Source organism: Ochotona curzoniae, unplaced genomic scaffold (assembly GCF_017591425.1).
Source record: "Ochotona curzoniae isolate NIBS_2020 unplaced genomic scaffold, NIBS_Ocur_1.0 contig_3622, whole genome shotgun sequence".
In the NCBI taxonomy this organism is placed as follows: domain Eukaryota; kingdom Metazoa; phylum Chordata; class Mammalia; order Lagomorpha; family Ochotonidae; genus Ochotona; species Ochotona curzoniae.
In genome coordinates, this window is record NW_024465926.1 from 19,983,886 (window position 1) to 20,054,938 (window position 71,053).

The 71,053-nt window shown below is 46.3% G+C and overlaps 2 protein-coding genes across 3 annotated transcripts; one reads left to right on the top strand and one right to left on the bottom strand.

Moving 5' to 3' along the window:
* The first annotated feature begins 9,697 nt into the window (after positions 1-9,697).
* PRSS54 (serine protease 54) lies at positions 9,698-24,249 on the top strand. Its single transcript, XM_040982107.1, has 7 exons — positions 9,698-9,852; positions 10,229-10,490; positions 10,616-10,707; positions 11,439-11,613; positions 18,000-18,258; positions 19,194-19,325; positions 23,515-24,249. The coding sequence occupies exons 3-7, from the start codon at positions 10,650-10,652 to the stop codon at positions 24,022-24,024; spliced, it is 1,134 nt and encodes a 377-aa protein (XP_040838041.1). The 5' UTR covers positions 9,698-9,852; positions 10,229-10,490; positions 10,616-10,649; the 3' UTR covers positions 24,025-24,249.
* Positions 24,250-24,425: 176 nt separating this feature from the next.
* CCDC113 (coiled-coil domain containing 113) lies at positions 24,426-42,920 on the bottom strand. 2 transcript variants are annotated; one of them, XM_040982108.1, is made up of 9 exons: positions 42,739-42,916; positions 41,125-41,251; positions 40,171-40,332; positions 36,811-36,966; positions 35,970-36,050; positions 33,932-34,087; positions 28,954-29,061; positions 25,513-25,668; positions 24,426-24,569 (listed from the first exon to the last, which is right to left on the bottom strand). In XM_040982108.1, the coding sequence occupies exons 1-9, from the start codon at positions 42,840-42,842 to the stop codon at positions 24,513-24,515; spliced, it is 1,107 nt and encodes a 368-aa protein (XP_040838042.1). In that variant the 5' UTR covers positions 42,843-42,916; the 3' UTR covers positions 24,426-24,512. The 2 variants fall into 2 exon arrangements, with proteins under 2 accessions (XP_040838042.1, XP_040838043.1); XM_040982109.1 differs by lacking the exon at positions 40,171-40,332 and having other exon boundaries at positions 42,739-42,920.
* Positions 42,921-71,053: the final 28,133 nt, after the last annotated feature.

Here is a 71,053-nt window from a genome sequence, read left to right on the forward strand (position 1 = left end):
GGTCACCCCACAACAGGGACATCAACCCTGCAGGGTCTGCTGAGTAGCCAGGGTCAGGACATCCAGGCTCATGTCTCCTGGGAATATCTATGTCACTCAGGGTCTTGTATTCCTCATCAGGGCGCAACACAGACACTACCCAACAAATGCAGTTTCTCATCAAATGCCACACTTAGCAATCCAATTCATCTCAGTGTTGAATGTAACGGTCCACATTTCCTGCTTGAAAAGGATGTAGGAATTCTTTTGTTAAGATTTACCTATTTATATTGGAAATTCAGATTTACAGAGAGAGGGAAAGACAGATAAAAAACATCTTCCATCGGTTGGTTCATTCCCCAAGTGGCCACAACAGCCAGAGCTGAGGTGACCTGAAGCCAGGAGCCAGGAACTTCTTCTGGGTCTCCTGCACAACTGCAGGGTCCCAAGGCTTTGTTCTGACTTCGACTGCTTTCCCAGGCTGCAAGCAGGGAGCTGGATGGGAAGTGGAGCAGACAGGATATAAACCCGTGCCTGTGTTGGATCCTGGCACATGCAAGGTGAGGACTTTAGCCACTAGGCTATCACACCAGGCCCAGTTGTAGGATTTCCAATATATCAGACAGAAAATCCATTTTAGGAGACTATATTGCACTGTCAGATTGTCAGGCTGCTTTTGGATATGACACAAAAAACACAAGTAACAGGAGAAATTTGGGAAAACTGGACTATAATGAACATTTCAGATTTCTGTCTCAACAGACACTGACAAGACTGAAAAGTCAACTCATGGGATGGGAGAAATTATTTCCAAATTATTTATCTGAAAAGAGAGCAACAGCCAGAATACCCGGAGAACCCCTACATCTCAACAAGAGTCTCAAAGAGAATCACATTTTGACTCTTTCTGGAGAAAGTAATGAAGTTGGGTTCTAGGCCAGGAAAGAAGGCAGGACTACCACAATTCTCAATATTGACGGAGCTTTGGGCTGAGGGAAAGTTACAGAGGGGCAGGCAGAGCAAAGACAACCCTAGGAGCTAGGTTAAGGGAGGGGGCTTCGTGGCAGGCAAGAGGCTTAACGTGCAATACTACGCCGCCGGCTCCAAGGTCCACATTTCCATCCATGGAGACAGGCTGTGATGCGGAAAAGGCCTTCAACTAAACAGTCCAGACATGAAAATTCTGGAAATTCACCAGCCCTTTGGTTTTTCAGATCTAAGTTCTGCCAGTGCCCAGAAAACGGAAGAACACTGCAGTCGGGGGTCTTTACGGTGCTGGCCTCTGTCCCTCCCGCAGCAAGCTCTGCCGCTGCCAGCCCCACCCGTGCCCGCAAAGGTGACGGGCGGCCAGGTCCCCCGCTTCCCACCGCACGTCAGCTCTGTCCCTTCCAGCTGCGACGTGGACCCTGGCAGCTCCCACCCACCTGTCCTCGGCTAGCACGCAGAAACACTGGGCGCCGGCGGCCGGGAGGGTTGGCCTCACAACCGCGAGACGCTGAGGCGAACGCGAACCCCGTAAAGCCCCGGCGCTCTCCACAGCCGGCCGGACACAGCCCCGCTCCCTCCGTCCCGTTTAAACGAGCGGTTCCTCCCACAGGCCGGAACGGGTGCGGTGCGCGCCTTCCCGCCGGCTCGCGTCACGGGGCACGACCGCCGCCTGGCGGCCGAGAGCATCATCGCACGGAGCACCGGGGTGGTGCCTGACTGGCGGAGAAGGAGTGAATGAGGGTGAAGGAGGACTTTCCATTCCTCCTTCAGATTTATTCCTGCAGATTTAGGCGGCTCCCCTGCAATATGTTTGCAGTCTCTGAGATGGGAATCACCTGGCGGTTGAGCTTCCACACCTTCGCCGCCACGCTGGAGTTCATTGACTCACGGCAGGGGTGGAGGCCACTGCTGACCCTATGGATCTTCTGCTTGGCGGCTCTAGAACTGGGCTCATCTGCCAGCCCCCCGGGGGCAAGCGATGTGCCCTCCCTCTCGCAGGCAGGAAGAGGTTTTCAGGAGGAGAGGGGCACAGGGGGCCAACAGACGCCTGCGCCCCAGGTCTGGGGTTTTCAGCGATCTTACTCTGCTTCCGACCCTGTTTGCTGCTGCTGCCCTAAGGGGCAACAGTCCACGGCTCAGATACTTGGCTCCCCAGCACCCACATGGGAGACCTGGATAGCATTCCTGGCTTTGGCTTGGCCTGGCCTAGTGACCATTTGGAGAGCGAACCACTGAAAAGAAGATCTCTGCTACACTTGCAAAAAAATAAAATCTTCCCCCACCCCCCACCGCCCCTAAATGGGAAAGACTTGTCGTTGTTAATCTGTTAATAGAGCTGGAGGAAGCCAGGTGGGAAGCCCGGGTCCCCAGCCCCACAACAGCAGCTCAGATAACTGCGTTTTGAAATGCAGCGCTGCATCTTGTGTTTATAGCTGAGACAGTTTTAACTCCATATGTTTGTTTTGTCTAAATCGTACCTTGTTGTTGAAGAAACATGGTGCTGGATCTCTTTGTTTTGGTTAAACGAGCTTAAATATTTGTTTCGAGTGATACTTGACTGGTTATGTCTGCTGTTTTTCTTAAAACAATGTGACACGGGAAAAGTCTATTTTAAATATTCATAACTCATTGTTAAATCTCGACCTGTCCAGTAGCTTCACAATTATGGGCTTCCCTTGGTTTGGATCTTTAGAATTATTATGATAAAAGAAGCATAACATGAAATTGATGGTGTTAATGATTTCATTATTTAAGACTTATTTGAAAGGAAGAAAGAGAAAGAGCTTCCATTCTATGGTTCACTCACCAAGCAGCTGCAATGGCTGGAGCTGGCTGGGCCAGGCCCAAGGCAGGAGGCTGAGGCTGCATCCAAGCCTCCCCAGTGGGTGGCAGCAGCCCAATTCTTGCAGCTTTCCCAGGCGCATTAGCAGGGAGCCGGATTGGAAGCAGAGGAGCCGGACTCGAACCAGTGCTCCAAATAAGACGTCAGTGCTATATGCACTTTAACCTGTTGTGCCACAATGCTTACCCCAGTGGGTGGTTTTTGAAATGGCATTAAAAATGCTCTCAAAATGACTGTGGCGACAGGTGCACAAATCCGTGAATATGTTAAAAACTGTTGAATTGTATGCCTCTCATGAGTGAATTGCCTAATATAGGAATTATATCTCAGTAGATTTAAAATATATATATTTATATGAGAGGCAGATTTTACAGAGAGGAGAGACTGAGATCTTCCATCTGCTGGTTCACTCCCTAAATGGCTGCAATGGCCAGTACTGAGCAGATCCAAAGGCTGCAGCCTAAAGCGTCTTCCAGGTCTCCCACATGGGTGCAGTGCCCAAGTCCTAGGGCCATCCTCTGTTGCTTTCCTAGGCACATTTGCAAGGAGCTTGAATCAGAAACAGAGCAACCAGGACCCTAACAGGTGACCATATGGGCAACAGCCACTGCAGGTGGCATCTTGTGGTGCCATGGCATCAGCCCCTTTGGGTAAAAGTGGAATTGGTGACTTAAGAAACAGATTTTAAAAAATCATAAACAGACAGAGAATTCACCAAGACCAGGGACGGTAGGGATGGGGCAGGGGGACCATCCAGAGGGGAAAGGGAGTGGTCCTGTCTGGGGTCTGTAGCACAGTGAGCTTATGGAGAGCTGCGTGACCGAGCCAGAGAGGGACTGGGATGATGCTGGTCAGGGTGGCAAGAGGCAAATGGCAGAAGAGGACGTGGTTTGGCCAAAGTGCCAAGGGGCTTCTAACCTGTGGGCAGGAGGGGGAGACCTAGCCAAAGCTGCAGAGTCTGATTCTGGGTAACCGGAGGCAAGAGAGTGAAGGACAGGGTGTCATGGTGGGGTGGGGCTGGGGAAGCATCCTGCGCGGGCAGGGAGCCCCGTGCTGGGCGGAGATATAGCATGATGATGACTACACTCTTTTAGCTTCTCCCCAGCCCGCCCCCACCTCCTTCATGCAAATGTCAGTTGAGGTCTTTGTGGCCTGCAGCTTCCTCCTGGCTGGCTGAGTGAGGTGAGGGTACCGCGAGCCGCCTGTGTCTACAAGGAGAATCTCAACAGCGAGACAGATGGGTCCCTCAGTGCTCGCATTAATTCTGCCCTCCCTTTGTCACGGGGTGGGTTCAGAAACACCACATTTCAGTCAGAGATCTCCTCATTCTAAGCCCTTCCCCAGCAGGTGCTCATTGGCTGGCCAACGTTACAGAAAGCGTGTGTTTTCTGAACCAACATCATCTCTGTTACTATTTATAGTGAGAGCGTTCTTAAATCGTGTCTGTGGTCTGCACAGGTTTCCTATAGAGAAGGAACACACTGGCTGTCCATGACCAGGTACCAAACTGAATGAAGTCAAGAGAAAAAGATTCTTCTCTCCTCCTATCATCCCCACATTCCTCTCACTCCCTCAAGGTGCAGCTGCGCCTTGGACGTTCTCTACAAGCTTCTTTTTCTAGGACGTGATTTAGAACATCAGAAACAAGCTCCTCCTCTAGGGCCGTTTCCGGGCTGGAGCATGGATAGACACATTCATTGCCCATTTGCTTCAGAACTTTGGTCATGGACATTAAATTCAATGGTGGGCCCGGCATGGTAGCATAGTGGTTAAAGTCCTTGTCTTGAACGTGCCAGGATCCCATATGGGCGCCAGTTCAAATCCCGGCAACTCCGCTTCCCATCCAGCTTCCTGCCTTTGCCTGCGAGGACGGTCCAAAGTTTTGGGACCCTGCACCTGCGTGGGAGACCTGGAAGAGGCTCTTGGCTTCAGATTGGCTCAGCTCCAGCCATTGCAGCCGCTTGGGGAGTGAATCATCGGATGGAAGATCTTCCTCTCTGTCTCTTCTCCTATCTGCCTAAAGAAATTTAACAGCAACCTGATTTCTGTTATGTTAATTAAAAGTTCCTCTGGGGAAAACTAATTGTAGCATTCATTCTGTGTGGTCTAGCAATGAAATTTCTTTTGCGTAATGGGTTAGTTCTATGCAACACAAAGAAAATGTTTTATATAGGATTAGTAATATCTTAAAAATTGTGGGCCAGTGGTTATCAGTGGGTTAAGCCATCAGCATCCTAAATGAGTGCTGGTTCGAGTTCCAGCTACTCCACTTCTGATTCAGTACCATGCTAAAGCACCGGAGGAACCAACGGGAGGTGGCCGAGTACTTGGGCCCTGGTATCCACATGGGAGACCTGGGTAGAATTTCAGCCTCCTGGCTTCAGCCCAACCCTGACTATTGTGATCAAGTGAACAGGTGGGTAGGAGACATTTTTTCTCTCTCCACACTTTATTTCTGTCCTCTTCTCATTTCCTCTCTCTCCTTTCTTTCTTTGCAATTCTGTCCTTTAGTTAAATATTTTAAAAGTCAGTAGCAATTCCAATGTCCATTGGCAGGGGAAGGAATAAATGAACCAAGGTGTATTCATAGGATACGATACTTAGACAACAATGAAGGCAAATTGGCCAGTTCTTCTCAAAAAGATAAAAGATTTTTATTGTAAAGGCAGATTTACAGAAAGGAGAGACTCTTCTTCCAACCCCTTGTTGGAGAGATCTTCTAACCACTGGTTCACTCCCAAGTGGCTACAATGGTCAGAGCTGAGCTGATCTAAAGCCAGGAGCCAGGAGCTTCTTTCTCTCCCACATGGGTGCAGGGTCCCAAGGCTTTGGGCTGTCCTTGACTGCTTTTCCAGGTCACAAGCAGGGAGCTGGATGGGAAATGAGGCTGTCAGTTATGGACCAGTGCCCATATGTGCATACCTGTAGGTAGACCAGGTGGCTGGAGAAGCTTACAGCATGGATGATGTGCCCTAGGGTTATCTGCTCTTGAATACCTCAAAACGTTGCAAGAAATGTGAGTTGAGGTCGGAACTGCCAAGATGACTGGGTTGCCTTGCCCTGCCGCAGCGCTCGAGGCTAGGGGTGAAAAGCGGGGTCGCAATCCCTGGCGAATGGCACCCTCTGGTGACTAGAAGAGGCAAGTGCAAATGAAGTGCAAATTCTCTTGAGCAAAACGTATTCCCGCTAAATCTAGGATATCATACAGAAAAAAACAAAAAAGCCAGCTCACAGCTGAGAAAGTGTGCGCCCAGGGAAGCTACTCTGTGAGTTAACACAAAACAAAACAAAACAAAACAAAACAAAACAAAACAAAACAAAACAAAACAAAACAAAACAAAACACACATTTAGAACAGTTCCGGTCCCGACGGGAAGGCTCAATGGCTAAATTCTCACCTTGCAAGCACCAGGATCCCATATGGGCACCAGTTTGTGTCCTGGCTGCTCTACTCCCCATCCAGCTCCCTGCTTGTGGCCTGGGAAAGCAGTAGAGGATGACCCCAAGTCTTGAGACCCTGCACCCATGTGGGAGACCCAGTGGAAGCTTCTGGCTTCAGAGTGGCTCAGTCCCAGCCATTGTGACCATTTGGGGAGTGAATCAGCAGATGAAAGCCTTCCTCTGTGTATCTCCTCTCTATATATCTGCCTTTCCTATAAAAATAAATAAATCTTTTTTAAATATCTCCACGATGCTCACTGAATGTAAAATTAGACACACGTTTAAGAAACTGGACGATATATCATAGTAATCAGACTACAGAATGTAATGCAGAGTGATTAAAAAGATATTTTAAATGCTTACATGATGGAGACTTAAAGGGGAACTATGACAGCCAGTTGGCCTCAGAAGGATTTCCTCATTCTTGGGGCAGGGCTATCAGCAGCATCTCAGAACTATGGAAAACACATGAACAGAACCCTCGGAAAATGCTCCATAACAGGGACCCTGGGGTGACAATCGGTGGCAGTTCATCACCCCTTCCTCTCCCCAGCACCCCCGCCCCCGGCAATGCGGCAGTTTGGAGGCTGGGCATGGTTTCTCCTCTTGTAACACCCCCCCCCCCCATATACAGGAAGAAGAAAAAGAAAATGTGTAAACAATGGTCTCACCCACTATTCCCTGATCCTTGACCCTTCCCACCCTGGTTAGCTATTTAATCATCACTAACAAAATTTTTTTAAAAATATGAAAGTGATGATAAGAGACAAGAAGGACAGGATGAGGAAGTCTGACCTTGTCTGTTTGGATGCCCCAGAAATAAAAACTAAAACAGCTAAAGCTGTGGCAACGTTGAAAAGACAAATGGCTAAGACTGTTCCAGAACCTATAAAAATATGAACACACAAATCTAGGAGATAGAATATATCCTCAGTGAAATTAAATAAAAATTATGCTTCAACTGACTATCATGAAATCATAGCATGGCAAAACTGAAAATTCCTAAAAGGGGCCAGAGATAAAGGGAAAGTCAAAGTAAACAATCCTTATAGTCAAAGAATCCTTTAAAAAAAAAATGCAAGTGGTGGTTAGGAATCACCAGATATAAAGTGGATTGTTTTCAAGTAAGTTCTACAAGTTTTCAGGGAACAAGCCACTTCCTTCTCTCCGACTTATCCTCCAAGACCTGCGAGACAGAAGACAGCAAAGGAACGGAACAACCTGACTCCTATGTGAAACACCAGCGGGTTTTTAGTGTATTAAAACCAGGACATTGATCACTGAAATTCAAGAGTGGCTTGACTTGAGAAAGTATGCAAGTTTCATTAATCACATTAGCAAATCAAAAAGAAAAACCATATATTATTTCAAAAGATGCTAAAGAAGTAGGACAAAATTGAAACAAACATTTTATTAAAATAAAATCTAGAAATAAGTTACTTAACCTGATTAAGCATATCTATTTAGAATTCTATATATTACTTTATTAATGTTTTTATTTAAAAGGCAGAGAGAGAGAAAGAGAAAGATCTTCCTTGGTTGGTTCAATTGCCAATAATAATTTGCCGGTACTAGCCATCACACCTGCCCCAAGCTACTGTCGATTATGACAGAAATAATAAGTAGCTAAAAAGCATGATAAGAAAACACATCGTTTATTTGAAACCAAAAGGCAAACAATATCTATGAATAAATTCTTTTTTAAAAAGATTTATTTTTATTGGAAAAGCAGGTCAGATTTACCAAGAGAAGGAGAGACAGAAGGATCTTCCATTTGCTGGTTTACTCCCCAAGTGGCAACAACAGCTGGAACTGAGCAGATCCAAAGCCAGAAGCCAGGAACGGGACCCATGTGAGTGCAGGATCCCTAGGCTTTGGGCCATCCTTGACTGCTTTCCCAGGCCACAAGGAGGGAGCTGGATGGAATGTGGAGGAGCTGGGACACGAATCAGTGCCCATATGGGATCCTGGCACTTGAAGAGGATGGATTAGCCAATTGAGCCACTGTGTCCCTAAGAGCAAATTCTATCAAAAGATATATGTGATTCTGGAGCCAGCATGATGGCTCAGTGGGAGGTGAACCTACAGATGGAAGATCTTTCTTTTCATCTTTCCTCTGAAAATCTGATCTGCCTTTCCAACAACAACAAAACTATCTTCTAAGGCCACTATTGTATATCACTGAGCTAAGCTGCTTCCTGCAAATGCCTATATTGGAATTTGGGCTTGAATCCCAGCTGCTCCACTTCCCATCTAGCTTCCTGTTAAAGGCCTGGGGCGGCGGGAAAGAAACAACAGAGGAAGATGGTCTAAGTGCTTAGGTCCTGCCACCCATGTGGAAGACCCAAAGGAATTCTGGGTTCCTGGTTGTGTTCTGGCCCAGCCCTGGGTATTTTGGGGTGGGGTGGGAAGTTCACCAGCAGATAGGAATACAGAGGAAGTTAAGGTCTTGTGTGGTAACCTCACCCTCACCACTCTTCAAAGAACAGCCCCTGGCCTTCCCGAGTCATCATCCCCTTCTCCGTTCCACATAAAAAGGCAGCGTGGAGTCCAGGCTGAGAAATGCAGAGGTGGCCATGGTGCCCACCCTGTGGATGGCAGCATCTAGCTAGATCCATCCCTGCCACTTCCAAGGCTAGGCAGGTGGCCTCCCTACTCAGAATACGTATTCTCATCTAGAGAGCAGATGAGTGGGTGTGGGTGGTGAATGAAACGAGAGACATGAAAGCTCTTCGAGGCTATGACGTGGAATCAAAGCATCAACTCTCTCACTTCTTCTGAGTTCCAGCAGCAGCCAGCTGTGTCTGAGACTGCAGGTGGAGGAGGATGGTGAGATGCACACGGTCTTGGAAGCATCATATGCGAAAGGAGACAGCAGCTCCTCTCTGTCCAGCAAGTGTCTTAGGAGCTCCTGGGCTAGGCAGCCTGTGGCCCCACAGACCTATGGCCTGCTGCAAGACACTGCCATCCAGTGTCTGGGGCCCTGGCATCTCTGTGGAAAACAAAGCTGCTCCTAGTGGCTGGAGCCCAGAGGCTGGCCGGCCCTGCAGGCTGCTACCGTGGCTTGGACTCACAGGCTCAGAGGCTGAAGGAAGCCGGGCTGAAACCACACTGGGAGCAGAAGATGCTGACAGCAGATGGAAATCCCAAACCCACCCTAACTGTGGGTTTCTTGAGTCTGGCCAGAATAACTTGCATAGACGCAAGGGGTGGGGGTGCCAATGGGAGGTAGACTGACCGTGACCATGATGAAGAGAGGACTGATCTAGCCAAAGGGATGTCTTCTTCACCAGACCTGGGGGAGGGTTGAGTAACAAGCAGGATTTTCATCCTAGTTCCTCCTAAACCCCCCAAATCCCCTAGATGTTTGCTTGGAGACGCCATGGCAACCTTGATGCCACAATGCAACATTCTTCTCCAGGTGGTAGAAGAACTTCCTCTGTGGAGCTCTGCTGTGTTAAGGCCAGAGGAAGTTCATTTCTCCTTCAGCAGGAGAAGTTCAACAGAAGAACTCGGAGGACCATCCTGAGGGCGAGAAACATCCGGTATCATGCACAGAACACGGTGACTTGAAACTGTGCACAGGAGTTCCTCAGACCAGGGTGCATGGTGGCGGAGAATGGTGTCAGCCTGGGGACACTGGGGGTGGGGAGGTAAACGAGGCACCTGTGGGTTTTGGATCCAGGTGTACCTGAGCTCCCATTCCAGCACCACCACTTGGCAGCTATTGTGACCTTTGACTGGCTCCTGGATGTCCCTGAGTCGGCTTCTAGGATCTTTAAAATGGGGTGGTGGTTAAGGAGAAGGGCTACCTCCTAGAATGGTTGTGAGGATGAACTGAGCTCCATACTGGGACTATTATTAGTACAAAGTAAGCCCAGCATCACTGAGGCTGGCAGAGTTTAGCCAGAGGGGCACAACTCAGACATTAAACCCTGGGCCCCACTTCTACTAATACTCTGCCGTTCCTTTCAACAGCAGTTTACGGCCACAGAATTAAGGCAAGGGTTCAAGTCCACCTGTCCAACACTCACCCATTTCAGAAACCTAACTCTCTGAGACACCCAGGGACCCAGACTGGATTGAGAAAGGAAAAAAAAAACAAACAAACCACTAACCATTGTAAGCTTCCCCCTCTCCCTGGGCTAACTGACTGACGAAGCGCTCCCGGGGCTGTTGGTGCTGGCTGGCTGCTTCACGCCACTCTACTGCACTGAACCAAGCGCTAGGGATGTGACAGGTGAGTTCCCCATGGCCATGCTCATGGGAGAACAGCAGCCCCACCCCCGACGCTGTGGGGAGGAGAGGGGAACATCCTGTATGTTTGACGTGGAAGGAGTCAGCGAGTGTCACGTGTTCTCACAGCTGCCCATGGTGTCTCCTGTGGCTTGCCTTGGGGATGGCGGAGTTGCGAGCGGTGCTCTTGCTGCTGTTCTGTGTCTCCCTCTCCTCTGCCGGTGAGTGTGCACACTGTGAGCTGTGGGGACGGCAGGGAAGGGAGTTGCCCTGGCAACTCAAGTGGTCTCTACCGTCCAGGGAGGGATCCTCTGCCCTGGACACCATGCATTGGCGGTGGGGTTCAGGCAAAGCAGTGAACTGTGGGGAGTGGATGGAGACAACGGTGGCTTCTGCAGTCCTTCAGGACTGATCCTCGGGGAGCGAGCATGATTAGGAAAGTTCAGCCAGAGGCTATGGACCTGTCAGACAGAGAAGCTGGCTCAAGGGGAGACTTCCCCTGCTCCCAGCCCCAACCTGCCCTTCATTGCAGGGCTGGTCCCAGGTGCAACTACTGCTGAGCGTGTCTTGGAGGCATTAGATGAATGGGCAGTGTCTCCTCTAAACTCTAGGCTACTTAGGATGGTGAATTCTGGACTAAAAAGGGGCAGGTGGTGACTGCTGACCAAAGTAATCTCTGCCCAGCCCCGCTGCTCACCCAGCTGGCTTTGGAGTTCAAGGGGTTCCAGGCGCAAAGGTCAATAGTCTAACAGGATTTTCAGGTTCAAGGACATCACCATGTGTCTATTTTTGGTGGAAGACTGTCTAGCACCCTAAGGCCTCCTATGTAGTTAGTAACAAGAACACTGGTGGGCCAGCTAGCCGGGTGGCATGGAAAGGGGTGTCCTGAGAGCTGGTGGGGAGTTGGTGCCCATAGGCAACCACCAGAAGTGAGGCTCTGTACCCCCTTCAGCAGACTGTGGCATCCAGAAATCCTCCTCTACGGACAAGTCCGAGGAAAACGTGGTCAGCAGCACCGAATTCCCGTGGGTGGTGTCAGTGCAGGACTCGCACTATGCCCACCTGGCTTTCGGCTGCATCCTCAGCGAGTTCTGGATCCTCAGCATCGCATCGGTCCTTCAGAACAGGCCAGTGCCCCTGTGGGTGGGGTGGTGCCCTGCTTCCTGCTTGGATACACCCAGCTCAGCTCTTGCTCCCTTCCACAAACTTTGACACCCTAAGCTCTGGGCCTGCAGCCCAAGACACTGCCAAGCGGTTGGGATTGAACACCCCTGCCCTCTGAGAAGCAAGGAGACTCTCTGTGGTTTCCCAGCATGCACAGGGCCACAGTGTCTCAGTCCTACAGACCTGCTGCTTTGGTTGTGAAGCCCGTCCATCCTGGGGCCTTCAGCCCCACTGCTGCCCAAATACTAGTGCATGTAGCTAGAGGAAAGACTTGAAGGATGTACAGAAACATTGTAAGAACACTTATTTCTGGCTGCTCACAACACATGTCTTCTAATTTCTTCTTGCACATCTCTCAGTAGTCTCCAGATTCTGTAGCATTTATATATCATCTTAAATCGGGGTGTGGGAGGGGGAACATCAGTGTTACTAAAAGAGTAAATGTTTTGATAAATATTTATACACATTTTTTGGTAACTATTTGAGCCAATGATTTCACTTTTGGGAAAATGAACATTAGGGTTATAATTTCAACCACCAGAAAAGTTTTATATACAACATTGTTCTTAGGCTGGTTAATTACATACAAAACTCTGGAAAAAATCTAATGTTTAATGACCATGGAAAATTGAGTGTGATTTCTCATATAGGTAATAGTACATGTAAGCACTAATGTGTGTATATGCATGTGTATGGCATGTGGGAGATTATATAGCATATATAGATAAGCTGAATTATAAATCATTGGTGGGATTGTACTGCTGCTGAATTTAACATATGATTTATATTTTTAAGCCAAAAAATTAATGGAAAATGCACATTATAAAAAAGTATGCATTGATTTCACAAAGTTTTTCACATCCAAATAAACTTAGCTTTTAACTCCACTTTCCACAAACTTTGTGAAGTACCCTGCTACATGCACCCAGGCTAATGTTCCTGAGGAGCTGAGGGTTCAGAACAGAAAGTAATTCCTCCCCTTCCCCACTCTTAGTCAGCAATTTCCCTTCCTAGATAATTTTTAAGATAATTTATTTGAAAAAGCAGTATAGAGACAGAGAGAAACACGCGCACGCACGCACACACACACCACACACACACACACACACACACACATTTTCTATCCACTGTTCACTCTCCTAATACCTTCAACAGCTGGGGTGAGGACTCCAGGTCTCCCATGTGGGCGGCAGGAATCCAAGGACTTGGGTCATCCTCTGTTGCCTCCCTGGACATGCATGAGCAGGAAGCAGGACTGAAAGCAGACCAGCCAGGACTCAAAACCAGCCCTCCAATATGGGTGCCAGTGTTGCAAGCAGTGGCTCGCTCAACCAGCTGTGCCACAGTGCTGAGTCTTACTTTTCAGCTTCTTGGATAATTTTCCTTAAATATAAAGCATTTACTCATATCTGTATGCTTTTAGGTCTAGCTGGGTCAGTTTTCCTATCTATGGAGAGAGAACTTTCTTTACCCCGTGCTATTCAGCTCAACCTGCCATAACAAGATACAACTTGGTCAGAAGTCTCTTTCTCACAATTTTGAAGGCAGAAGTGTAAGGTCAAAGTGTTGACAGGCTTGTTTCCTGTGAGGTCCTCCTTGGCTTGCAGATGACTATCTTGCAGCTGTGTACTCAACGGCCTTTCATTGAGTGTGTTCTCTCCCGAGGTCTCTATTTTGTCTTAGGTCACCAGTCCTGTTGGATTAGGAGCCCCACCCTCCTGATTTGACCTTCTTTCGCTCTATCTCCAAATACGGTCACATCATGAGGAAGAGCTTCTACCGGTGAATTTGGAAGGGCCACTGTTCAATTATTTGTGAAGATCTAGGGCTTCGCCAAAATTCATATCCTTCTGGCATGCAAAACCATCTGCCCTGCCCTGCCCTGCCATTCCAACAGCTCTAAATGTTTGAATCCAGATCAGCATCAACTGCAAGTTGAAAACCTGATTGAAATGCCATCTAGATCATTGGTTAGGGAGATTCCAGTGTGCTTCATCCTGAGGTACAATTCCTCTCTGGCTGGGAAACCAGACAATAGCAACATGCTTCCATGATACAAGAGCATGGCAGTCACAGGGCATTCCCATTCCAAAAAGGACAAATCGGAAGGAAGACTCAATTCAGACCCAGCAAGGTCAATGCCAGCAGATCTTAGGGCTCAAGAGTCACCCTGTGAGGGCTGCTGCTGTCTGCTGGGAGACCAGTGCAGTTGGCATCACTGCTCTTGCCAGCCTGAGCAGCGGTCCCTCTGCTGCAGCTCCAGGTGACCTTGGTCTTCTGAAGCTGACCAGGGGAGGACCTTCTCCCTGTGGCCTGTGTGCTTTGGGGCCTGCTCAGCCCAGCAGCCCTGATGCTCTCTGAACCACCTGCAGGATTATCTTCCCTTGCTCTTCTGCCCCCTCCTAGGGAGTCCAGGGAGTCCAGCAAGCCTCTTTCATTTTGTCCTGTTCCTACCTCCAACTTGGGCAGTGTTTCTGCTGGCATAAATGCCGTCATCATTAGGAAAAGACCAGCCACACCCTCACTGTTCTCTCCAGCACATTCTTTCCCACTCTGAAATACGGACAGGCTGAGAATGTTCCAGATTTTAGGTTCTTGTTTCTTTTTGGCCTCACAATTCCTTCTTTAATTTCATATCTTTTCTCCCCGTTTCATTTTACTATAAGCATTAAGGAAAAATCAGACTGTATCATCAACAATGTTGCTTAGAAACCTCCTCAGCTAAATATTCAAGATCATCGCTTACCACTTGTTTTCTACAAAATGCTACAACACAATTCAACTCAGGATTTTTACTTTGTCTTGTTTGGGTAGAAGAGATGATTTTATAACTAGGATTTCCTTTCTTTCTGTTTCCAATAAAACTCCTCATTTTTATCTTATATACAGAATTATCTTTTATATTTATATTTTAAAAATTTACTTTAGGGCCTGGTGCGATAGCATAGTGGTTAAAGTCCTTGCTTTGCATGTGTCAGGATCCATATAGATGCCAGAATCCTGGCGATCCTGCTTCCCATCCAGCTCCCTACCTATGACCTGGGAAAACAGTCGAGGACAGCACAAAGCCTTTGGGACCCTGCACCCAAGTGGGAGACCCGGAGGAGTCTCCTGGCTTCAGATTGGCATAGCATCGGCCGTTGCGCTCACTTGGGGAGTGAAACATCAGACGGAAGATCTTCCTCTCTGTCTCTCCTCTCTGTATATCCGCCTTTCCAATGAAAAAATAATAAAAATAAATCTTTAAAAAAAAAAAAGAATTTGTTGGTAGTGTCAGTGCAATGGCTCAGCCAACTGATCCTCCACCTGTAGTGATCAGCATTCCATAAACGTGCCAGTTCAAGTCCTGACTGCTCCCTGTTTGTGGACTGAGAAAGTGGCAGAGGATGGCCCAAAGCCTTGGACCCCTGCACCCATGTACAGGGCCTACAGGGGAGCTCTTGTCTCCTGGCTTCAGATCGGCTCAGCTCTGGTCATTGTGGCCATTTGGGGAGTGAACTATCAGATGCAGCATCTCTCAGTGTCTGCTTCTCTCTGAAATCTGCCTTTCAAATAAAAAAATACATAAATCTTAAAACAAGAGGGTTTTTTGTGGTCTATTACATGTGATGTCCTATAGTGAGGTTTTCTGAGGTCTACTATGTGTAGTCCATGGGGTCACTTTTCAGAGGTAAATTTAAAAATTCATTTTCTGTCTTTGGTGTATAATTTACTACACATAACTGGGGAAACATGTCCCGTAAACCTGTCCTAGGTTGGTAGAGATGATTAAAATCTCCTGCCAAGAACATGCTTCTGGCTGTTGCTCCATTTCCTGTGGTGCTTTGCTTTGGGAACACTACAGTACATACAGAATGTATTTATTGTGATGAGGGCTTCACTACAGACTGAATTATTTTTCATCTTTATGAAGCTTTCTTTGTCTTGCTTAATACTCTTCTGCTCTCAATTAAGAGATGCCTTCTGCTTGTTGTTTTGGTTTAGGCTTTGTTTCCTATTTTTATTGCCTCTGGCTAATCTTTCCACTGTAGGATGTCTCTTTTGCTTTATCTGTCTCCTTGGACAAACTTGGAAAACTTTTATTTTCACCCCAGTTTCCACCTTAGAATTGTAACTCCAGATAAATTTCAAAATCCTCTGCTACTTTCTCGAAAGCTTTCTCTGGACTCTCTACTATGGCCCATCCCAGAACCTATCTCCCAATTTTACACTACTATCCCAGCCTCCTACTGTAAGCACCTCCTTTCATTTTCACAAGTTCCCCAGGATTAGACAATAAACTGTATGGCAAAATGTAAGATGACATCAGTTATGTCGGTGTAGATGCTCAAGGAATCCTTCCTTGTCACTCAAGTGGCAGCTTTACAAGTGATGCCAGTTCTTTCCCATTTGTTCCCATTTGTTCCCTTCTCCACCATTCTAGGTCCAGGAAACTGACTGATGTGGGTTCTACCAATGATCTCTCTTGACTTTGGGGCTCCAGTTGGGTTTGAATAAGCAGAGTGTTGACAAGAGGTCAGAAGTGAGAATAAGTTCCGGTCCTTATTTCTCTGAGTGTGGGGCCAAAGGGGGGTCCTACACCAGCTGCCTCCTCCAGTAAGGCGGAGTTCTTGTGTAGAACCTAGGCACCAACACCCTGTTGTGACTTCTTCAGTCCATGCTTTATAGTACCCAGAATGCTGTTCTTGTACTTTCTCCTCATGCTGCCAAAATGTTTGCCTTTTTCTAAACTCTCTCCTTCTTACCTTATTTGAGAGTGCCATGTGTGTGCCAGGATACATCTCTCCACTGATTATTCTGCATAATTTTTCTCCTGGGATAGAATATTCTTCCAAACTATGGATTCAAATCTTATTTTTGGAAAATCTTTTGTTATTGAGTCATCTATTTATGTGAAAAGTCAGAATCATACAGAGAGAGAGAGAGAGAAAGGGATGGAAGGAGAGAGAAAGAGAAATTTTCATTTGCTGATTCATTCCTAGCTGGCCACCACAGCTAGGACTAGGCCAGGAGGAAGCCAAGAACTGGGAACTTGATTCAAATGTCCCACATATGACAGGGATCCAAACATTTGGGCCATATTCTGCTGCTTTTTCCAGGTCATTAGAAGGGAGTTGAATGGGAAGTAAAACACTGAGACACAAAATAGCACCTATATGGAATGTCATTGCAGGCAGTAACTTAACCCATAGTGTTACAATGCCAGCCCCTGAAAAGATATATATTTTTAAACATTTCCTCTGCTTTTTGGTTACCCTCCTTATGATTTGATGATTTTCCTTGAACTGTCATATTTGTCATTTATTATTTTTTGGAGGCCGGCACAGTGATGCAGCAAGCCAACTTTCTGCTTCTGACACCAGCATTCCTTATGGGCACCAGTTCAAGACTCAAACTGGGTTGTCCTGCTTCCCATCCAGCTCCCTGCTTGTGGCCTGGGAAAGCAGCAGAGGATGAGCCAAAGCCTTGGGACCCTGTACCTGTGTGGGAATCTCAGGAAAAGGTCCTGGCTCCCAGATTCAGAACAGCTCAGCTCTGGCTGATGTGGACATTTGGGGAGTGAACCAAGAGGATGGAAAAGCTGTCTTTTCCTCCATTCCTCTATAACTCTTTCAAATAAATAAATAAATCCTTTTAAAAATGACTGTTTTTTAATTTAGTTTTGGTTATTTTTCTCAGTCTTTTTCACCCCTAATTGTGTTTTCTGGTGGTCCTGATCTCCTTTATGCATTTTTCCAACTTGGTCTTCATTTTGGTGGTGGTTTTCTTCCCCTGGCTCTGCTGAAAACCATCTTGACAGGTATTTCTTGACTGGAAATTGCTGTCAGCGAGCACTCAATGCACTCCTGCCTTCTGTCATTGCTTCCGTCAGTCCTTCCTCTGATTCTAGCGCCAGGGTTCTCCAGGACCCCCTGGTTTCATGGTCTAGCATTTCTTTCTCCTTTTTACAATTTCCCAGGAGTTTCAGCTACACTTCACTGTTGTTACAACAGAAACTTCTGCAAAGCATATTTACAGAGCATGTCATGTGGAAAGATGCTAGTGTTAAAATACATAAGAGTACCCTTCTCAATATAACTGCAGCTTCATTTTTTAAAAAAATGGAAAATCTACACAGAGATAAGGAATTATTCAGTAATGTCATGCCAACAAACGATCTTGGGGTGATAGAACATGTGGTGTTAAAGCAGTAGAATCTCAGGACACTTTGGCTTCTAGGGACTGAGACACAACTTCCTGGAGACCAAAGGAACCCGGCGAGGATTAGTTGGACAAGCACTGAAAAAACTAAACGTGTGAAGCTCCCTTGGTTCCTTGACTTCTGAAAACTCTCTTACTGTCTCTCCAGGAAGGATATTATCATTGTCGTCGGTTTAGGTAACATGGACCCCAGAAGGATTACTCACACAGAATATCCTGTCAACAGCATCATCGTCCATGAGGACTTCGACAACTACTCCATGAACAACAACATCGCCCTCCTGAAAACAGACTCAGAGATATATTTTAATGAACTGGTCCAGTCCATCTGCTTCCTCGGCAGAAAGCTGCACTTGCCGCCAGTCTTGCGGAACTGCTGGGTGTCAGGATGGAATCCCACGTCTGCAGTTAATGCATTCTTTCTCCTAGAGGAGGCTCTGTGTGTGTGTGTGTGTGTGTGTGTGTGTGTGTGTGTGTGTGTGTGTGTGTGTGATGTGAATGAAATGATCTAGGCTTAGTTTAACCATTCAGAATACTTCAGGTTCTAAGATCAGGCCGGAACCTTTACCTACCCAATTGGTCAAGATTCCTAGTGCCTGCCCTTCTGCAATCATTCCAAAGATTTGTTGTTGGAAAGGTAGATTTGCAGAGACAAAAAGAATCAGAAAGATCTTCCATGTGCTGGTTCACTCTTTAAATGGTCACAACAGCCAAAGCTGAGCTGATCTGAAGCCAGGAGCCAGGAGCTTCTTTTGGATCTCCCACGTGGGTGCAGGGTTCCAAGACTTTGGCTCATCCTCTGCTGCTTTCCCAGGCCATAAGCAGGGAGCTGGATGAGAAGCAGAGCATCCAGGACACAAACTGGCACCCAGATGGGATCCTGGTGCTTGGAGGTAGAAGATTAGCCAATGTAGCCATTGTGCAGGGTCCCCATCCTGCAAACCATTCTTACAACACATTGGTCCTTGTACCTCTAGCCTTCCCCACACCCCACTGGGAGTGTGTAATGAGCAGATGGGCACAGGCTTGCAGAAGGATGAGGAGGTTTATCCCCTCACCTGGAGCTGACTGCTCTCTTGTCCAATCTTCCCTTGCTTTCTTTCATTCTTGGGAAAGAAAGAAACAAGGAAATGGATACTGTCTAGATGTGAAGGAAGCCTGATCTATTCTCTGCTTGTTGACATATTCAAGTTCAAAGCAAAGGTAGTTTTCATAAAAACACAGACACAGAAAAGGGATTTATAAGAACATCTTCTACTCTGCTTGGGATAGGCAAACTGCAGACATGTTGCCTAGGGATGACCTCCTTGTTAATTCTTGGGCTCTCTGTTGCATGGTCCAGACAGGAAATCAAATGACGATGAGTATCCTGAGGAAAATCTCCGTGAAAGACATCGAGCGGTGTTTCTCACGAAAACTGCGGAAAACGGGATGTGGCCGGCACATAGAGCAGGAAACAGAGTCAGTCTGCTTGGTAAGAACACGATGGAGCAGACAGTGGATGGGGGTGGGAGGAAACACACTGGTTCCACCAAGAAGAGCTGGCTGCAGGTCTCTCCCTGGATGGGGGAACTCCCTGCAAGGAGATTCTGACTTGGATTCATGACTGTCTCTGGGGTGAGCAGCACTTGGCAGGTCACAGGTGCTCAATAAAAACAGGCTGCCTGGACTAACCAGTTACCATACTCCCTGAAACGTGTGTTGGCACGTGTAAATTGCAAGCAGAGGTGTGACCCACATTTGTCATTTGTGTCAGTTTCTTTGTAGCCTGCCTCCCCTCTGAGGACATGGCTCATCAGATAAGGGATCTTCCTTCCGGAAACCCTGTCATCCAGCCAGCTGAGGGTTGCACTGTCTCAGGAAATTGTGCAGACTTTACAAACACCTGGGTGCAGGTCCCCGTATGTCCCAACCCAGAGAAAGTGTGGCTAAGCAGCATCAGCCAGCTAACAAATGCTGGCACAAAGACAAGAACCTGGGTCAACCAGATCTCCAGGCAGAGTTTCTCTCCTCAAACATGTTTTAAGATTTATTTTTATTTGATAGGCAGATTCAGAGAGAGAAGGAGAGAGAGATTTTTAAAGATTTATTTACTTTTTATTGGAAAGGCAGATATACAGAGAGGAGAGAGAGACAGGAAGATCTTCCATCCGCTAATTCACTCCTCAAGTGGCCGCAATGACTGGTACTATGCCAGTCTGAAGCCAGGAGCCTCCTCTGGGTCTCCCATGCGGGTGCAGGGTTTGTCTTGGGCCATCCTCCACTGATTTCTCAGGCCACAGGCAGGGAGCTGGATGGGAAGCGGGGCTGCCGGGATTAGAACTGACATCTATATGGGATCCTGGCGCATTCAAGATGAGGACCTTAACCATTACGGTATCACACCGGGCCCAAGAGAGAAAATTTCCATCTGTTGGTTCACTCTGGTTCACTAAATGACTTGTTCATGAAATGGTCACAATGGCTACAGCTGAGCTGATTTGAAGCGAGGAGCTTCTTCCAGGTCTCCCACATGGATGCAGAGGCCCAAAGCTTTGCGCCATCCTGTGCTGCTTTCCCAGGCTATAGGCAAGAAACCAAATAGCAAGTAGAGTAGTCAGGACATGAACTGGTACCCATAATGGATGGCGGCACTGCAGGCAGAGGATTAACTTGCTATACCACCATGCCCTAAAACTACCTTTTTAAGATGCTGATCCTCATCCTCCCCCAGTCAGGATTCCTTGGTATGAAACTTTTTTTTTTCCAGAGAATCTAAAAGAGTAGTTTTAGAGTAAAGGGAAGAAATGCATGAATATAGCTGACTCACTCTGAAATCCATTTTATTGTGAAAGCATGGACCAGTTCTCATTAGGCAATTTGCCCTTCCAGAGTGAATTCAATATTAACTGAGTACCTATTCTGTACCAGGCGCTCTGCTAGGTGGAGCACCTCAGTGACTTCTTCAGCTAGATGATGTGTAAAAATACAGTAGAGAAGACCTGACTGATAAAATCCTGCCATCACTGAACTCATTAGTACAGTATTATGCTTCATCAGATCCAATATACCACCAATGATAGAATGCACTGTTATTTATGTAATATCCACAAAGAAAAAAAGTTGCCAGTTAAACTCCCATATTAACTGATTCAAAGACACATCATAGTTTCAAAGTCATTTTTTTTCTTTTTTTTACTAACTTAGACCCAGTGGAACGTGGTAAGCTGTTCATGAGCTAAGTGACCACCTTTTTTCCTGCCAAGTTCAGTGAAGGGGTTTCAACTGTGGAACACGTGTGAACAGACTTTTGTTTTGAATAGAATTGTGCTTATAAACTGTCTGATGGTGACCTGTTAACCTAGTCCAGGGGACCTCAAAGTTAGAAGAAACCAACAGGTTCAATATCATCTAATGGGTTTCCCCAGAACCCTAACAAAAGCAGAAGCATTCTGAATTCATCTCCCACTTAAACAAAAAGCAACCAACCACACAACTATTAGGGCTTTTGCTGAATATCAAGCAGAGGATTAGCAAATGGAGGAGCCCCTCTGAGCTTGAATTTTCCCTGGAAAATGAAATAGGGCTGCTCCAGGGGGTGGTTAATTTGGTACTTTTTTAGCTCAGCTAGTTTTGCTGCAGAAGTCACAACCCAATAGCATGATGCAAAAGAGAAAAAGCAGCATATGCTGCACCCCCGTAGAAGAGCACCCTGCAAAACCAAGTCCCTCACTGGGGACACTGGCCACACCACCATTCACCAAATCACCCTCCATTGCATTCTTTTACTTCCTCAAGTTACAAAACCTTAGTGCAGGCAAACTGGAAATGAGACTGGTGGAAGAAGGGGAGATCACAGCATCCTTGGTCAGGTTGCTTCCTTGTGGCAGGTGGACTTAAGGGGGTATACACAAGGACCTGTTCACCAGACCTGGGATAACCAGCCAGAACCTGGGATGAAATCGCAACCTTCAGCCCTGGCATGGTAGCCTAGTGGCTAAAGTCCTCACCTGGTACACACCGAGATCCCATTTGGGCGCCGGCCCTGCTTCTCATCCAGCCCTGCTTCCCATCCAGCTCTCTGCCTGTGGCCTGGGAAAACAGTCGAGGATGGCCCAAGGCCTTGGGACCCTGCACCCGCATGGGAGACCCGAAAGAAACTCCTGGCTCCTGGCTTTGGATCAGCTCAGCTCTGGCCATTGTGGCCACTTGGGGAGTGAATCAGCAGACAGAAAATCCTCCTCTCAGTCTCTCCTCTGTATATCTGATTTTGCAATAAAAACGAATAAATATTTTTAAAATATCACTACCCTCTACTGTTCAGCAATGCAGTTCCTGGCATCTCACAAGAGGCATGGAGTTAAACCCAGAATGTCTTCCTTGTATGTCTGGCCTTGGCCTTCTGCGGGGCTACCAGGGAGCAGTGGAGGCACTCCTGGGTGCCCCGGGTGCCCTGTGGACAGAGTATATCTCCTGCGTGCCCTGTGGACAAAGCTGCTGCTTTCCTACACCTGCCCCCCTACTCTATGTGGATGCCACAGCACTGGGAAAGGACACCCAAGACCACTCCAGCCTCTGGATGCCAAGGGGCCACTCTTTAGCCTTGCAGCATCTCCGTGTTGAGTCTATTTAGACGGTTTCCTGCTGCCCATTGCTGATCTTTTGTGTCTTGGGCCGAGCAATGAGAACAACATGCCACTGCCCAGCTCCTCCAGGCCACATGGGTCAGGAACAGCTGGTGACCCTTTGGAAGGTTAACCCCTTCAAAGACAAGGTGAGGTATGGGATGGGGTTTTCCTTTTAGAGCAGCCCTGTAGTGCAGAATGGGCTGAACAGGCAAGGTAAATCATACCTAGCAGTTATCTCGTTCCTTATCCCATTTTTCTCAACTTTCCACAGAAAAATCATGTTTTATCAGCATTAAGATGATAGAAACTAATACTTCTCTGAGTACCTAACATATCCCAGGCATTGTGCTAGGTGCTCTGCCCATATTTGGGGCATCAACTGTACCCCTGCTTTGGCTCACCAGGTCACTTGTCTAGAGTCACACATTTAGCTAAGAGTGCCAACCTTGTATCCACTCACCTTACATGTGATAAAGTGTGTGTACCAGGATTCCTGGGACCCAAGGGGACTGCTCCCTTGGGGACAGGGAAGGCTTGAGCATGGCAACACTGGTAAGCAGGTAGAGTGATGGGCAGCTACCAAGTGGAAAAGCTGGGAATCTTGCTTAGTTCCCTGGGAACCTGGGCTGTGCCCCTCAGCCTTCAGGACTTCAGGTGGGAGAGAGCAGCATAGACCAGGGACAGGAGCAGAAACCAAGTGTAGAGGAGGGAAAATGTGAGGTTTCCAGGCCAGAGAAGAATACCAATCTGTGCTGGGGAAGAAGTCACCGGAGAAGGGGATTTAGTCTAAGTCCTGGAAAGGGACAAGAAAATATGAACCAAGAGACTATGGGCCATCTGCAGAACTCACAAATAATTTGTATAATAAAAGTCAAAATCATCTTGTTGGAATGGTGGTGACCACCTAGATTTGAAATAGTATTTGCAGATTTGCCCCATTTCAAGCAAGAACCAGTATGAAACACTTCTAGAACAAACAGTAAATTTTCCTAAGGATGCATTTTAAAAAGAAAACAGATTTTCCTAAGACCTAAAGCCTTTTGTCCTTTGTCCCAGGGAGAACCAGGAAACCCAGTTATGTGCCAGCTGCAGCAATCGGATCTGTGGGTCCTGCGGGGACTCCTAACCGAAGGTGTCGAGCCATGCCCTGGCCTCTTTCTGTATATCAAGGTGGAAGACTACAGCGACTGGATCACATTCAAGACCAGGAGGGTCGGCCCTCCCCTGTCTTCACTCCACCACTGGGAGGAGTTGATGCCTCACCCCCATCGCCAGTCACAACATGACCGCATAGTGACACAGAGTGTACACACTCAACTGGACAATGTCATGTGGTCCCAAGCAAAGACCACCACGCATTTGTTGCCAGCAAACAGCTCTAGAGACAGTCTAGACTTCAGGGAAAAGAACGTGGGGGAGTCAGACAATTCTGATCAGGCCGCGTACTATGACTATTATGCGGAGGCTGGGCAGAGTGGGTATGCGGCAGGTCAGAACAGGTTGCATCAGCCCCAAGAAATGATCTCTGTTCTCTTTGTGCTTGCTTTCTTTTGGAGCGGTATCTAGGGGCTAATTCATCAAACTGAAGGATAAGCTCAGAATGCTGAGTGCCAGGCATTCACCAAGCTGTTTGGGTGTCTGTTTTTGATAGTTGCACACCCGTGTGCCATGGATTTGGTCCAAGGCACACACTGAGCTGGCCCGCTCGCTCGCTCTCCTCTGTCCCACTCTCACCTGCGGGAAGGTCACTTTCATTTGTGCTTGTGAACTAAATGTGGGCTTACAAGTGCCAAACCATTAGAGTGCCCTGTGGTTCTTTCAATGTTAATGGTTTCAGGGACCAGGCTGTGAAAATATTCCGGCAAAGTGGTGCGGTGGGGAGACAACACAGATGTGACCCAGGTTGTGATGGTTAGTTGGTGGGGGGCACCAGCTAGCACAGGGAACAGTGAGAGGACCCCCGTGGCTAAAAAGAGCTTATGACTTTAATGGATTACTTCTTAGTCTGCCAGCCAGGGCCTGCCTCTGGCTACTTCCCAGAGGCCAAACTGTGACTACTCATTCGTTGCTTTCATTTTATTCCAAGATTTGCGGTAGCCTTTTAAGGACATCTGCAAAAATGAAAGAGAAGGGAGAGGAGAGAGGGGAGAAAGTCACTTGGGAAAAGCTGAATATGGCTATTCAGAATGCAACCCTCCTCCAGCCCTGCTTGACAATATAGACAACCGTGTGTGTGGCAGTGTTGTGCCCATGTGCTGTGCGGCTGGGCAGGGCCACTAAGGGGTGGGGCCCATGGCCAAGGGTTCTATCAGGAGTGTGCTGCTGTTTGGGGAGTGGCAGGTTCCTGCTGTGATCCCCTGCTGCCTCTCAGCTCCAGACTTGATGGGCCCAAGTTTAGATGCTAGAGAGAGGAGGACACATGAAAACATTGAGCTCCTGGTTTTCTAAGTGACCTGTTTGGGTTTTCAAGGCAATCTAGCCAAGTCTACTAAGTGACCACAGTCTGCAGCTGCCATGGTAGCTGTAGCGGTCAGCATGGTGTTTCCGTGTGGTTCGTGTCTGTTCCGCAGCTCATGAGGAGCAGGAGTGCTACCCATGCACAATGCTCCACATCAGAGGCCGCAGAGACCCAGGGCATCCATGTAAGTGCTTGCAATCGAGTTCTAAGTGATATTAAAATTTCATTATTACCTTATGTGTTAAAAAAACAAACACTGGGCTTTTCCATGTATAAAACAGAAATCACTAAATTATCTGTGGTGTGGAAGGAGTCTATGCTTTATTGGAAAAACAAACAACCATGAAACACTATTCCACCAGGCTCTCTCTTCACAATAAAAAGGGAATTTTTGGGTTTTTTTTTTTTTTTTTTAGAATCAAATAGTGATTTGGGGTTAACAGGTGGAGCCCTGGCTGAGATTCTTTTATAGGTGCTACATGTCCAAGTAGCCGCCTTCCTAAGCCGTACTATTGAGGGAATATGAGACACAACCATCTTCTGGCAATACCAAGTCAACAAGATGCAACACTAACTTGGGGTTCTCTGGGACTCACCTCTGCAATTTCTACTTTCCTCTCCCACATCTTGATGCTCTTCTCCAGGTCCCCATTGAGAATCTTCTCCCGGACATACACCATCACCCGGGGCGCCCGGAACTCTGTCAGCTGCCTCCGCAATCTCTTGTTCATAGCCTCAGCTTTGGCCCGATCCTGGGGTGGGGATGGAGGCACAAGGGGAGACCAATCACACACAGGGGATCCTGGTGGTTCCTGTTCTACGAATTCCTCTCCCAGCCCTGACCACTCTCATCCAAATTTCAATACAATTCTAAACACATTTTTTCAAAGATCGGAGGGGGAGGAGAAACACAGGATTGTGATTTTGTAAGGATGGAGATGTTTGAATTCAGTTTACAAACTCCAGTCTAAGTCTCCTTTCCCCTCCTCTTAGACTAGGAAGATATTTTCTTTATCTAGATTCCTTAAATTTTTCTTTTCTGTGTATGAGAAAAAATATAAGTTTTCATCAGTCTCAATTCACTTTCCATTTTTTTTTTCAAATTCATAAAATGTTTACAACTGTAACCATTTTAAAAGCACACAGAGCAGTGGCACTGCCCTGAGTATATTCACAATGTTGTGCAACTCCTACTGTCATCCATCTCCAGGACTTGGTCAGCTTCCCAGCTGTAACTCTGAACCCATTAAACTCAAATTTCCCATTCCATCCTCTGGGCCCTGGAGACCGAGACATTCCACCTCAATGAATCCAACTCCTCCCAATGCCTCTTCTACGTGGAGTACTACAGTATTTGTCCTGCTGTGAATGTCTAATTTCACATAGCATAATGACTTCCAGGGTCACTAATGTTGTAGCATATTGTCAGAATTGCCTTCCTTTTTAATGCTATATATTTTTCCATCGTGTACGTACGAGGGCGCTTCAAAAGGCTCGTGGAAAATGGTATGAAAATATAGGTGCTAGGTGTTTGCCTATAGAAGATACCCAACTTTCACATCGGGGTATCTGAGTTCAATTCCTGACTCCAGATTCTGATTCCAGCAACATGGAGGACAGCAGTGATGGTTCAAGTACTTGAGCCCTTTCCAAGTTCCCAGCCTCCCATCTTTGACCCAGACCCAGCCTGAGCCACTGTCGGAAGCTAGCTAGTAACCTAATGGATAGGAAGTTTTTCTGGATCTCAACTTTTTTTTTAAATACGTTTATCATAGTGCCAAAAATTTTTTGAAATTTCTGCAGCCTTTTCATAATGCACATTTCCCATGAACTTTTTTTTTAAAGATTTATTTTTATTGGAAAGGCAAATATAAAGAGAGGAGGAGAGACAGAGGAAGGTCTTCCATCTGATGGTTCACTCCCCAAGTGACCACAATAGTCAGAGCTGAGCCAATCCAAAGCCAGGAGCCAGGAGTTTCTTCCGGGTCTCTCACACAGGTGCAGCGTCCCAAAGCTTTGGGCAGTCCTTGACTGCTTTCCCAGGCAACAAGCAGGGAACTGGATGGGAAGCAGGGCTAGTGGGATTAGAACTGATGCCCATATGGGATCCTGGTACGTACAAAGCGAGGACTTTCACCACTAGGCCACCACGCCGGGCCCTCCCATGAACTTTTAAAGACATATATACATGGATTTAAAAATTTCTTTCAACAAAACAAATTTTTAATTTCCCATCAAGTTTTTAAAGTACCACATTGGTGGTGTAATTTCTAAGTTACCATTTGAGATAGCCACATTCGTTATCCGTGTGTCTGGTCTAAATTCCAGCCACTCCATTTCTAATCCAATTTCTTGTTGATGAGATTGTAGGAGACATCAGATGATACCTGGCTCACTCTGGGTCCCTGATACGCACATGGGAGACTTGGACTGAATTCCAGGTACCTCGCTTTGATCTGGCCCAGCCCTGGCTGTTGAGGTCAATTTGGGGGCTGTTGTGGAACTTTGTATTAAGCCACCAATTACAACATCAACATCCCATATCAGAATGTCACTTGAAGTCCCAGGAAAACTGTGGAAGATGGTCCAAGGTCTTAGGCCCCTGCTAGTCATGTGACAGCACTGGAAACAGAGTTCCTGGCTTCAGCCTGGCCCAGCCCTGGCTGTTGCAGCCATTTGGGAAGTAAACCAGCAGTTAAAAAATCTCTTGGGCCAGGCATGATAACCTAAGTGGCAAAATCCTTGCTTTGCACGTGCTAGGATCCCATATAGGTGCCAAATTGTATCCTGGCTGCTTCACTTCCTATCCAGCTCCCTGCTTGTGCCCTAGGAAAGCAGTAGAAGATGGCCCAACACCTTGGGACCCTGTGCCCATGTTAGAGACTCAGAAGAGGCTCCTGACTTCTGGCTTCAGCTCAGCTCAGCTCCAGCCATTGCAGCCATTTGAGGAGTACAGCAGCAGACGGAAGACCTTTCTGTCTGTCCTTCTCTCTGGAAATTTAACTTTCCAATAAAAATAAATAAATCTGTAAAAAAAAAAAAACTTCAGGCCCAGTACAGTGGCCTGGCAGCTATCAGTCCTCGCCTTGCATGCGTTGGGATTCCATATGGACGCCAATTCTAATCCTGTCTGCTCTACTTCCCATCCAGTTCCCTGCTTGTGGCCTTGGAAAGCAGTCAAGGATGGCCCAAAGCCTTGAGACCTTGCAGAGACCCGAAGAAGCTCCTGGCTCCTAGCTTCGAATCTGCTCAGCTCTAGCTGTAGCAACCACTTGGATAGTGAACCAGCAGAAGGACGATTGTCTTCTCTGTCTCTCCTCCTCTCTATATATCTGACTTTCCAATGAAAATAAAATAAATCTTCTTTTAAAAAGCTGACAACCCCCCATAACTCTATCTTTCAAACAAATCTTCAAAACACAAGAATTCTTACATATACATAATAAAGGGGATGGTGCAGTGGCCTAGTGTTTAAAGTCCTCACCTTACACGCACCGGGATCCCATATGGGTACCGGTTCTAATCCCTGCTACGCCACTTTCCATCCAGCTCCCTGCTTATTGCCTGGGAAAGCAGTCAAGGACGGCCCAGGGAGATCCTGCACTCACGTGGGAGACCTGGAAGAGCTCCTGGCTTCTGGCTTTGGACTGGCTCAGCTCTGGCCATTGCGGTCACTTGGGGAGTGAATCATTGGAAGGAAGATCTTCCTCTCTGTCTTTCCTCTTTTTTTATATAAATCTGACTTTGCAATAAAAAGAAAAAACGAATTAAGGAATTCTTGAGTGTTATTGAATTCCAGGAGTGTTTTATTTTGCCTGCTGTCTCTAGAATATAGTCCAGCAGTAAAATCCAACACCACAAATCTGTAAGTCATCAAATGCTACTTTCTACTTTGGTGGCCCAGAGCTATTGAGACGTTTATGATGCAGGCTTTCCTAGATGAGTAACCACAGTGGCTTGGATGGTTGGAGACACTGACTCAGTCCCTTGCAGACAGGAGAGGATCATCAGACACAGCACATTTTGTTCTCTCCTACCTCCTCCGCTTGTAGGGTTTCCTTTTGAATTTTGTCAAGTAGCTCACTTCTCAGCAAGATCTCTTTGTCCAGATTGATGTATGTTTCCATTGCTCTTTGAAGTTTACTCTGAAATACAACACAGCAAGTTTTGAGCTAGGAAAACCTCTCAGAATGGCAAGAAGAATGGATAGCCCTTTGTTAAGCAGGAGCAAAGCAAGAGCAAAGCATTAGCATCTTGGCCCTCTGGGTCTGTCAGCTTCAGAAAACTGCTATCTGGGAAATAGGCAGGGCAGGACAGGACCTAGGGGATCTTGCCCTCAGCCAGAGAGGCCAAGTACTCATGCATACCAGCACTCAAATCCTGCCCCACTACTTGAGGCAAGTCTCAGAACCTCCCCAAATGCAGCACAGTCCCCTTGCAGGGTTGTGGAGGAAGCTAAAAGATTTCCCAGTGGAGTGCTGAACTCAACACTGGGTATGTGAGGAACCCTCAGCAAGCAGCCGCCCTGGCTACCTCACATACATGTAGAGGGAGGAACACTCCACACAAAACAGTCGCTACTGTCACACCCACTCTCAGGTGAGGAAACTAAACCTTGGGGAAGATGAAGCAATTTGTCCACATCCACACAGACGGAGGAGTCAGGACTTGAACCCAGGCAATGTGATTCCACAGCCCACAGGCTCTATTACTGGATGAGGCTGGGCCTGCTAACTTCCCAGACTCCCCTCATAGCATTTCCCCTTCACCAACTCCCATAGGCCCCTGCTTCTGAGACTGGCCCCTTTTGGACCACTCTCTTTCCCAGAGGGCAGAATGAGCCAAAGGAGCTGGGGTACTCTCCATGTGACTGAAGACTGGGCAAGGGAAGGAGTCAGGAGTTTCAGGGGGTTCACTCAACAAACCCCAAGATGTAGCCAGCCTGTACCAGGCACTGGTCAGTCAGACCACCTCTGTCCTACTACCAGGAGGCTGGCTCACAGCTGGAATGGAGCAGGGGAGTCAAATCACTGTAAAAAAAACAATGTCAAACTGCAGGTGTGCCAGGCTGTAACAATGCCAGGACAGCAGCCAGGAAGTGCAGGATTTCCCCTGCAGAAGGAATGCGGGAAACACAGCTGAAAAGTTCAGTCAGGTATGTGCCAAGCTAAGGAAACAGCTTGAGAAGGCCTAAAAGGAGCTGAGACAGTAGGTGAGAGACAGACACAGACTGAAAGATGAGAGAAAAGGGAACAGGACCACTACCATCAAGTGTCACAAATTAGATGGGACACAAGAGTGTGGAGCCACCTGCCTGGGGGACAGGAGAGCATCTGGGAGGACATTCCTCTTCCCATTCCTTTTCCAGCCTTCACTATAAAAACAGTGTCTGGACAGTCTAGTGGCTAAAATCCTCACCTTGTATGTACCAGGATCCCATAATGGGAGCCAGTTCTAATCCCAGCAGCCCCACTTCCCACTCAGCTCCCTGATTGTGGCCTTGGAAAACAGTCAAGGAAGGCCCAAAGCCTTGGGACCCTGCACCCATGTGGGAGACCCGGAAGAGGTTCTGGCTCCTGGCTTCATATCAGCTCAGCTATGGCTGTAGCGGCAACTTGAGCAGTGAATCATCAGACAGAAGATCTTCCTCTTCTCTCCTCCTCTCTTTACATCTACTTTCCAATAAAAATAAATAAATCTTAGAAAGAAAAACCAACAAAAAAAAATCTTTATTTATTTGAAAGGCAGAGAGACAGAGGGAAGGACAGTGATCTTCCACCTACTGGAATGGCCAAGGATGAGCCAGGCTGAAGCTAAGAGCCCAGAGCTTTATCTGGGCCTCCCACATGGGCATGAGGAAGCCAAGTACACGGGTCATCTTCTGCTCCTTCTCTCAGGCCATTAGCAGGGAGCTAGATCAGAAGTGGGGCAGCCAGGATACAAACCAGCACCCATTTTGGATACCAGTCACAGAAAGCTTTACTCAATATGCCACAATCCCAGTCCAATCCCTTACTATTTTGAGGTTCATATCCCACGCCTCCCCCATCACAACCACTCTACATTAGAATAAGAGACCAGGCTGAGGGCGTTCAGCTGCCAGGTAGGGAGGTAGAGGCAGGACACTGCTGAGTGGAAAGGAGATGTTCATCCAACAACTTAGAAAAGTGGGGCAGGAACAGATGGACCCTCGGGGCAACAGGAAGGGAGTCAGGGGCTCAGCTGGGGCAAGGTCCTTACACAAGTGTGATAAGCTAAATCGGCGATGCTGAGATATGATGTCATCCAGTGAAGGAGGCTGCTTTGGAGAGATAAGCATTGGCTTTCCAGGGCTTCGGCATAAGTGGCCGCAGGCTCTGTGCCCACAGCAATCCCCATTTACTGTTGTATGGTTTTTGGAAATCACAGACTCCCTCCCCGCCCCCCGCACAGTGAGGGAGGCTGCACTTCCTGTCCTGGGCCCTGCCAGGATGAACCCAAAGCATAGGTTCTCCTCTGGGGCTTGGTGTTCTTTTCCAAGCCGCCCAGCAGCTGGTAGAATGCATTTCCTTAAGGTTGTGCAACTGAGGTCCCCACTGTCTCAGCTCCTTGAGGCGCCCCTCTGCCTGTAACCTAGCAGTGGGGAATTCTCGAACTAACAAACAGCCTTTGGGCTTCACGTCTCTGATCTCCCTTCCAGAGGTGTTCTGCTTTCAGGGGGCTCACATGACCAGGTCAGGCCCACAGCAATGATAGCTGACTGCCCTGCCTTTCAGTCAACTGTGCCATATCAGAAAACCTAGCCACAGAGCAGAAGAGAACCGTCCTATTCACTGTCCTGGCTGGGAACTTATACAGGCTGTGTAACCCAGGGGGAGAGCTTTGGGAAACCTTGGAACCCTACCTACCACAAGGCACCCAATCATTAGCTTACAGAGGTGAGGGATTCCCTGCAGCTGTAATGAGTCACATTTTGGTGCTTTGACAGTGAAGTTATTCTGGATGTTTGTAGCAAGTTCTCACACACAGGTGCCTCAGAGTTATCTCTTAAGTCGTCCCTCCCACCCTCTCCTGCTACAGCCAAACACATCTCAATTTTAAGCAGCTCAAGCAACTGGCTGTGGGCCTGCTTGTGCAGGTCACGTTGCCTCCTATGCTGGCGACGTGGCACAGCTCAGACAGGACCACATCCTGGCACTCACAAAACATTAGCTAAAGGTGAGGTGTTCCCCCCAGCAAACCCCCATTCAAACCAGTTGAGGTCTGATTCCAGAACTCCAAGTTGTTTTGCCTCCTTCCCAGCAGGACCCCTGAAGACGGAGACCCAGAGTTGAAGAGCAGGACTGCTTCTCCTGGCGTTCCTTGTCCACCTCCACCCTGCCTATGGCGTGCCTGCTCCCAAACGCTGCCATCTGGTTAGCATTATATACAATGGGCCTCTAAGCAGACACAGGCCACTTGCATCTGGACCCCAGCGGCTCCCATGCTGCTCACTGTGGCCTGTGTCACTGCTGCCCAGCTATTGCCAACAGTCTCCACCTGTGTGTTGAGAAGCATCCAGAAGAGCTCAGGCCATGGCACCCAGCAGTTTCTTTTTATACAGCAGTAGTCCCCTCTCCCATACTCCACAAGACCAGATGGGCCCCTGTGCTATTTCCTGGATTGCACAGGCTAAGTGCAAGGTCCAATGTGGTTAAAGCACAGATGAGTCATGTGTCCAGGCACTGAGGGACTGGGACTCAGGAGGTTGGCTTCCTACTGAGACAAGTGATCAGGTTAACTGAGCACTGATGCCAGAAGTGTGTGATCTGCGGGATGTGCCTCAGGCATGAATTCCCAACTGCCAGTGTAAGATTTTCCACACATTTCCACTAGGGGATGGCTGCTGGATGGGGCACACACTGAACCAGGGGTCCCACCTCTGTCATGAACATGATGCTTGAATTTGACAAAAATTTTGCATTGTTGAGCCTCAGGGTTGTTGTTGTTTTTTTTTTTTTTCAATTGTTAAAAAACAAAACTCCAGTCAGACAAATACAAGCCTGCACACTTGAATTCACATTTTTTTTTTCTCAGTGACACTGTATGGGCCAAATGAAGCCCACCTATAAGTTAGGTAAACCCACAGCCACCACTGCCACATAAGCAGCAGGCCAAAGCCTTCAGGCTTTCTCTGTGAAGAAACACATAGTAAATATTTCACACTTTGCAAACCCAGAGGCAAAATTGTAGATGCTATGTAGTAACTCATGTTAACAGAGGGAAAAAATAAGAAACCTCCCACAAAAGCTTTTATTGATGAAACCCAAATTATAAAACTGAGTTTAATATTTTAAAATAGAGGTCTATATGCGGAAAAATGGAATTTCTTGGAAAGTAATGGATTTTGATTGATTGGGCTTCAAAGTTATTCTTCTCCCATCTAATCGATTCCAAATAATCTTCTCTAAGGGCCAGTTTTAGCTCACAAGCTGACGGCTGCAATTCGATGGTCATTAATAGACTGACCAGATGGTCTGGTCCACTGAGGGCAGCCCACAGACCCTCCTTAATTATGTCCTTTCCTCTTTAATTATTAATAGTGCCTGTTTTCCCTCCCCCAAAGGGTTGCATTTGGTTGATAAATTATTCAGCAGTTTTCTGATTTATAGCTAAACCTGCTTTGCAGCGCAGGGTTTTAAGTGAAGTGCTTACTACACACCTCAATGAAACAGGGCCCTGAATGCAGTTAGCTCTTAAATCATGCTGCATTAAAAATCATCTGGAGAGTAAAAAGAAAAAAGCCAGCTGCACAATCTCTACTCCTTAACATAAAGGTGGGACTAGGGCACTGCTATATTTTTTAAAAAGTAAAAGCTCCCAGGTGGTTCTCCGAGGCAGCCAGGGTTGTGGGCCCATTCAGGGAATTTTAGGAGCCATGGCTTTGTTGAGGCAACAGAACTCAGGGGACAGCGGCTCAGCAAGGGACACGTAAGTGCTGAGTGAAGTGACAGTGGTGCCAGAGCTTGGTGTGGAAGCCCTGGGGCCAGGTCTTACCTTGTACGTGTTGAGGATCTGCAGGGTGTTTCCAGATGCCATCTTCAACTGGATCAGTTCTTGATTCCTTGCTTCAATTGTCTCTAAAAACTGAGCATTCTCGATCTTCAGTTGCTGAAAATCAACATTGTGGAGGGCCTCGCCCACCTCTTCCTTCTACAGCTCAGAATGGGAGAAGATGGCAGTCAGCTGTCACTTCCGAAGGCCCGGCCCACATCCTGCACACTTGCTTGGTGACATCGGGAGCTTGGTCACATTCAGTCACCCAGCAAAAGTACTGGCAGCTGCTTGGTGCCACGAGTGACACCGGGCACTGGGGATGGAGGTCTGAGCAATTACAATGCCCTCAGCCTCAATGAGTACATACTGGGAGGGAGGAAGGGTATCTAAGTAAGTAGAAATGCAGCCATTTAAACATTTTGAAGCCTGGAGACCCCATAAAAAGCAGATAATTTTTCCTTCTTTCATTAGATGACATTTCTGCCCTGTGGGTGGGTTACTGACCTGGCTTGGCCTCCTCCTAACTGCCTGCCTGGTCTATGCCATCTTCACTTGTGGTAAGCCCCACATTCTACCCATACTGTGCTAGTTCCTGGAATGCCTCTTCCCTGCCTTCCTCCAAACAAAACAATAATTACTTTAAGCCCCTGTATGACCCACCCTCCTCCAGCTCCAGGGCTCCACCTGTGAGCCACATCTGAAGGTCATCTCTCTTCGCTGAGTTCTAGAAGCTTTTAGCTGATAGGGTCCTGGTTTGTGCTGCCGCTGTATAGCAGTTAGGACCTTTGCCTTCTCTCACAACACCACTGCCCACCCGTCTGTGAGAACAGAGGCCGTAACCCTGTCATCTCTGTGCAGCAGTGGCTCTAGGTTAAGGGTCACCCATCCATTCCCCATCTCTGCTGAAGGCCCCGCTTTAAGACACCTGAGCTTGCATAAAGCCCTGAACCAGGAACCTAAGAGATACAAGATGTTCCACAGGGGCACCATTTGTCTTACAATGAACTCAAATCTACTTCTCTGACAACTCCAACCTTATTACCCTCGCACCACTCCTCTGCCCTCGGCACCCTTCCAGTCCATGTGTTGTTTCTTCCCACTGCAGCCTTGGGACCTTGAACTAGCTCATCAGTCCCCAAGCTACCAATGTGGTTTCTATTCCCCTTTCCACTGGGCTTGCTCTCCTGTGTCAACTCCAGTTTATCAACTCTTGCAAGGGTGGAGCTTACACTGGGCACACCATTGCAGATAAGGACCACTCAGAACAGCAGAACAAGGCTAGCCCTTTCTTGGCCTGGGCAAGCTTCCAGCTAATTTAGCAGATCCTCCATGGGGATCATCCTACAACAGTAGATACTGCTAGAGGATCAAAGAGGAGAGTCTTAGGTTTCCCATTAGTCATTTTATGTCATTAAAGCCATTTGGGACATTAACGTCTCAATGGCTAAATCCTTGCTTTGCATGTGCTAGGATCCTATATTGGCACCAGTTTGTATCTGGCTATTCCACTTTCCATCCAGCTCCCTACTTGTGGCCTGGGAAAGCAGTAGAGGACAACCCAAAGCCTTAGGACCCTGTACCATTGTTGGAGACCCAGAAGAAGTTCCTGGCTCCTGGCTTCGGATCTGTTCAGCTCCGACCGTTGCAGCCATTTGGGGAGTGAACCAGTGTATGCAAGACCTTTCTCTGTTTCCTTTTCTCTCTGTAAAACTAACTTTCCAACAAAAATAAATAAATCCTTTTAAAAAAGATTGAGTATATCAAGCCCACCTAATCCAGGATTCACCCTCCATCTGAATATCCTCCTTAAATGAGCAACAGTTCAAAATCCTTCTGCCATGTAAATTATCCATTTGTACAGATTCCAGGAACGATGACATGGACATATCTGGGAGCCCAGGATTCAGTCCACCACAAAAGGCAAAAAGAGACAGAATCCAGAGGCCCAGATGGGCATTCCTCCCTCTCAGCTATGTAAACAATATTAAAAACAAAATGTTTTAAAGTAAAAATAAATTTTAAAAAGAGAATCACATACCTGCCTTAATTGCAAAAGCATTTTTTTCCTTTGAACTTTGAGAGAAACATTTTTCAAACGTAATTTATCCTTCATATTATCCTAAAAAGGAGAGGCATATTTTAATCCATTTCTGTTTTACCTCCCTGAAGGTTTGAACTACTGCTGGCTTGGGGCTGAGATCCAGAACTGGAGCTCTACTATGCAGCCACTCTTCTGCAGGTCCTTTGCCTTCGATCTAAGCTGGTGTTGCGGTGGAATTTCACTTCTGACCACAGAGCACAAATCAGGTCTGCTCCATGAAAATATTCTATTACTTTTAAAGTCAAACTATTTGGAGTTTAGCCCTACTGGAGGGGTCTTTCCCAACAAAGTCATCTCATAAGTCTTTGGCCTTTTAGTCTCAAGGTAGCCTATAAAATGTTAATTAACACACCAAGGTTAGGAATCGTAAGTAAATACCTTCCATTCTGCAAAATCTCTGGGAACGAAGGAGCAGCCTCCTTTCCCAAATTCTTTCACCTTTGCCAGCCCCCAATCCCTCTCATAAATAGGGAATGCAAAGTGGCTGAGATGTTCTTGCCTCACTCCATGAACCAGCCCAACCGCACACCTGTCCCCAAGAAAATACACCAGATTTTGAAGCAACCATAAAAGAAGTCAATCTGATACACTGTTAACATCATCCTGTTTGATCTTAGCTATGATAAATATGCCCTGAAAATACAAACACACACTGTGTTTCATGTGTTATCCTAAACAGGACCACAGGGAGCCAGGCTGACTCACAGAGATCTTTTTCTCAGTCATTCCCACAGGATCCTTTCCTCCCGGCCAAAGCTCTAAGCACCAATCAACTCACCCTCCGACGGTTCATGTCATCGATATATTTCATCACTTTCTGAGTGGCCAGAATACTCCCCTTCTTCTTGGATATGGTTTTCAGGATATCTTTTTCAAAGTCATGTACTGCTTTCTGAACTTCAGTCTCTCGAATTTCAGCTTCCTCAATGATAGCCTAGGAGAACCAGCACACAGGGAGGAGAAAGTTTCCAGAATTTCTTAAGGACATATGCTAGAAGGATACATAAGTTTCCAGGCCCCCATGGTGTCTTTAAACACACACACACAGTTCTCAGATCTGTGGATGTTATGCACTGGCCCAGCTTGGCCCACCCCCAGACCTGAGCCACACATTAGCCAGTGAGCACTGTAACTTTACCTGGTCTGGGTTGTTCCATATCATGATTCCTGCACTCAACTGCAGGGACTGTCCTGACAGAGGAGTTCCCCAAGCTCCTCTATCATGTCTCTTCCCAGTGGCAGATCTTGTGCAGATCTGTGGGTTTTTGGCCCAGCCTGACTTAGTATACCTCCTGTCCTAGTAGGAATAGTAACCTTGCCCAATGGGTTCACACCCATTCTGGTTCTTACTGTTGGTCGCCACAGCCCAACTGTATTTGGTCCACGCCCAGACCCAGCTCTCATGTGGTTCAGCAGGGGCAGAGACTTAGCCCAGGCTGTTCTACACCCACCCTGATTCTCATGAGCACCAGTAAGTGCTGGAGTTTAGCCCAGTCTGGAGTACCCCCATACCAGACACAGTCTACACCACGCCAAGGGACAATGCAGTCATGACCAGTTCAGATCATCGTCCCCATTCCGGCTCTCATGTTCACCAGTGGGAACCACAACCCAACCAGGACAGCCCCTTAACTCACCAACCCCTTAGCTCACCAACCAGGCCTGGTCCCAGCCACAGCTCTTGTGTGTGCAGTGGTTGCTCTGACCCATCCCCTATCTTGGCCTTTGCCATTGGACACTGCAGTCTGGCTTGGCCCAACCTGTCCTAGTCCCAATCTTGCTGATGGGGGCTGCAGCCTAGCCCTGCCCAGTCTGCTTTCATCCTTGGCTCATACTTTCATCACTGGTAGGTGTGATAGCCTAGCCCTGCATGACCCACACACCAGCCTAACTCCTGCACATCCCAGCCCTGCTTGGTCTACCCCTCTCCAGAACGAACCCACATACTTGCCAATGGTTGAGCTACCTTGCCTGGCCCAACCAACACCCAGGCCTGGAGCACATGCTCACCAGAAGGAACTATGGCCCACCAGATGAGTTGCCCAAGTTTCCCCAGACACATTCCCAGACCCAACTCATACATGCACTAGCAGGTGTTAGGCCCTTACCTGGCATATTGGCCCCCTATATCCTGGCCTTTGTATGAGCTGGTGAATGTTGCAGCCCAGCCTAACTCACACTATTTTGAGGTACACCTGTAGGGACTACAGTTTCAACCTGCCTAGCCTGTTCCCAACCTCAATATCCATGAGTGTCAGAGGGATCAATGGTCAGGCCTAGCTCAGCTGGTCACCACCCTCAGCTCTTAAGCTAAACAGAAGAAACTGCAGTTCCACAGGGGTGAGCCCACATATCCCTCCCAGTCTGCCCCCAGACCTGGTTTTCTCACATGCTGGTTAGTGTCATGACCCAGCCTAACGTGACCCATCCCCTGTTCCAATACTCATTGGCATGTACTAACCCTGCCAGCGAGTCCCCCAACCCTACCTTTAGTGTACACCAGTGAGTAGTAGTCAGCTGTGGTGCATGCTAACTAGCCCAACACAGGTCTTCCACATGAGCTGGTGTATCTGTCTGTCCCATAAAGGTCCTCTGGCCTCTCCCCTCCAAACCGCCTAGTCTCAGCCCCCTCACTTAACTACAAGTACAGTGCAGTGGCCTTGTTGTTGGATGTTCCTCAGAAGCCATTCCTCACATGCAACACGCTCCCTCAGTGGTCCTCCTTCCCCCTCATACCTCTACCCCTTACCTGACCAATCCACAGTCCCTGAGCCCAGGCTCGTGGCATATGTGCTGGCCTGGGACTGTATCCCTCCACATACCCAAGATACAGACCCTTTAAAAGTTCCCCAAGCCTGGAAACCAGCCCACCACATCAGCATGCTAACCTGCGGCTCTCCCCTCCCCACCTCCTACCCTGCCCAGAACCAATCACGTGAGGAAATCCCCAGGCTTGCCCCACCTATCTGGGCGTGAGCCCTCAGGTCCCCACACAGCCCAGCAGGAGCTATCCTCCTGGCCCCTGAAGCCCACACCCCCAGGCCTTTATGAACCAGCCACCCCAGTGGTGGCCCAGGAGCCAGAGGGCCCCCTACCATCTCTGAGTGGGAATAATCTAAAGTTTTACTCTTAAACATAGCTCAATACAAGTCGCCAAAAAGCAATGAGTTATTGTTGGTTTTAATTCTGTTAGTCATCTTCGTTTATCTCCTGAACCTCCTTGCAGCCTTCCATCAGCACTTCCAGTTCTTGCAAAGTATTGGGCTTTTCTGGGTTCTGGATAGTATGAATCTTTCATGATCCTTGGCTGCAGAGTAGCTCTCTGTTCAGGAAGGCCTGAGAGCCACAGGGCTCAGTGTCCAGAAGAACAGCTCAAACACCCACTCCATCCTCACGTTCCACCATCCCTAGGACCTGTCACACCTGAGCCACCATCTCTCAGCAGCTGGCATCAGGATTTAGCAACTTTTTGGTCTTTGAAGGGTCCAACCCAGGTCCCACCTTAAGCTCCAATTCTTCACAAAATCCTTTTTGATCATTATTGCCCACCTTGATCTCTCTGCACTTGACATTTACATCATACACTGTATCAAGCCAGAACAACCAAGAGGAATGGTTCATGGTTGTGAGTGCTGTGTCTAAAGGATGCCTTAAGGATTTTCCACCCCAAACACCGACGTAACTTCAACCTCTCATGGTATTAAAGATTTGTTGTAAATGTTTATGGGCATCGACGGATATTGTGTTTAAGTTTTTTTTTAAAGATTCCATATCTTAAAAACATACTGAAATATTTACAGATCACTGATATGTCTAGGATTCAGTTCATAATAACTCAATGGGAAGAAGGAAAATGGAGACACCAATGAAACAGTGGCTACATGTGGGTGATGGTTGTATTTCAGGTTTGAGAACACAGCAATTTGTTTGTGTTCTACCTCTCCACATTTGTGTATTTTTGAAAATTTTCCATTAAAAAATAAGTTTGAAATTTATTGCCTACCTGGGCAGGTGATAAGCTCCTTAAAGATAGGCCCACAATTTGGTGCGGCTATTGTCTGCCAACATGACACGGACATACTAAGGGTACTTTCCATTGAGGTGGTAGTGAGAGCCCAGGGAGCAGAGATAGGAATACCTCATGGTGTTGAAGGTCCCGTTCTGCATTTGCCCTCATGTGACTTATCTCTTCCTTTGTGTCTTCCAGTTCCTTCTGTACAAGCTCAAGTTTCTGGTCAACACTGAGGCCTACCACGCGGTCCATACCAGTGCGGGTCCTGGATCTTCGCCTGCCTCGTAACTGCAAACAAATAAAAACAAAGCCACAGTCAAAGAGGAATTAGTAGTTAAATATGCCAGGCTGGGCATCACAATGATCCCTCAGACCTAGAGATCACCCTAAATGACTGTCAGGGAGGCCATACACTTAGGATGAAAGGGGACTAGGATATTTGGCTGAGGTGACATGTACTTCACAAGTCACTGTAAAGCTCTGTAAGGGCCTGAATTTGACAATGAACTGAAAATAAATAAGGGAGGCATGTCTCAAGGGTGGAAATACCATGAAGCCTCTGCAGACCAGCATTCAAGTCAAAGTCAGGAGCTTGGTGTTTCCTAAACTGAACACAGAGGAGAAACGAAGTGCAGTGGAGGTACAGTGCTCAACAAAACCAATAAATAAACAAAAAACCTCAGATTTCCTATGTCTCTAAGGCAAAAGCCACAAGTGGTACAAGGAATATAGGGCCTCAAGGAAGATTTGTTTAATCCCCAGAGGACAGATGCACATAGCATGACCATGTCCACTTTACCCCTTTATGTGGCTGGCCCGGTATTATAAACTGTCAAATCTCCTAGTTTAAGAAAATGCTTTCAAGTGAACTAAAATATTTGGGGGAGGGTCAATCTACTATGAATTCTTTCCCTTTATACTCACATGAAAGGAAAATTGTTGGAGGGGAAGATAGAATTCAAAATAGAATAGTCCATTGGTCACTGAGCCAAAGAGGGTATACCCAAGACAGATACACAAACAACACTTGCATTTAGGTGGACAAAAAATAAAATCATCATCAGACCTTCATTTGTGTACCTGTGCAAATTCTGCTGCCGATAATTTAATATCTGATAATCGTGGAGGGTGTTGATCTCTGGGCTCCAATTTAGTGTAATATTTCTCAAACATCTCTGTCTCAGTTTTGAGAGCAGAGTTTCCATAGCTGTAAGACAGAGGGATACTTAAATTCTGATAGGAGTTTAAATCTCAAATACCCAGCAGTTAACACTTATTAGTAACATACAATCTTCCTTCGGACACTGAATTTCTTGGTGCTTTAGTTTCTTCAACTATAAAATGGGATTAATAACCATGTCCCTCCTTTTTTAAAGCCTATACGCCCGCTCCTGCTTTGAAATAATTTCTGTTGAAGCATTTTTAATTTTTATTAATATATTTAATGAGCCACAAGTTTTTTTTGAAAGATGTATTTTTATTAGGATAATAAATTTACAGAATGAAGGAGAGACAGAAAGAGCTTCCATCTGGTTTTTAATTCTCTCACTTGGTTTTTTTGTTGTTGTTGTTGTTAATTTTGACAATTTTTACATAGTTAATTAGGGTAAAAAGGTTCAAGGGCTACAGGAAAGTGGGTAAGACTATTATTTTTTCCATATTGTTTCCTTCATGTTTAATCTCTCACTTGTTTGATTTCAAGCACCCCTTATATGAAAATATCCACAGGGAGTTTATCATAATCTATGTAAAACTTCACATGAAGGTTTTTAAATGCCTAATTTATCTTATGCATGCCATGATAACAACCTTAATGACTCATATATTACATATTATGTATATGTGTATAAATATACATTGCATGTAAGTGTGTGTGTGTGTGTGGAGAGAGAGAACAAAGAACTCTGATGTTTTCATATAGTCTTAACTCCTGTGCAATTGACTTTTCAGATTACTAGGAAAGACTGAAGAGGAAGTACTTCATGGCAGTGGCTGGCTTTTTCAGCACTGAGTAGTCTGTGGAGCTGCAGCTGCATCCAAATCCCAGTGCTACCACTATCTGTGGGAAGACAGGAAGTCACCTAGCCTTCCTGTCATTGTGTCTCACGCATCTCCTGGGATTTCTGGGTTATGCTATAAGGTCACACATATGTAAAATGCATAAAAGTTCTACAAAGCAGTAGCTATCAGTCCTATTAGCTCACTTCTGACATCAACCCTTTATGGATATATAGAGGTACTGTCCACTCAGCTGTCAAACCCAGGATATTCTGTGAGACCAAAGTTGAAGCTCAACATCAAGAGATCTTAATATGTAACTTGCTTGATATACTCATTCTAAAACAGGCTGATAAAGAATTTGGGGGCATTCTTCAGTCTCCATGTTTACACCTGGCTCACCCCTACGGTCACTCATACTGAAGTCAGTCCAATAACTTCTTTCCCAGTCTACCGCCCCATTAATTTCATTGCACAATTTTAGCATTGGAAAGGGGTCACCCGGTCTAACCCTACAGGTCAGCAGCTAAGCAGTCTGAGCCAGACACCCCCCACCACACCCACACGTCCTGCCCTGCCCCGGCCAGGCCCTCTGGGTAATAGAAGAGGGCCCCAGTCTTCCCACGGCTCGGGACTGGCTGTTCCGGGCAGATCCACTGTAAAGACGGGCGGCCCCAGCAGCCGGCCGACGGGTACCTGAGCTCCTCCACCAGCCCACACAGCTGGATAACAGGAAGCTCGCTCTCCTCCCCTGCCTGAGAGTCGGTGAGGACGTTCTCGGAGTCTTCTTCACTCGTCATTCTGCCAGAGCAGTCCCTGTCCAGGCCGAGTGTGCCTAGGAGAGCCTAGCACTCGCGATCCTGCGTCACTCAGGCTGCGACCGGCGTCTCGCCGCGTTGCCCAGACGACGGACGCGGCTGTAGGGGTGAGGCTTCATGCGGTCCCGCCCCATTTTCCCCAGCCAATCCAACCGCTGGCCAGAGAGCATGGAATGTAGCTGGGTAGCCTCCGCTAACGCATGCTCAGCTTCACTTCTGTAGCACTATTTAAATATTCACGGTTTGTTTTTTTTTTTTTTGAATGAGAGACATCATTCATCTGCTGGCTTACTCCCCCAAATGCCCACACAGCAGGGCTGGACCAGGCCAAGGCCAGGAGCCATGAACTACACCGCGCTGTGTCACGTGGGTGGCAGGAGCCCAAAGACTTGAGCCATCACTTGGTCCGCCTCCCAGGGTGCCTATCAGCAGCAAGTTGGAACCAGATGCGGAGCAGATACTTGGAATAGGTCCTCCTACATGGAATGCAGGTATCCTTAGCAACTTAGAGAAAAGTGGGTAAGACCGTTATCATATTCTCTTTTTTCCTTCTTGTATCTGGGGGAAGGGGAGAGATAAAAGGAAAAGCCACATCCAGCCTCCCAACCATCGTGGGGTCCCCAAAGTGGGAACTGCTCCGAGGGTTCCACTTCAGGGCTTATGATAGTTCAACAGTTTTGAATTACTGCCAATCTCACCACTCCAAACACGATGAAATCTCTCCAGACTCCACTGACTGACATAGTCTACCTTAGAGTCTCCATTTGTCTAGATTTTCACTGCCAACCCTTGGCTGGGGTAGTTGATCAATTTGTTCTGTCCTCCTTCCTCTGTTCTAGTACCAGGTGTCCTGTGCAGGCTCCAGTGTACTGCCATATCCTCCATGTGCAACTGGCCATGCTGTCCACTGTTTCATCTAAGCCACGGGGGAGGCCCAGCTCTGACACAAGCATTCCATGGTTAGACCATGGAACCTGCAATTTCTTCCATGGCTAGAGTTCTGAGCCCAGCAGTTCAGTTGGGGGATCTCTGAAGAAACCTCATCTGAGGCAACCCCAGACCTGATTCTCGCGGGTGCATGCTGATACAGGGTCTGGCACAGTCCAGTGCCCAAAACAGCTTACACGTTCACTGGTGATTGTGATTCCTTAGCAACTTTGTCTTGTTTTTTTCTTTTTTCTTTTTAATCTTATTATTATTATTATTTTAGTAACTTCTTAACTGGCCCTGATTCCCTGTTTTCTCTCCTTGATAGGCTACAGATTTTTCCCAATAAATAAATCTCTTCATGTACTATTCCAGCTTGTCTTGGAGAACCCAAACCAAGAGAGAGAAATTAAATTTGTTTCATGGGGCCCGGCAGCTTGGCCTAGCAGCTGAAGTCCTCGCCTTGAACGTGCCAGGATTCCATATAGGCGCCAGTTCAAATCCCGGCAGCCCCGCTTCCCATCCAGCTCCCTGCTTGTGGCCTGGGAAAGAAGTCGAGGATGGCCCAATGCCTTGGGACCCTGCACCCGTGTGGAAGATCAAGAAGAGCTCCTGGCTTCGGATCAGCTCAGCTCTGGCCGTTGCGGTCACTTGGGGATTGAATTATCGGACGAAAGATCTTCCTCTCTGTCTCTCTTCCTCTATATCTGATTTTGCAATATAAAAAAAAATATTCAGGGCCAGTGTTGTGGAGTAGCAAGTAAAGCACTGCTGCCTGTAACACCAGCAACCCATATGGGCACTGGATGTGTGTCCTGGCATTCCACTTCAACCCGGCTCCCTGCAAATGGCTAGGTAAGCAGCAGAGGACGGCCGGAGTATCTGGAACCCTTTGTCACCCACATGGGACACACAGAAGAACTCTTGGCTGCTGGTTCAGACTCAGCTCTTGTGCCCATTCAGGTTATGAATCAGCAGATGAAATATCTCTCTTCTCTGTTTCTCCCTCTCTTTCTCTGTAACTTGACTTTCAAATAAATAAATAAATAATCTTTGATCTTACTTCAGTAACATCAAATCTGCACTGTTGTAGAGCCAATCTCCAAAACTTTTCCAACTTGCCAAACTCAAACTCTGTATACAGTATACAACTTGATACCCAATACTCCTTTCTGCAGCTTCTGGAAACCACCACTCTACTTTTCTCTATAAAGCGGACTATTCCGGGTAGCTGGTATGATCTGTCCTTTTCTGGTTGGTTCATTTCACTTTATCACAGTGTCCTCAAGGTCTGGCCAAGTGGAAGCGTATGTCAGAAAGTCTTGCATTTTTGAGGCTGGATAACATTCCATTACATGAGTATGTGTAGCCCTTTACAGTCAGAAGATCAGAAGAAAAATTAAAAGAAAAAAGATAAAAGAAGTCCACACCAAAAATGAAGTCAAACTGGGTTTATTAACAGGTACATGATTATATATGTATAAAGCACAATTAAGTTTACCAAAAAACTACTATAACTACTAAGTTTATCAAAAATTTACAAAAATTACAAGATACAAAATCAACATATAGAAATCAATTACATTGCTATACATAATAGCAATTGGAACAACTGAAAAATAATATTAAAAATCGATCCCTTTTTCAATAGCATCAGATGATATGAGGGGGTGGGTATTTGGCCCAGCAGTAGAGTTGCTGTTTGGATACTGTATGCCCTATTAGAGCTGCAGGTTTGTCTCTCAGGCCTTGAGGCCACTTCCTACTAGCGCGGACCCTAGAAGCTGTGGTGATGGCTCAAGCAACTGGGCTCCTGCCACCTGCTTGTGGGGACCTAGATTGAGTTTCTAGCTCCTTCTTTGACTCTGCAGCCACTGGGAGCATTGGAGAGGGAATCGGCAGGCGGGATCATGTTATCTCACCTTTCAAATCTGTTTAAAAAGGCAGGAAACCCTTAGGTTCAAAGTAGATAAGAGGTACAGTTGGAATTGGGTCCAGCACCATGGCCTAGTGGCTAAAATCCTCTCTTTGAACACGCCAGGATCCTATATGGGCACCGGTCTATATCCACCAGCCCCGCTTCCCATCCAGCTCCCTGCTTGTGGTCTGGGAAAGCAGTTGAGGACGGCCCAAAGCCTTGGGACCCTGCAACTGCGTGGCAGACCTGGAAGAGCTCCTGGCTCCTGGCTTTGGATCGGCACAGCACCGGCCACTGCAGTCACCTGGGGAGTGAATCATCGGACGGAAGATATTTCTCTCTGTGCCTCTCCTCCTCTCTCTATATATCCGACTTAAAAAAAAAAAAAGAAAGAAAAGTATAGGTGGAACAATATAAAACCTGCTGAGAAAAACTGTAAGACTCTCATCAATGAAGAGATAAACAATGATCATGATTTGAAGGACTCAACATTAAGGTATCAGTTCTGAAGTTAATCCATAGATTCAATGTTACTAGAGTTAAAACTTTACCAAACTTTGTAAAAGAAATGTATTAGATGATTCTAATATTCATAGAGAAATGCAAAGAACTAAATAATAACCAAAACAGTTTTGAAAAAGAGGATAACACTAAAGGACATAACATTACCTCTGGGACATCCTATAAAGTTACAGTAGTTAACACAAGATAGCATAGCACTAGTGTTACAGAAATAGAGCAATGAAGCAAAATAGAATCCAGAAATAGATCCACACATATATGAGTCAATGATTTTTTTTTCTTTAAAAATGCATTTATTTATTTGAAAGGCAGTTTGAGAGAGAGGGGAAGAGACAGAGAGATCACTCCCCAAGGGGTCACCAAGGCCTGGTCTGGGCCAGGCTGAAGTTAGGAACCAGGAGCTTAATTCAGGTTTCTCATGTGGGTGACAGAGAACCAAGCCTTTGGGCCACCCTCCACTGATTTCCCAGGAGCATTAGCAGGGTGTCAGCTAGAAAATGGAGTAGTAAGAACTCAAAGCAATGCTCATGTGGGATGCTGGGGTTGCAGGCAGCAGGTGAACGAGCTGAGCCACAACACCAGCCCCAGTCAAGCAATTTGTGACAAAGGTGGAAAAGTAATCAGTATAGAAAAGATGATGGTGCTGGAACAGTTGTATATCTATATTCAAAAAATTCAATATCTCATGCCATGTGCACTAATTGAAAATAAATTTTAGACCTACACATAAAACATAATATTAAAAATTTTTGGAAGAAAAAGTAAAAGAAAACTCTGATACTGTTAGACAAAGATATCTTAGTTACAATAGTATTTGAAAAAAAAAATCCATAAGAGACCAAAAGAGCAATAGAATTTCTAATTTCTACTCTTCAAGACATTAAGAGAATGAAGAAACAAGTTTCAGACCAGAAGAAAAATATTTACATACTACATATTTGAAAAACGACTTGTACCTAGAATAAGGAAAGAACTTTCCAAACACAGTCAGAAGAACAGGAAAAACACGCACACACACAATTTTTTAAAATGGGTAAGCGAGTTGAACAAACACTTCAAGATAAATAGATAACAAACACACACAAAAAGATGCTAAACATCCTTGGTCCTTCAGGAAACAGGCAAAAAGAGCACAAAGTTGTGCAGACCACACCAAGTGTTAGTGAAAATGTTCACGGTTGTTAGAGATACAAAAAGGACACGGAGGGTGGTGGGAGTAGGGGATAATTCCAGCTCTCCAGGGTCCATTCCCTCCTGTCGTCACACCTCCTCTAGCATGCGCTGTACACACCAGCGCTCCCCAGCACAGAACAGCTCCCTGGCTTCCCTCAGACGCACAGTGCCACCTCACCGCCTCCTCTCCGACTTCACCTCTTACCCGAGCCTTTTCTTGCTCCTTTCTAGTCACGCTGGTCTCCCTGTGGTCTCTCCAACACGCCAGCCCACACTCTGTGCCTTTATCCAGGCAACTCTCCTCAGTGTCTCCTCTCCCCTGTCCCTTTCTCCAGGTTGCGAACACAAGGGGGCAAATCGTGCATTTTCAGGCCGCCCATAAACTGCGGGGGAGTTCACACCAACAGAGCTCCTACCATCACTCGTGCTACTGCTTCTCCCTTAGTCACGTCCAATCACCGCCCTATCTCTCCTCGGCTTCCTAAACCTTCCCCTCCACTGTGTAATCCAGCGTGTTCGATACCGTGCGCGGCCGGTCCTTGTGGACTACAGGTCCCATACGCCTTTGAGACTGACTTCCGGTTGAGTTCAGCCAATGACAGAAGACGGGACGGTGTGGGCGGAAAGGAGTGTTTCCAGGCTCTCAGGGTAGGTCTTCGTTCACTTGTGCTTGGCATCGCTCTTCTGACTGACGTATACCCTGTACCGCCACACATACTCATCCCGCACCCCCCGCTTCTTCTGGTGCCCCCTCACTCTGAGGTCAGCCTTCCCCTATGCTTTCTCACCTAAAATGCTGTAGTGTTTAGGTGCCTCACCATCTGTTTTGGTTCTCTTAGGCATGTCCATGTGGGTGTAAATGGTCTCTGCACTAAAGTCTTTTCCGGTAGAACTGCGCGGAATCCTGCTCCCTGTAGGATCTGGTCTCGGAAATACAAAGAAACCCACCTACCTACCTGGGAACTTCGCCTAGGCGCCTGGACACTCCCGAGGGGCATACTGTGTGGATGTTCCTGGGAAACAGGGAGCTGTTGAATAGAAAGTCCCCTGAATCGCAGCTAGTTGGCTGAATTTTTACAATCAGGCTTCTTTAGGGGAGGTGGATCAGGAGAACACGAGGATATGGAGGTCGGGAGCAGCAGATTGTGCTTTGATGGAACGCTGGCTTGAAAACCAGCTTTTTTAATAAAAAAGAAAAGAAAAGAAACAGCTTTTTAAACTTAGGTAAAGTCCTTCAAAGTTTTGATCCCTCAGTTTCCACCTCTGTCAAATGGTAGCAACACATTTTAAGAAAGTACTCTATGCACCTCACAAGGTCACCATCAGGCCCAGATGAGAAGGAGAGACAGAAAACAGGAGTTTGCAAAGTATGACACTGAGCTAAGGCACCCCAACACCCCATCTGGGAGGAGCCACCGCCCTAGTTTGACAGTAATTCCTAGTCAATGATTACGTGAAGTGACTCAGCTTGACACTTTGAATAATGTTCATGATCATCACCATTGTTATTTATTGATATACGTATTTCAGATCAGGTAATTTTGTTATTGCTTAGCAAAAACATGACAAATATTGCTTCAGAAACCACTTGCTGAGTACTCACCATGGGTCTGACACTGTACTAAGCACGTTCTGTGCATTGTTTCACCAGCAGGATGGGATTGGCAGAACCAGGCACCCTGAGGCGTTCCCATTTCATTCAGGAGGAGGAGACTGAGGTTCAGAAAAGTGAAGCAACATGCCCAAGGTCACGTAGCGATACCTGGGTGAGACTGAAATTCTAGGCCAAGTTCATTCCAGTTCTGCTGTGCCCTTTCATCCTATTGGGCTAAGTGCATGATGGCCCACATACCTGACCTCCAGCCAGCAATATCGGAAACCCAGATAGAGATCCAGGCTCCTGATTTCAACCTGGCCCAGTCCCACCTTTGTGGCCATTTGGGGATGAACCAATAGGTAGATTGTGTGTGTGTCCTATCTCGGTCATGCTGTCTTTCAAATGCATTAATTTTTTTTTTAAGAGGCTGTTTAAAAGTCACATAAAGGGGCCCGGCACGGTGGCGCAAGTGGTTAAAGGTCCTCGCCTTGCACGCCCGGGATCCCATATGGGCGCTGGTTCTAATCCTGGCAGCCCCGCTTCCCTTCCAGCTCCCTGCCTGTGGCCTGGGAAAGCAGTTGAGGACGGCCCAAAGCTTTGGGAACCTGCACCCGCATGGGAGACCCGGAAGAGGCTCCTGGCTTCGGATCGGCATAGTATCGGCCCGTTGTGCTCACTTGGGGAGTGAATCATCGGATGGAAGATCTTCCTCTCTGTCTCTCCTCTCTGTATATCTGCCTTTCCAATGAAAAAAAAATAATAAAAATAAATCTTAAAAAAAAAAAGTCACATAAAGGAGTTCACACTCCCAGGCAAGTGATGAAAAAGGGAAAAGTGGTGTTTGGAAAATGAAGAGCTTCTCAGAAGGATCAGATATAGAGTAGTACAAACGTCAGCCTATGTCTCACCTCTCTCATAGGAGCAAAGCACAGAAGGTCATTACTGATACCCACCTTCCAGATTTCCTCTCTGTCTTCTGAGGGATCCCTCTTTTATTTTTATTTATTGAAGAGGTAGATAGAAAGAAGATCCTCTATCTGCCGGTTCACTCTCCAAATGGCTACAATGGCTGGAGCTGAGCTTATCCAAAGCCAGGAGCCAGAAGCCTTGTCTTCTGGGTCTCCTACGTGGGTGCAGAGTCCCAGGGTTTGGGGTCATGCTTTACTGCTTTCCCAGGCCACAATCAGGGAACTGGATGGGAAGAGGAGCAGCTGGGACACAAACCAGTGCCCAAATGGGATCCTGGTGCTTGGAGGTGGCAGATTAGCCAGTGGAGCTATCACTCTGGGGCCTGGGGGTGCCCTTCTACCTCTCTTGCTAGCATGAGCAATTTGGATACTTTCTGCTCATCTGTCTTCAACATGATTCTTCTCATCTCAGAGCTTAAGGGACCACTGCCTAGTCCTGGGCCAGGGCAAGGTGTTTTGAATCATTCAGAAGCACAGGGAGCTTTGGGCATGACCTAACATCTTTGGTTTCTAGAAATTTCTTTGTCCCCAGCTGAGGGTGAGACAAAAACAGAAGGTCTCCAAAAAGCATCCATGCTTGGGAGCTGTTTACTGACAAGGTGCTCTCATTTGAAAATCCAGGGTGGGAGGCACATAAAATCTCTTACCTGTGTCTTCTGCTCCCTCCAGAGCATAAAGGCACAAAGAAGCCAAGAGCCTGGTCTACAGCCATACCACCCTGAACACCCTGAACATGCCCGATCTCATTTGATCTTGGAAACTAAGCAGGGTCAGATTGGTTAGTACTTGGATAGGAGAAGTTAAGAGCCTGAGTAACGGAGTCAGTAAGCCTGGGTTCAAATGCTACCCTAGCTGTTGACTAATGATGTGCTGTAGAAGAAAGTCACCTCACTTTTCAGGGCCCTATTCATCCTAATCTTAATGCTGCCTCCTTGAGGATGAAATGTATGTGTTCAACAAAAGCATCTGAGACCATTTCCATGTGCTTTTGCCAAAAAGGCCTTGGTCCTTTGGACCTATTTGCTTTTCACCTTTGGCCATGAACCCAGGTCCATGCTTTATCTAGTTTCCAGGGAAGCTTTCTGGGCTGCGATTAAGCGGAAAATGCAGAAAAAAAGCAGTCCTTCCATTAGGATTTTCACATATCATTAAAGAATCATATACCAAAATGTTTTAACAAATCGTAAACATGTGGCTTAGCACAATTTCAAAGCTGGAATACATGGATCTGGCATGGAAGCATAGCGGCTAAAGCCCTTGCCTTGCATGTGTCAGGATCCCGTGTGGATGCCAGGTCACAGCTGCTGCACTTTTCATGCAGCTCCCTGCTTGTGGCCTGGGAAAGTAGTCAAGGACAGCCCAAAGCCTGGGGACCCTGTACCCATGTGAGAGACCCAGAAGAGGAGGCTTCTGGCTCCTGGCTTTGGATTTACTCAGCTTTGGCCATTGCAGTCCCCTGGAAAGTAACCAGTGGATGGAGGATCTTTCTCTCTGCTTCTTTTTCTCTCTGTAAATATACCTTTCCAATAAAAATAAATACAATACGTATTTTTAAGTGGAACACATGGACCTGGTGTTGTAGCCTAGCAGCTAAAGTCCTCTGTTTGCATGCCTGGGATTCCAAATGGGTGCAGGTTCTAACCCCACCCACCAGCCCCACTTCCCATCCAATTCCCTGCTTGTGGCCTGGGAAAGCAGTCGAGGACGGCCCAAAGCCTTGGGACCCTGCATCCTGGGAGACCTGGAAGAGGCTCTCAGCTCTTGGCTTCAGATCAGCTCAGCTCCAACTGTTGCTATCGCTTGGGGAGTGAATCAACAGATGGAAGATCTTCCTCTATGTCTCTCCTATCTATACACCTGATTTTCCAATGAAAATTAAATAAATCTTTTTTAAAAAGTGGAACACACCTACATAACCAGTGCATGATTGAAGAAAGAGAACACGACCAGCCACTAGATGCGATGGGTTATAAATACGGTATATCATGGGGTTGTGTGGGTTCTCAGTTACAGTGGCAGCCAAGGGCATTGTGACCCACCGCTCTCTCCAAGGGTACTCATGACCCTGATTTGGTCAGCCCGACAGTGGTGGAACCTGTTTTTCTATTTATGATAAGTGGAATCATGCTGCACTCATTCCTCTGTGTCTGGCTTCTTTCATGCAGCACCCTGTTGATGAATCTCACCCACACTGATGCGGGTAATTATAGATCATTCACTCATGTCACTGTGCTGTGTTCCACTGTGGTCACCCATCCCACTGCTGATGAGTATCCAGCGAGTTTCCCGTTTATGGCTATAGTGGGAAGGGCTGTGATGAATATTCTAGGATATGCCTTTTAGTAAACACGGATACACATTTCTGTGAGGCAGACCAGTGTGAATAGAGTTGTTGCATCATGATATTTTCAACCTTCTGCATACTAACAACTAGTTTTCCAGAGTAATTACACTTGATCCATGACAAGGGCCCTAGACCCTCCCTCCCTAGTGGCCAAACATTTGTTTACCTACATCTTGAAGCCCAGATCTGTGCCAAGCATGCCATGAGCCATTAGAATGTCAAGGTAGAAAGACCATGGACTGTGCTGGCCCTGGATACACTGGTGTCCTTCCCTCTATTTATGTGCATGTAATGGGAATGAGGTGCTGTGGGGACGGTCCTGAGGTGCTGGTTGACTCCTCAAATGGATACAATGGCTGGGGCTGTGTCAGGCTAAACCCAGAAGCCTGAAGCTTCTTCCAGGTCTTCATTTAGATGCAGTGGCCCAAGTACTTGGGAAAGCTTCCACTGCTTTCCCAGGTACATTATCATAGACCTGGACTGGAAGTGGACTAAGGGATCTCATACCAGAACCCATTTGGTATGCCAGCATCACAGACAGTAGCTTAACCCACCCACTACATTGCAACACCAGCCCTATTCATGTACTTACTTATATGTGATTTACAACAGACTGGAAACAAGTCATAACCTTCAAATTTAGCAAACCAACAATTGTTGGGGTCCGTGCAGTGGATGTGGGGGACACAAAGGTGTGAAGAGTATTGTTCCATTGCAGACCCCAAGGAAATTCCTGCTGTATGGCTGCGCCCGAGGATGTCTCTACAACCACCTGAATGCAATTCCACCTTCTTTTGCATGGACACTGGACCACCCTGTGGAAGAATTCTAATCCACTCAGGCATTGTTTGCTACTGTGGAGTTGGCTTCTTTACTCAATGTGAGCTTGGAGGTTAATGTCAATAATAATGTCTTGCAAAAGGGCCTTTTATTATTCATGCTGTCTTGGCTGTCCCCATTGACCTTATGCTAACCGTGGGGCCTGTATTTAGGGTTTCATTCTTTCCTTGATCTTTAAGTTCTCCTTTTCTTTGTGATACAAGATTGAGTTGTAGAATAAGAATTGTAGCAGGAACTTCTAGAGTTTTTAGGTGAAAAATTATCCTTAGAAACACCCACTTGACCCTGAGGTAAAAAGTCTGAGCCAGAGTTTGACTGTTTCTGTAGAAATAAAGCGGATAGCTTTGCCCGCATTGTCCATTATGATCATGAAATTGTAGTGGTCCATTTCTTTCCTCTTTATGCCTCATCCACACACCTTTCTTGAGTTTTGAACTCAGCTGGAGCTGGACTCCAGCAAACAATTAGTTGATTTTACCTGATAAAATAGTACCTGTGATAAATAAATGTGTCTGTTGTTCTATACACTGGCCTTAGGTTAGAAATTTCTGTTAGTTATTTAAAAAGGCTTAGAGTTCTAGTTCATACAATATTATGATATTCTACGAGCAGCTAATTTCCACAACCTGGTTCTTTACCATGAGCTGAAAACGCGAGACACAACGAGATATCTTAGGAGGTTTATTCCAGTGAGAGCAAGAAAAGGGGAAGGGGAAGGGGGGAAGGGAGGCCAGAAGGAGGAGAGAGGGGAAGAGCAAAGAAGAGAGAGAGCCGCACCTGGGGGCCTTTTTGTCTGCCAGGTATGGGGAGTAGGGATTGGGAGGGATTTAGGGCAGGCCCCAGGGGATTGGTGCCTGCAGGTGAATGCCTGAGGATGATTGGTGAGTGGGCAGGGTTGGGGAAAGGGCTGGAAGATTGGGGGTGGGATTCTCAGGTGGACTGCCAGGTTACATCTGATTGGTAGATGACTAGACCAGCACGAATTTCGTGAGCTGTGAGAAGAAGGAATGGCGCCAGGTCCAGGGTGGGATATTGAAATAACTCCTTACAATTTCCCTTTGGGAAATTTTTTTAAAGATTTATTTATTTTTATTGCAAACTCAGATACAGAGAGGAAGATCTTCCGTTCAATGATTCACTCCCCAAGTGAGCGCAACGACCAATGTTGCGCCAATCTGAAGGCAGGAGCCAGGAGGTTCTTCCAGGTCTCCCACCTGGGTGCAGGGTCCCAGGGCTTTGGGGCGTCCTCAACTGCTTTCCCAGGCCACCAAGCAGGGAGCTAGATAGGAAGCGGAGCTGCTGGGATTAGAACCGGTACACATATGGGATCCCAGGGCATTCAAGGCGAGGACTTTAGCCACTATGCTACCATGCCAGGACCCTTTGGGAAATTAATTAAGAATTCCAAAATGCTTATACTTCTTTGAAAAAAAAGATATGTTTATTTATTTATTTTTCCCTCCAGGTGCATTTTTTATGGTGACACTTTTTACTTTTTCAATAAACATGACTGCCAAGCCCGCTGCAGGGCCTTGTGACTGGAGATATGTTTATTTATTTATTTGAAAAATAAAGTTACACACAGAGAGATCCTCCATTCACTAAACAGTGGCGATAACCAGAGGTGGGCCAGTCCAAAGCCAGGAGCTTCATCCAGGACTCCTGTGTGGGTATGTGGGTGACGGGGGCCAAAGCACTTTAGCCATCCTTTGCTGCTTGTCTAGGCCTCTGGCAGGGAGATGGATCAGAAGCGGAGCAGGCAAGACTTGAACTGGTGCTCTGATGGGATATCATGTCACAGGCAGCAACTTAACCCACTGCAGCTCCAAACTTCTAATGTTTGATACAGCACAGGATAACTGTGGCTGGCGACAATTAAACTGCATATTTTAAAATGTCCAGTAGGATCATGAATGTTCACAACACAAAGAAATGAGATATCTGAGAAAGTAGATACACTACCAATCATCCCAAACTTACCATCACACTATGTATACGTAGGTTGAAATGTCACACTGTAGCATAAATATAATTACTGTGTCTCAAATGCTCTTTTAGTTATAAAAATCTATCTTGACCTTTATCTCACTCCCAGATCCACCACCACAAATTTAGGCACCTTCCCTATCTTTCTCTGTGTTTTTATTCGTATCTAGGTCTGTTGTATCATTTTATGTGCATGTGTTTTATGTAAATACTGACTTTTCACATCTGTTACTTTCTGGCTACTGTTCTGAATCATAAAGATTCCTCTATGTTGGGACCAGCATGATGGCTCAATAGGCTTATCCTCCACCTGCAGATACCAGCATCCCATATAGACGCAAGTTGATGTCTTGTTTGGTCCACCTTCCATCCAGCTCACTGCTTATGGCCTGAGAAGTCAGTGAAATGCCCCAGATCTTCTCTGTGTCTCTCTCCATCTCTGTATATCTGACTTTCCAATAAAAATAAGTAAATATTTTTTAAAAATCTCCTTTTTAAATATTTACCTTTTTTGTTGTTGTTGTTGTTGGAAAGGGACTTATGGAGGGAAGAACATACAGAGAGAAATATTTTCTGTCTGCTGCTTTCACTCCCCCAAATGGCCACAATGGCTGGAGCTGAGCCAGTCTGAAACCAGGAACTTGGGGCTTCTTCTGGGTCTCCCACATGGGTGCTATAAGCAGGGAGCTGGAGGGACACAAAGTACCAGTATGGGATGCTGGCACTTGTAGATGCTTAGCCAGTTGGGTTATTATACCAGATAGTTTTATACATATATACATGTATGCATATATGAAAAGCAAATAGAAACAGACAAAAAAATCAAACTGCTTTTTCCTACTCTCTCACAGTCACTTGACAGTTTTGATCCCACTTTTGGCTAGAAGGAATCTATACCCACTCTACAAATCTCTTGTTGATTTTCCAGCAGACATCTGCTGGTCAGCCTGTAATTTAGTTAATTCAGTGATGACACTGTCTACACCCAGAGAGTATGGGTTTAGTTCCACAAGACTGTCTTATGCGCCCAGCACAGTAGCTTAGAGCTAAATCCTCATCTGGCAACCACAGGAATCCCATATGGGTGCTTGTTCATGTCCAGCTGCTCAATTTCTCATCCAGCTCCTTGCTTGTGGTCTGGGAAATCAATCTAGGACAGTCCAAGGTGTTGGAATCCTGCACCTGTTTTGGAGACCCAGAAAAAGCTCTTGGCTCCTGGTTCCAGGCTTCAGCTCTGGCTTTAATAGTCACTTGGGGAGTGAACCAGCAGATGAAAGATCTTTCAAAAAAATAAAAATTAAAGAAAGACTGCCTTACATCAGCAGCCAATCAAAACTCCAGTTGTGGCTTTACAGAGTACAAATACAGTGAATTGGTCCGACACTATGGCATAGTAGGCTAAATCTCCACCTGAGGTACCATCATCCCATGAAGTCACCACATTCAGATCCCGGCGACTCCAGTGTTCAGATCCCAACTTCTGGTCTTGTGGACATGTAGGCCCCAGTCTCCCAAGGGTTAACTCCACAGCTTAGCTTGTTTCTCAAGGTGTAACAGGATGGGCGATCTTGGCCTGATACATTTAGTCTCTGGCTTGACTGCAAGTTCCCTCTTCTCTGCTTCCCTTATTTTAAGATGCCCCCAGGTGAGCTTAGGAGTTGCTTGAGCATTGGGAAAGTACTGGGAGCAGCTAAGCAGACTATTAAAATGGTAACCAGCTTTGAATAAATGGCATTCTCTCTTTACAAGAGTGACCCACTGTGTGTTGTCTTTTTTGTAACCCTAGTCCCTCCGCTCGGCTCGGGGTAAGCAGCCATGTGGGTGTTGCCGACATGGACAAGCTGATGTAAGATCTCCCCCTGCCTGTCCTCCTCTCTGTGCTTCTACCTTTCAAGTGAAATCAATCAATGAGGGGGGAAATAAAAGAAATGTAGTGAGCTCCTGTTCCCTGCCAAAACATAGGGTATGGGTAGACCTTTGGTGTAGCAGTTACTTGGGATGCCCTAATCCCATACTAAAGTATATAGTTTTGAGTTCCAGCTTCTCTGCCTCCCATCCAGCTTCCTGCAGATGTAGGAAGAGAAGCAGAAGATAACAGCTCAAGTACTCGGGTCTCTGACCCTCATGTAGGAGTCTTAGACTGAGGTCCAGGATCCTGGGTTTGGCCTGACCTGCTCTGTGTGTGGTGAGTATTTTGGGAGTGAACTAGTGGATGGAAGCTCTCTCTATTTGTGTCTCTGCCTTACAAATGAAATGAAAGCAAATGAATAAAAGCAAATATATTTCATATAGTTTAAACTATAACCTTTAACATTATCTTTTCTGCAAGGAAAAAGTCATGTGTATCTCCTCCAAGCACAATTTTGCAAGTTAGCATGTAGCTCTGTAAACTCTAGGTTCCAATCAATGGAAAGGTTCAAGTCCAGCAAAGGTACATCCTTAGGTAATGCAACTGTTGGAAATGATCTGAGGCAACTCGCTGGCATGCAGCCCTTTTTCTGTCTTATTTCTAGGTTTGGAGTTATTCTTCTTAATATCTCCCATTATTTTCCTGGGTTCCCCAAGTAAATTCTACAGAATGTTTCCTAAGGGGAAATGAGCAAGCTTTCTTGCCATTTCTCATTTTTCTCCCCTCCACCTGACACTCCAGAAAAGTGAGACCAGGGGCCCGGCGCAGTGGCGCAAGTGGTTAAAGGTCCTCACCTTGCACGCCCGGGATCCCATATGGGCGCCGGTTCTAATCCCGGCAGCCCCGCTTCCCTTCCAGCTCCCTGCTTGTGGCCCAGGAAGGCAGTTGAGGACAGCCCAAAGCTTTGGGACCCTGCACCCGCGTGGGAGACCCTGAAGAGTCTCCTGGCTTCGGATCGGCATAGCATCGACCGTTGCGTTCCATCGGATGGAAGATCTTCCTCTCTCTCTCTCCTCTCTGTATATCCGCCTTTCCAATAAAAAAAATAATAAAAATAAATCTTTTAAAAAAAAAAAAGTGAGACCAGTCCTCAGGGACCTGGGTATTTCCAGGTAATTGTTGCTGCTCCTGACCAGTTTTCTTCATCTGGAGGCACTGTGCCTTCCTTTCTTTTCTCTTGTTGCTTGGCTTTCCATTATAAAAACAGGTAGCTGTTTTATTGAGATGTCATTGACATGCCATACAATACAATGACTGTTGGTATATTTACAGAGTTGCGTGACCAGTTTTAGAACATCTTTTGTCGCTCTGAAAATGAAGCCCTATACCTATCCCCTTTTCCATTCTGCCCCAGCAATTGGGAATTTACATTCTGCCTCAATGGATCTGCCAGATCTGGGAAGGACCCTATGTGGGTGGGTCCTTTGTGACAATCTTCTTTAATGTTTCCAAGATCCAATTATTTTGTAGCATGCTTCAACACTGCATTCCTTTTCATTGACAAATGCTATTATATTGGATAGATATGACATGTTTTATTTGTTCATCAATTAGTGAGTTGTTTTTACCTTGGTACTAGTCTGAGAAATATTGCTATATACACTCACTGCAACTTTGTTTTTTTTTTTTTTTGTGGATGTATGTCTTAATTTCTTTTGAATATATATCTAGGAGTGGAATTTCTGGACTGTTTGGTCCTGTGGATCATATGGTAATGCTAGGTTGAACCTTTCTAGCCAGGGAGCCATCAAACTTTTTCAAAGTGGCTACACCAGCTTACATTCCCAGCAACAGAATATGCTGTGTGTAAGAGGGGTAAAGGCGTTTTCATCTTCATTCATTGATGAACAGTTGTAATGATGTGATCTGTTATGTGTGTCATAGTGTGCAAAGTGTATGAGGATTCTAATTTCTCCATATCCTTGTCAACATTTGTTGTTGGCTAACTTTTTCTTGTTATAGTCATCTTAATAGATAGGAAGTAATACCACACTATGATTTTGTGGTCTTGCTTCTTAAACTAGTCTTACACAAAAATGATTTTTTTGATTCGGGTTGATGAGTGAAGGGTACCTTGCCGAGCTGTCCCTCAGATGAGTGACCTCAGCAGAACCCGGTAGTTATACCAAGCCCTGCTTGTGATCTGGCTGCCTGGGACCAAATTCCTGTGGAAAAAGGAGGCGATGAAAGCCTAGAGTTGTTTGAGGCAGAGGTGGGAGGAATGCAATGTGGCCCCCGGGCTGGGCTGCTTCAGAGAGGTGTATCATCTGGAAGGTATCAGCTGAGGACTGCACAAAACCAAAGGACCTTCTTCACCTCCCTGCTGTGTTGTCATATGCCACCTCATTCCTAGGAGTAAGTAAATAGGTTGCCACCTTTTGAAAAATGTGGATCTTTCTGGGAGGGGCAGGCACAATGCAAATCAATAACCTCATTGTGAATTTGTTTATCAGATGCCAACCTGTGGCCTTCAGAATCAGGGATCAAAGGAAGTAGGAGTTTGAACTTACTGGAGCAGGGAGGGAGGACACTCTAGTTGTAAAGGTTCTCCTCAGGGATCCCTTCTAGGATGCTGTACAGGACCACAATTGGGTCAGTAGGGATAAAAGAAAGTTTCCAACTTCATTCATCAATGGACAAACAGTGTGTGGTGATTATACTTTATGACATGCCACACATTGTGCTGAGCACTTTGCATACAGTTTTTCTGTTGTATTTCTATTAATTAATTTTACATACACTTATAAAGTCTGTCTCTCAAATTCCACCTGTCACATCTTGTGGCCTCCCTGAATAATGAGCCCCAAGTCTGAGCTTTCTCTATTACATTTCCAACCATCCTCTTCACTTACCTGATTTACTACAGATCTCTCCTTTCCCATATGCAGTCAGAACAATCCTTTAGGGCCCGGCGCGGTGGCGCAAGTGGTTAAGTCCTCGCCTTGCACGCCTGGGATCCCATAAGGGCGCCGGTTCTAATCCCGGCAGCCCCGCTTCCCTTCCAGCTCCCTGCTTGTGGCCTGGGAAAGCAGTCGAGGACGGCCCAAAGCTTTGGGAACCTGCACCCGCGTGGGAGACCCGGAAGAGGCTCCTGGCTTCGGATCGGCATAGTATCGGCCCGTTGCGCTCACTTGGGGAGTGAATCATCGGATGGAAGATCTTCCTCTCTGTCTCTCCTCTCTGTATATCCGCCTTTCCAATGAAAAAATAATAAAAATAAATCTTTAAAAAAAAAAACAATCCTTTATAAAGCAATGTCTTCCTCTATTCAGAATGTTCTGGTGGTTTCCTATCTCAGTCGCCATCAAGCAGAAGTCTTTGCAAGGGTCTAGAAAGTATTATCCAAACCATCCCCTTTGACCAGCTGCCACCAACTGCTGATTGCTTAGCTACAGGACACCCACTGTTGCTACAGCACACCAGCATAATTTGACCTGTAACATGCTTCCTTGGGGTCCAAATGGCTGATGTACTCCCTTTCTTCCTTCAAGTTGTAGCTGCTATCACCCCTTCAGAGAGGTCTTTTTTAACCTTCTCTCCTCCATCCAAAAGGGCCTTCCATTGCCAGCTTCTTCTCTATCAGAAAAGAGGGTTACAAAGCCAGAAAGGGGCCCGTTGCAGCGTGGCCTAGCGACTGAAGTCTTCACCTTGAACGCCCCGGGATCCCATATGGGCTCAGGTTCTAATCCCGGCAGCTCCACTTCCCATCCAGCTCCCTGCTTGTGGCCTGAGAAAGCAGTCGAGGATGGCCCAAAGCCTTGGGACCCTGTACCTGTGTGGAAGATCTGGAAGAAGTTCTTGGCTCCTGGCTCTGGATCGGCATAGCATCGGCCGTTGTGCTCACTTGGGGAGTGAGTCATCAATCAGAAGATCTTCCTCTCTGACTCTCCTCCTCTCTGTTTATCTGACTTTCCAATAAATCAATAAATCTTAAAAAAAAAAAAAAGATCTTGGCTTCTAAATCCTGGTCTCCCTGAAAGAATGTGATGGGTTTTTATTTTTCTTTTTAAGATTTATTTATTTTTTGGAATGGCAGTTTTACAGAGAGACAAAGCAATAGAAAGGTCTTCCATTCACTGTTTCACTTCCCAAGTGGCCACAACAGCTGGGGCTGAGCAAATCCAGACTTGAGAACCAGAAGCTTTGTCCAGGTTTCCCGGCTCCTGGCTTTGACTCTCCTCTCTGCCTTTCCAGTGAAAATAAATAAATCTTAAAAAAAAAAAAAAAAAAAAAAAAAAAGAGGAACAGGTATTGACAGAACAATACAGTTCATTGCTATTCTGGGTGATAATTTAGCCATGACACCAGTGTCCCTAGAGTGGTTGTAAACAGCGCCATGCCCAATGCTAGTCATCTTTCTCTACTCTTGTCTGCATCTCTACCTTTTCAGAAAACAGATTGGTCATCACCCCAGGCATGTGGAGTTTCTATTTCTTTTTCTTGGGCTTGGATTGTACTTTTGGCAGATTATCCATAAGAACGTGTATTAGTTTGTGCTGTTAGGGGCTGCAGAGCTGGTAGGTCCCCTGAATAGGCCCCACCACTAGTATGTGAACTTTCGTTCCTTCTTCCAGTCAAATATGAGACTTTCACAAGTATGTAAAAGCTGCACTTCCCCCAACAGAAAGTAAGCCGTGTTTATACAATTTCTTTCAGTTTAGTTTTTCTTTCTTTTCTAAGATTTGTTTATTTTTGGGCCCAGCATGGTAGCCTAGTGTCTAATGTAGTTCTCTAGTACATGCCAGGATCCCATATGGGTGCCAGTTCGTGTCCCAGCTGCTCCACGTCCCTTCCAGCTCCCTGTTTGTGGCAAGGAAAAGCAGCAGAGGATGGCTCAAAAACTTTGGGACTCTGCACGTGCATGGGAGGCTTGGAGGAGGCTCTGGGCTCCTGGCTTCAGGTTGCTTCAGTTCTAGCCATTGTGGCCACTTGGGGAGTGAACCAGCCGAAAGAAGATCTTCTTCCCTGTCTCTCCTCACTCTGTAAATCTGACCTTCCAATAAATAAATCTTTACCAAAAACAGATTTATTTGTTTTTATTAGAAAGTCAGATTTACAGAAAGAATGAGAAACAAAGAGAAAGATCTTCTGTGCCCTGGTTCACTACTCCCCAAGTGGCCACAATGGTCAGACCTGAGCCAGGAGCCAGGAGCCAGAAGCTTCTTCCAGGTACCCACATATATGCAAGGTTCCAAGGCTTTGGGCTATCCTCCATTACTTTTTGCAGGCCACAAGCAGGAAGCTGGATGGGAAGTGAAGCAGCCAGGACACTAAGTGGTGCCCATATGGGATCCCAGTGCTTGCCAGGCAAGGATTTTAGCCACTGAGTTATCACATCAGGCCCATTCTTTTTCTTTTCTTTTCTTTTCTTTTCTTTTCTTTTCTTTTCTTTTTAAATAATGTTTATCTTGAGGGTAATTAGTGTCTCTTTAACATGCCCCAAGGTGAGGAAGAGAAGGACTGGAAGGCAAAAGTAAAAGCCCAATTCAGAGGCATTGCTCTGTATTCTTTTTAATTTTAAGACTTACTTATTTTTTTATTAGAAAGGCAGATTTAAGAAGAGAAGGAACCCAAGTGGCTACAACACCCAGAGCTGAGCTGATCCAAAACCAGGACCCAGGAGCTTCTTCTGGGTCTCCCACACGGGTGCAGGGTCCCAAGGTTTTGGGACATCCTCAACTGCTTTCCCAGGCCACAAGGAGGGAGCTGGATGGGAAGTGGCACCTGGGACACATACTGGTGCCTCAAGGCAAGCCACTAGGCCACTGCACTGTGCACGATTCCTCTCCATTCTTTTGCTTACAATAATCAGAGCAGTTGAACTTTCTAGAGAATACATTTCCTGCTTCAAAAATAACACTAACAGCAGAATGTAAAAAAAAAAAAAAAAAGAATCTGATTTCTGCTGGTGACAGAGACTGCTGATTGCTGTCATGTTTTGTTTTTTGTTTTTACCATAGTTATAACCGGAAGAAATGCTACATTTTTTTTTTTAGAAGTCAGTAAAGAACAATGTAATTTTTTGGTCCAAGCCTATGAACTTGCTAAGTTCAAGACCTTGGGCCAGATGGAGGATACCTGAGTTAACTGCGAGGACACCTGAATTAATTGGCAATGTATCCAAAGCCCAGAGAGCAACGTAGGAAATGCCCTTACAGGGAGAAGAAATGATTTTGGCTTAAACTGGGGTGAAGACTGTGGAGATCAACAAAAAGATGAAGGTGAGTGGCCATCTGGAAAGTAAGCCAGCCTCACTTGGTGAGAGATGGGACGTGGGAGTTGATGGAAATTCTTGGCAGTTAGTTGCAGTAAGAAATACTTCAGAAAAGCCATGCAGCAGGAAAATGATGCCTTTGAGGCACAATGGCTTTGCCAGGCGATGTGCCTGCTGCTCTACAGCATCACCTTCTCACCTCCAAATGTTCACCCCAAATACGCGGAGTGGCTGTGTGCCCCAAGAATATCTTCAAAATACTCTCCAACATATTCCCTTCACCTTTGCATTTCTTACAACTCCAGGAGTAAGGATACGTCCGCTAGACTTTATAGTCCTGACCCTGCTCAAACAGCTTGGAGAGTTGAGGGCTCCTGATCCAAAGAGTGCCCTGTGGATTCTTCTGCACCATGGAATTTTGCATATGCGTAATGAAGTCTCTTGAGAATGGGATCCAAATCTAAGCCTGAAATTCATATATATAGATATATCTTCCATACAAAATCTGAAGGTAATGTTATATACTCTTGTTAATGTATCTGCATTTTTGATTGTGGCCTTCAATATGAGGTCAAGGTGTGGCATTTTCCACTTGTGGCACCATGTCTATGTTCAAAAGCTTTTGAATTTTGGAGCATTTTGGATTTTGGACTTTTGGATTAGGATGCTGTGCTTGTATTTCCAGCTTAGTCTGAATGGACTTGTCCATCCTTCTCATAGAGTATGAGGAAGATCACTGGAAACAGTTGGGTCGTGGATATGTTAAAAATGTGCCCATCTCCCTGCTGTTTCTGGGGATCAATGGAATTCCCACTGGAGCATCAGCAGAAAATTTCCGTATTGGAGATTCTCTGGCTTGCGCCATGCTGTGCCTCATGCCCTCCTCTCACTGGATGAAGGGAGTCAACGCTGTAAGGATGAAAATGGAAAAAAAAAAAAAAAACACCCAAAAACCCAAGTGGTGTCTCTAAGGAATTGTTTTGCAGAATGTACTTAGGTAAAGTTGAGCCAGTTGGGCCTTAATTAACACATTTTATACACCTGCCTAGATCTTGAAAAACACCCAAAAGTGAGAATTCAGCATTCCTCTGGGACCCTTGGGACTGGGAAGAATTCAGAACTCTACTTTCCGCCACCCCCTACTTTTTCCCAAAAAACTCCTACTGATCCATAATTATTGGAGGAAGGGTTATAGCCTGGAGAGACCTTGGAATTTTTCATCTGCTGATTAAAAAAAAGTTAAATCTTACTATTCCAAGACCAAAAGGATTTAATTTTCTTTCATTTCTTTTCCTATGCAATCTCAAATGCTCAAGAGCTTATCTTCTAAATATATGTACACTTTGGTGTCCTGCTTTGCAACAGAGCAAAACCAATCAGAAAAATGTAGATTTTTCTGGGTAAAAATGGGCTTGGGAGGATGCAAACCCAACATGGAAATGGATAAGGCAACAAAGGGTAAATTTCACTTTTTGCTTTACTGACTTAATGCTTAAAAATATTTAAGACACTGGGTAAAAATGGTAAGACAGACTTTCTCCAAAGAGAACCATGGCACTATGTCTAGGGACCATTGCAACAGGGTCTTGTAGTTGGAGAAAATATTTGTGCTCAACCCCAAGAAGGACAAGTAGAGATTCATAACTAAATAAGTATTCAACAGCTGGAAAATGGTTAAGAGGAAATATGAAGAGGATTTCCTGCTAAACAAACCTGATGGAATTATTGCTGATGGCAGGCCAGAGTGATATCAAGGGTAGGAAATTTGTACTAACCTGACTTAGCAGGATTTTTGTACAAACTAGATTCAACAATGTCAGTGACGAAACAAATTGGACAACTCTCCCTGCCAGGCTTTAACAGCAAGTATCTGGGTGAGTAGAGACTGTATCAGCTAACGGACTTTGGAAGTATTTCCCTATCCTTGGTGCAACAAAATCAACAGCATCTCAGAACTATCAAAATGACTTAAGCAGTACCCTTGGGACATGCTCCACATTGGAGACCCTAAGATGACATCAAGAGGCCATCCCCCATCCCTGAGTACAGATGCGGTTAGGATGCTGGGAGCATCTCTCTCCCCTTGTCTCTCCCTTACCCCCAGACACAGGAAGAAAAAAAAATGGAAGCAATTGTCTCACCCACTTTCTCCCATACCTTGGCCCAAATAAGTATACATCTTTCTCAGCTATGTAAATATCAAACATAAAATAAAAATTTTTTTAAATGCCAGAGAGAAGTCCAAGGCCAAGCAATCAGAAAGTTAAGGTCAAAGGAGAGACTGTTATGAACTGGATTTAACTGTGTCTTTCCCAGTGCTACTGTTAAGAAATGAGCACACATTTAGCTGCTTTTAACAACCCAACCAAACTTATTTGAAATGGATTTCATTGGACTAATTTGCTTTTATTCTGGGGGCAAAAAGGGAAGAGCCTTCTCTTTGTCTTTTCCAGGCCCTAGAGGGCGGTCCCTTCCTAGGTTTATGGACTCTTCCATCTTCCAAGCTAACAGCAGTTGCATTATTCTCTCCGTTGCTTCTATCCCTACAGTTATTCTTGGTTGGCCTGCCTCCTCTCTCATGGACAAGGACTCCTGTGATTCCACCCAGCAGCATGATCCAGAACACTGTTCCCATCTCAAAGTCTTTAATTGATTTTCACCTGCAGAGTTTCTCTTTCCATGTAGGAAAGTATAGGTTCTGGGGAATACGAAGTGGGTGAACTGGGGGGACATTGGTCTGCTTACCACAATTACTTGTGCAACTTTAAAAAGCTCATTTAAAAACTTCTATTGTAAAACTGTTCTCATCAATAAAAATTCCTTACAAATACAATTTCTAATACTATCTAGTATTTCACTGTAGGGATATAATAGAACTTATTTCACTGATCCCTTGATTTATGTTTATTTCATATTTCCATGATGAAATATGATTTTCAGGATGAACATCTTTGGGCTGTTTGGAACATGTGTGTGTGAGATTTATTTATTTTATTGGAAAGTCAGATACACAGAGAAAAGAGACAAAGAGGAAGATCTTCTGTCTGTTGATTCACTCTCCAAGAGGCTGCAATGGTCAAAGCTGAGTCGATCTGGAGCCTGGAACCCAGAGCTTATTCCACGTCTCCAGCATGGTCCCAAGGCTTTGGGTCATCCTCGACTACTTTCCCAGGCCACAAGCAGAGAGCTGGATGGGAAGCAGGGCTGCAAGGATTAGAACCAGTGCCCATATGGGATCCTGGTGCATTCAAGGTGCTGCTCAGCTACTGTGCTGAGCCCATATATGTATATTTTTAAATTTATTTTCTTTTTATTGGAAAGACAGATTTACAGAGGGAAGAAGAGACACAGACAAAGACCTTCCATCTTCTGATTCACTCCCCAGGTGGCCACAACAGGCAGAGCTGAGCCAATCTGAAGCCAAGAGCTTCTTTCTGGTTTCCCATGTGGGTGCAGAGACCCAAGGCTTTGGGCCGTCCTCGACTGCTTTTCCATGCCACAAGCAGGGAGCTATCCAGCTTGTGGATAACAGCTGGGACCTGAACCGATGTCCATATTGGATCCCTGTGCATGTAAGGCAAATTTAACCACTGAGCCGTTGCACTGGACACTGAAGGATATAGTGAATCAAGGTGTTAAGGAAATGGACTTTGTTATCAGAGAGACCTGAGTTCAAGTTCAACCTCTGTCTCCAGTTGTAACTCTAGAAATCTTGGTCTTAAAAAAAGGAGCGGGGTGGGGAGAGGGCGGCGCTGTAGCCTAGCGGCTAAAGGCCTGGCCTTGAACATGCTGGGATCCCATATGGACACCGGTTCTAATTCCAGCGGCCCTGCTTCCTATCCAGTCCTGGCTTGTGACCTGGGAAAGCAGTGGAGGAATAACCCAAAGTATTGGGACCCTGCACCCATGTGGGAGACCTGGAAGAAGTTCCTTGTTTCTGGATCGGTTTCAGATCAGCACGGCACCAGCCATTGTGGTCACTTGGGGAGTGAATCATTGGACAGAAGATCTTCCTCTCTGTCTCTCCTCCTCTCTGCATATCTGACTTTGCAATTAAATAAATAAATAAATCTTTTGTAAAAGGGTGGCATTGGGGGAGATCTTTACAATGGTTCCAGCCTTATAATTTTATTAATAGCTTTATTGAGATGTGTAAAATTCACACACCCTACAGTCTACCCATTAAAGTATAAATGCTTTGTTTTTAGCTTGTTAGGGCTTCTTCACACCCCACCCCCAAGCTTTACTGATTCATAATTTTCACTATTTTCTTACACTAGCTTCTTAAGAAGCAGCATTACTAGGTAAAAACCTGCAAACCTTGCAGGTGTTTTGCAGATAGGTCTTGCAAAGTAGAAAGTGGTTTTCTCAGAGTTTTAAATTATGTTTGTTTTTATGTTGGGTGACTTTTGTATATGTGTGTGTGGTAGAATTTAGGTCATAGGAGGAATTGATATAAAGTTGTTGCGCTATTTAACTCAAGATTCCCCCTTGTGCAAACCTGAATTACACTTACCTCAAAATCACACCCTGGAGTCTTCAGGGCATGTCAATTCTGATTCAGTGAATCCCCCTGCCCAGTCACCAACTCCTGCAGAGACAGCAGCCTACCCCTCTTCACATCCCAAGGAGACTCCTTCAGCAAGGATTGCATCGCTGCCATCTCAAGTTGCCCATGTTAATTTATGCCAAGCCTGTTGCATGGCAAGAAGGCAAGAAGGCGAGGCAATGGATCTCCACCAGCTCTGTGGGGTGCCCAACCCTGCCAACTATCAAAACATATTGCACTTGGCTGGGGGAGGACTGACTGCAGATTTCAGGGCTGGCTGAGTGAGAGAGCTGTCAGCCAAATACGAGAGTGTGTGTTGCACCAGAGTGTTGTGTGGGTGAATGACTCCTCAGGCACACCACAGGTGTGGGAGCCGGTTACATGAGCTGGGTGTGGATTAGGTGGTGAGGAATGAGAGGAAGTGCAGGGAGGATGGGTGGGGTCAGAGGTGGGTAAGGGTGGAGGACAGGAATGGAGCCCCAGTTGGCAGTAGACATCACAGTCGCATCTACCATTTGGAATTTTTGGGTCACGGTCACTTTTGAGAATCTGATGTATAGTAAAGAAAGAATGCATACACACACATACACTGATCCTCACACGTATCCAGTGTTGCAGTTCTAAGAACCTAGGGATGGGCCCGGAGCGGTGGCGCAAGTGGTTAAAGGTCCTCGCCTAGCACGCCCGGGATCCCATATGGGCGCCGGTTCTAATCCCGGCAGCCCCGCTTCCCTTCCAGCTCCCTGCCTGTGGCCTGGGAAAGCAGTCGAGGACAGCCCAAAGCTTTGGGAACCTGCACCCGCGTGGGAGACCCGGAAGAGGCTCCTGGCTTCGGATCGGCATAGTATCGGCCCGTTGCGCTCACTTGGGGAGTGAATCATCGGACGGAAGATCTTTCTCTCTGTCTCTCCTCTCTGTATATCCGCCTTTCAAATGAAAAAATAATAAAAATAAATCTTTAAAAAAAAAAGAACCTAGGGAGGTCAACCAAGGGGATAGGATTAAAAATATTTGACCCTGGGGGTTTGCACTGTGGTGTACTGGCATCCCATATGCACACTGGTTCAAGTCCCAGCTGCTCCACTTCTAATTCAGCTCTCAGCTAATGACCTGGGAAACCAGGAGAGGATGACCCAATGGCCTCGGCCTCTGTTCTCATGTGGGAGGCCTGGAAGATGTTCCTGGTTCCTAGCTTCAGATCTGCCCAGTCCTGACCATAGTGACTATTTGAGGAGCGAACCAGCAGATGGGAGATCTTTCTGCACCCGACGCTCTCTCTCTTGTTGCAACTTTGATTTTCAAGTGAAATAAGTGATATGATATGATATGATACTCACACTGATCTGCAGAGACTTATCAGTAGGAAGCTATAAAGCTAAAGCTACACTGTGCTCTTAGAAGAGCTGTGTGAGAGACATTTAGGGAAGTTTGCAGTTTTAGGAAACTGAATCCTAATGCCTACTTCTTCCACAAACACTTTACTTATTTTTTCACAGTTTTTGCTTTGAGATTTTTCCACATACATTTTTTTAAAGATTTTACTTTTATTAGAAAGTCAGATATACAGAGAGAAGGAGCTGGATGGAAAGTGAGGGCCAGGTCCGGCGTGATAGCATAGTCGTTAGTCCTTGCCTTGCACGCCTGGGTTGCCATATGGATGTCGGTTCTAATCCCAGCAGAACTGCTTCCAATCCAGCTCCCTGCGTGTGGCCTGGGAAAGCAGTCGAGGACGGCCCAAAGCTTTGGGACCCTGCACCCATGTTGGAGACCTGTAACAGCTCTGGGCTCCTGGCTCCTGGCTTCGGATTGGCTCAGCTACAGCCATTGCAGCCGCCTGGGGAGTGAATCATCAGATGGAAGATCTTCCTCTCTGTCTCTCTTCCTCTCTGTGTATCTGACTTGCAATAAAAATAAATAAATAAATAAATAAAAACAGAAAGAAAGTGAGGGCACTGGGATTAGAACCGGCATCCATATGAGATCCTGACATGTACAAGGTGAGGACTTTGACTTCCAGGCTACTACGCCAGGCCCTCTACATACTTAAAAAAATGTTATTGCTTTTCTTTTTAATTGGAAAGACATATTAGATTTACAAAGAGAAGGAGAGAGACAAGAGAGAAAGATCTTTTATTTACTGGTTCACTCCCCAAATGGCCGCTACAGTGGGAGCTGAGCCAATTCAAAACCAGGAGCTCTTCCAGGTCTGTCATACGGTTGCAGGGTCCCAAAGCTTTGGGCCATCCTCTAGTGCTTTCCTAGGCTGCAAGCAGGGAGCTGGATGGGAAGTGGAGCAGCTTGGACTTGAACTGGTGACCATGTGGCATGCTGATGCTTGGAGTTGGAGCAATAGCCAGCTGAACCAATGCGTCGCCCTTCTCCCAGGTTTTCTTTTCCTTTCCTTTTTTTTTTTTTTAAATATGGATGCATTTCAAATTTTTTGCAGCCAAGCTATCATTTTTTAAAAGATGTATTTATTTTTTATTGGAAAGTCACATATACAGAGAGGAGGAGCTACAGAGAGGAAGATCTTCCATCCGATGATTCACTCCTCAAGTGACCTAAATGGCCAGAACTGAGCCAAACCGAAGCCAGGAGCCAGGAGTTTCTTTCCAGTCTCCCATGCAGGTACAGGAACCAAAGGCTTTGAGCCGTCCTCAACTGCTTTCCCAGGCCACAAGCTGGGAGCTGGATGTGAAGCAGGGCTGCCGGGACACGAACTGGCGCCCATATGGGATCCCAGCACTTGCAAGGTGAGGACTTTAGCCTCTAGGCTACCGTGCCGGGTCCCCTCCCTGTTTTTATTTTGAAATCTTTCCACAGACTTTTCAGTCATGTTTACTGTCAGCTTCTCCCCTGAGCCACCACCATGGGGTCCAGCCCCTACCATGTGCACTTGGCTGTGTGGGACCCATGTGTTTCTGGAGAGCTAGTTGACTTACGCTGCAGATAGTATACTTCCAAAATGATCCATCTCTAAACTCCTAACATCAAGCTGTTCTCCAGCATAACCCTGTTGGGAAGAGGTACTGGACAAAGAGGAGGGGAGGCATGAACTCACAGCCAGAACAGATATATTCAAGGGAGTTAACCCCAGGGGATCCCAGTACCAGCGTACACACAGGATGAACATGCATCGAGCCCAATATGACAAAGGGCTGCTGAGGGTCCTTGGGAGAGAAAGGATGTCAGGTTGGGGCTGAGGCAGGGTCTGACTAGTTTAAGAAAGAATGCAGGGGTGAGGAA

What these genes read in the sequence shown, in the direction of transcription:
- CCDC113 (XM_040982108.1), bottom strand. Translation starts at nt 42,842, where the DNA reads ATGACGAGTGAAGAAGACTCCGAGAACGTCCTCACCGACTCTCAGGCA. An exon ending in GGGACCTTCAACACCATGAG is followed by an intron (nt 36,967 to 40,170) that starts GTATTCCTATCT and finishes TGGTTCTCCTAG; the next exon opens with GCTATCATTGAGGAAGCTGA. An exon ending in AGATCCTCAACACGTACAAG is followed by an intron (nt 29,062 to 33,931) that starts GTAAGACCTGGC and finishes GTTGTATTTCAG; the next exon opens with AGTAAACTTCAAAGAGCAAT.
- PRSS54 (XM_040982107.1), top strand. Translation starts at nt 10,650, where the DNA reads ATGGCGGAGTTGCGAGCGGTGCTCTTGCTGCTGTTCTGTGTCTCCCTC. An exon ending in TGTCTCCCTCTCCTCTGCCG is followed by an intron (nt 10,708 to 11,438) that starts GTGAGTGTGCAC and finishes TACCCCCTTCAG; the next exon opens with CAGACTGTGGCATCCAGAAA. An exon ending in GATGGAATCCCACGTCTGCA is followed by an intron (nt 18,259 to 19,193) that starts GTTAATGCATTC and finishes TGCATGGTCCAG; the next exon opens with ACAGGAAATCAAATGACGAT.